Here is a 72,089-nt window from a genome sequence, read left to right as displayed (position 1 = left end):
TTGGTGATGGACAGGGAGGCCTGGCATGCTGCGATTCATGGGGTCGAAAAGAGTCGGAGACGACTGAGAGACTGATCTGATCTGATCTTATCTGATCTTTTTATTATGTGCTCACCCCAGTTTCTGGTCTCTCTCACCCACTGTGCTGAATGGGGCAGTATTTTTTGTTTGTTTGTTTTGTTTTTTAGTGGTGTTGTTCTTTTTTCTAGTTGCTTAGGTGTAAGTTTAGGTTGTTTATTTTGTGTTTCTCTTGTTTCTCTCTCTCTTTTTTCTTAGCAGTTATTTTTAATTTTTAATTTTTTATTATTATTATTTTTTTTTTTTTTTTTACGGTAGGCTCTTATTGCTATGAACTTACCTTTGAGCACTGCTTATACTGGATCCCATTTTGGGTTGGGTTGTTTTGGGGTTGTTGTGTTTTCATTATCATTTGTTTCTATGCATATTTTTTCATTTCCTTTTTATTTCTTCAGTGATCTGTTGATTATTCATAAGCACATTGTTTATCCTCCATATATTTGTATTTTAAATATTTTTTCTATAGTTGATATCTACTCTTATAGCACTGTGATCAGAAAAGGTGCTTGAAGTGATTTCATTTTTTTTTTTTTTTAAATTTACTAAGGCTAGATTTGTGACCCACAATGTGATCTATCCTGGATAATGTTTCATGTGCACTTGAGATAAAGGTGAGTTCCATTGTTTTGGGGTGAAATGCATTTTAGATATCATTAAGGCCTATGTATTATTTAAAGCTTGTGTTTCCTTGTTAATTTTCTGTTTGGATAACCTTTTCATTGCTGTGATTAGGGTATTAAGTCCTCCACTATTATTGTGTTAATATCAATTTCCCTTTTAATAGTTGTTAGCATTTGCCTTATATATTGAGGTGCTCCTATTTTTGGTGCATACATATTTATAATTGTTATATTTTCTTCTTGGATTGATCCCTTGATTGTTAAGTAGTGTCCTTCATTGTCTCTTATAATGGTCTTTATTTTAAAGTCTATTTTATCTGCTAAGAGTATCGCTACTCCCACTTACTTTTGGTCTCTATTTGCATGAAATATCTTTTCCAAGTCTCTCACTTTCAGTCTGTATGTGTCCCTAGGTTTTAGGTGGGTCTCTTGCAGACAGCATATATAGGAATCTTGTTTTTGTATCCACTTGGTCAGTCTTTGCTTTTGGTTGGAGCATTTAACCCATTTATGTTTAAGGCAATTATTGGTAAGTATGATTTCATTACCATTTACTTTATTGTTTTTGGTTCAGTCTTATACTCTTTTATGTGTTTTCTGTCTAGAGAATATCCTTTGGCATTTGTTGAAGAGCTGGTTTGGTGGTCCTGAATTCTCTCAGCTTTTGCTTGTCTGTAAAGCTTTTGATTTCTCTTTCAAATCTGAATGAGATCCCTGCCGGGGTAAAGTAATCTTAGTTGTAGGTCTTTCCCTTTCATCTCTTTAAATACATTCCCTTCTGGTCCACAGAGTTTCGGCTGAGAGATCAGTTGTTATCTTTATGGGGATCACCTTGTATGTTATTTGTTGCTTTTCCCTTGCTGCTTTTAATATTTGCTTATTGTGTTTAATTTTTGTTAGTTTGATTAATATGTGTCTTGGTGTGTTTCACTTTGGGTTTATCCTGTTTGGGACTCTATGGGCTTCTTGGTCTTGGGTGGCCATTTCCTTTCCCATTTTAGGGAAGTTTTGGACCATTATCTCCTCAAATATTTTTTCATGCTCTTTCCTTTTGCCATCTTCTTCTGGGACACCTATGATTCTAATGTTGGTGTGTTTAACATTGTGCCAGAGTTCTCTGAGGCTGTCCTCATTTCTTTTTATTCTTTTTTCTGCTCTGCTTTATTTATTTCCACCATTCTATCTTCCAGCTCACTTATCCTTTATTCTGCCTCTACTGTTGATTTCCTCCAGAGTGTTTTTAATCTCAGTTACTACATCACTTATTCAGTTCAGTTCAGTTCAGTTCAGTTGCTCAGTCGTGTCCGACTCTTCACCACCCTATGAACCACAACATGCCAGGCCTCCTTGTCCATCACCAACTCCCGGAGTCCAACCAAACCAATGTCCATCGAGTCAGTGATGCCATCCAACCATCTCATCCTCTGTTGTCCCCTTCTCCTCCTGCCCCCAATACCTCCCAGCATCAGAGTTTTTTCCAATGAGTCAACTCTTCGCATGAGGTGCCCAAAGTACTGGAGTTTCAGCCTTAGCATAGTTCCTTACAAAGAAATCCCAGGGCTAATATCCTTCAGAATGGACTGGTTGGATCTCCTTGCAGTCCAAGGGACTCTCAAGAGTCTTCTCCAACACCACAGTTCAAAAGCATCAATTCTTCAGCACTCAGCTTTCTTTATAGTCCAACTTTCACATCCATACATGACCACTGGAAAAACCATAGCCTTGACTAGACTGACGTTTTTTGGCAAAGTAATGTCTCTGCTTTTGAATATGCTATCTAGGTTGGTCATAACTTTCCTTCCAAGGAGTAACTGTCTTTTAATTTCATGGCTACAGTCACCATCTGCAGTGATTTTGAAGCCCAGAAAAATAAAGTCAGCCACTGTTTCCACTGTTTCCCCATCTATTTCCCACAAAGTGATGGGACTGGATGCCATGATCTTCGTTTTCTGAACGTTAAGCTTTAAGCCAACTTTTTCACTCTCCTCTTTCACTGTCATCAAGAGGCTCTTTAGTTCCTCTTCACTTTCTGCCATAAGGGTGGTGTCATCTGCATATCTGAGGTTATTGATATTTCTCCTGGCAATCTTTATTCCAGCTTGTGTTTCGTCCAGCCCAGCGTTTCTCATGATATACTCAGCATATAAGTTAGATAAGTAGGGTGACAATATACATACTCCTTTTACTACTTGGACAGAGTCTGTTGTTCCATGTCCAGTTCTAACTGTTGCTTCCTGACATGCATACAGGTTTCTCAAGAGGCAGATCAGGTTGTCTGGTATTCCCATCTCTTTCAGAATTTTCCGCAGTTTATTGTGATTCACACAATCAAAGGCTTTGGCATAGTCAATAAAGCAGAAATAGATGTTTTTCTGGAACTCTCATGCTTTTTCCATAATCCAGAGGATGTTGGCATTTTGATCTCTGGTTCCTCTGCCTTTTCTAAAACCAGCATGAACATCTGGAAGTTCATGGTTCATGTATTGCTGAAGCCTGGCTTGGAGAATATTAAGCATCACTTTACTAGCATGTGAGATGAGTGCAATTGTGTGGTATTCACTTATTTCTGATTGACAATTCTTTATTTCTTCTAGATTCTTGTTAAACGATTCTTGGATCTTTCCAATCCATGTCTCTGGTATATTTATTTGTAATTCCATTTTGTTTTCCAGTTTGGGGATCATCTTTATTATCATTATTCTGAATTTTTATTTTTTTACAGTAGACTCCCTATCTCCTCTTTGATTTGGTGGGTTTTTGTCATGTTCTTTCATCTGCTGAATCTTTCTTTTCCTTTTCATTTTGTTTAGTGTACTGTGTTTGGGGTCTCCTTTCTGTAGGCTGGGTGGTTGTAGTTCCTCTTAGTTATGGAGACTGCTCCCTGTGGGTCAGTTTAGACCAGTGGCTTGTGAAGGTTTCCTGGTTGGGTGAATTGATGTCTGTGTTCTGTTGGATGGAACTGGATCTCTTCTCTCTGGAAGGCAATGCAGTGTCCAGTAGGGAGTTTTGGGGTGTATATGGTTTTTGTATTGCTTTGGACAGCCTATCTTTTAATGTTCAGTGTTATGTTTGCTTTGTTGGAAGATTAGCATGCAGAGTCTTGCACTGGACCTTGCTAGCTCTTGGGTGGAACTCGGTCTCAGTGGAATATGGAGGGTTTGGGGTGGGCTGTCATGTATTAATTTTCCCTGGGGTCAGAAGTTTTATGATGGTCCAAAGTTCTCGATTTGAGCCTCCTCTCTATTGGTTTCAGCCTCCCTCTTATAGTAGCTTCAAGACTTTTCTGTCCACCCAACACAGAAGATAAAACCCCTAGGTTAATGATAAGATAACTCTCCACAGCCAGTAACACCTAAAGAGTTTTACAGTTATACAGAGAAGACAAGAGGGAGGAGGAAATAGATGTAACTAAGAGGAGGAAAAGGAGAATCAAAAGGAAAGAGAGCAATCAAGCCAGTAATCAAATCCCTAAGTGAAAATAGATACTCAAAATTAGACTTTTAAAGATGCAAATTTAAAAACAAATGTCAAATCACAGAAATTAAAAACCTAGAATAGAGATTAGACTTTCAAAAATACAATATATAAAAACCAAAAATTGAACACAAAAACTAAAAAAAATATGTATATATTGTGGGTCAGTTCAGTGTCAGATAATCCTTGTTCTGGCTGGCACTTGTTCTCAATGTCTACAGTTGCCCCTCAAATGCATAGTCTCAATTTAACTGCAGGATTTTAATCTGTTGCACCTGCCACTTCCATGGTGATTCCCCCTTCTTTTCTTTGCTTAGGCTGGCCTTCTCTGCTTACAAGTCTCTTCAGTGTCTAATCTCTGCCCTGAAATGAGGGGGCCAAAGTGGTCACTTACTTGGCTTCACTTGCTCAGTTGTGCTGTGGAGAGAGAGAAAGACACTGCAAACAAACACACTGGCGTGTGTGGGGTACACTTGCAGTGAATGGACCACATGGGGGTTGCTGCAGCCCGAGGTGGCATGCACTTCCCAGGCCAAAGCTACTCAGGCTCCCGGGTGCTCTGCGAGGGTACAGTCCCTGGTGGACTGTGCATCTTGTGCACTTTCCAGGTCCAAGTCACTTAGGTTATCATGTGTACCATGAGGGCAGTCCTAGGCAGTCCATGCATTTCATGTACTTCCCAGGTTCAAGCAGCTCAGGCTGTGGGTACACTGAGAGGGCACAGTCCCAGGTGGGCCATGCATCTTCTCAGTGGGGGTTGGTCTCAGGCTGTGACACTCCTGGCTGATATGAACCATCCAGGATCACAGGATGATGTGGTTAGTGACTGGCAACCTGCTCGCAACTTGATGGGAGATGTGGTCTCTGGGACTGAGATTGCAGTGGCCCCTTGCCTTCCACCTCTGGCTGTCATACACCTGCCTCTCTGCCTCTGGAAAGGGGTGGAAAGGGCAGCCGGCTTGCTCACCTTTGGTATCCACTAGGGCATAATCCTTTGTTCTGTGAGCGTGTTAGGGATCACAGTGTGGTGTTAGAGCCTTCCCAAGGGAAAGGTCCTTTGGTTTTTCTTTGTCTCTCTGGCGTTCCCATGGTTTGAGCTGCTATGTCACATTAGTCCCCTCAGAATGTCCTCAGGGCATTCAACCCTGGTCCTTATTCTAAGGACTGATGATGCAGTCTGTACCTCCTCACCCAGCCCGCAATCACTGCAGGCCCAAGAGAGTGTGTGAACCACTTCACTCCTGCTTGCCATTCAGCAAGAATTCTATGGTGATTTTTTTTTCTTTTTTGCAATTTTGCTGCCTCTGTGATTCCAAAGCCCCCACTGATGCCAACTGTGAGAAGGTTTTCTATTGCATGGAAACTTCTTCTCTTTCACAACTCCCTCCCCAGGACAGCTCTCCATCCTTACCTTAAATCCTTTGTCGTTATTTTTATCTTTATCTTTTGTCCTACCTCATTTTGAAAAGATTGGTTTGCCTTTCTGGGCATCAGGGGTCCTCTGCCAGTGTTCAGTTATTTTCTGGAAGTTGCTCTACATCCAGATGAACTTTTGATGCATTTGGCCGGCGGGGGGGGGGGGGGGTGGGCGGAGAGAAAGTGATCTCCCTGTCCTATTCCTCCTTCATCTTGGGTCTGCCTTGGAAAAAATCTCGTATGCATAGCTGTTTTATAGAAGCACAGTTCAGTTCAGTCGCTCAGTCGTGTCTGACTCTTTGCGACCCCATGAATCACAGCACGCCGGGCCTCCCTATCCATCACCAACTCCCGGAGTTCACTCAAACTCATGTCCATTGAGTCGGTAATGCCATCCAGCCGTCTCATCCTCTGTCGTCCCCTTCTCCTCCTGCCCCCAATCCCTCCCAGCATCAGAGTCTTTTCCAATGACTCAACTCTTGACATGAGGTGCCCAAAGTACTGGAGTTTCAGCTTTAGCATCTTTCCTTCCAAAGAAATCCCAGGGCTGATCTCCTTCAGAATGGACTGGTTGGATCCCCTTGCAGTCCAAGGGACTCTCAAGAGTCTTCTCCAACACCACAATCCAAAAGCATCAATTCTTCGGTGCTCAGCCTTCTTCACAGTCCAACTCTCACATCCGTACATGACCACTGGAAAAACCATAGCCTTGATTAGATGAACCTTTGTTGGCAAAGTAATGTCTCTGCTTTTGAATATGCTATCTAGGTTGGTCGTAACTTTCCTTCCAAGGAGTAAGCATCTTTTAATTTCATGGCTGCAGTCACCATCTGCAGTGATTTTGGAGCCCCAAAAAATAAAGTCTGACACTGTTTCCACTGTTTCCCCCATCTATTTCCCATGAAGTGATGGGACCAGATGCCATGATCTTTGTTTTCTGAATGTTGCACAAGGTGAAAGTAAAAGTCAACACTGTCATATTCAATTACCCAGTCCTATTTATTCAGTCTATTGCAGCAGCTGAAGATAATCTCACAAGCCTCTAAAAATGAGAACCTCCCCCTCAAAAGATGGGAGGGCCTTTTTTCATTTTTTCAAATGTCATTAAAAGTTAATTCTTTAGTGCTTTCTCCCTTTTGAATTCTCCCATCTGTGAATCTTTGGTTATGTGAAGCCCTAGTTGTTAAATGTATATTCAAGCCACATGGCAATGTAGGTAGAGAGAGAAATAAGGCATGCAAGTGTATAGCATAGAAACCTAATCACCATTCAGTATAATTCTTTATAATGTTCTCTGGCTTATCAGCACCTTATTCTCAATTCACCATCTTTAGCTACCTGATTTTCCACGAGTAAACTGAAACTGTGAACACTGAATTTTGTTTCAGTTTGACTGAAACAACTCAGTCAACTACAAACTGAGTTATTGCTCAGTCCTAGAGCAATAACAAGGATGCATAGCTGGAAAGATCTGAAACAGTATGACTGTTAGCCATGTGTGCTCAGTTTAACAATTCAGAATATGTCAAGAGTAATAAGATCCCTACACCTAGCCTTTCTCCAGTACAGCCTGCATTTGGATGCATGGTTGAGTCTCTCAAAGTACAACTCCAGTTATGTCAACTCTTTCTTCAAAGGCCTTGAGCATTTTCCCTATGACTATTCAATGATGCCTAAATCCATTTACATAAAACTCAAGACCCCTCAGCTTTGGATCAAGCTGATGGAGTAAGAAAATGTGGAAGGCACCTCTCAACATGAACAGATCAAAAGTATATCTACATGTGGAACAGTCCTTACTGAAAATCAACTATAAACTGGGAGAAACTCTCCTGTACAACCAAGGCTGTAAGAAATATTCACACATAATCAAGTAGGGAGGGAAGAAAAATGACAAGGTCAGAACCTGTTCTCCCAGAGGAAAGAGAGATTACCTGGACAGAGCATTGCCCTGAGGAGTGAGTGATTCAAGTCACATATTGGGCACTAGAGTCCTAGAGTTCAATGCACGGAAGTTAAGGCTCCTTGGCTGGTTGGGGTGCTTCTGGGATTAACACAAGAGTTGTGGGAAGACCGGTATCTATTCAGGAGGAGTGTGAAGGGCTAACTTGCCCTTGAGGCAGGGCAGAGGGAGCAGACTGAAGATTACTACATTCACTGATTAAGTGTACCCAATACAGTAGCACCTAAATAAATAAAGTGAGCATTAAACAGACATAAAAGAAACATCAATACAGTATACTAACGCATATATATGGAATTTAGAAATATGGTAACAATAACCCGATGTACAAGACAACAAAAGAGACACTGATGTATAGAACAGTCTTATGGACTCTGTGGGAGAGGGAGAGGGTGGGAAGATTTGGGAGAATGATATTGAAACATGTAAAATATCATGTAAGAAACGAGTTGCCAGTCCAGGTTCGATGCACGATACTGGATGCTTGGGGCTAGTGCACTGGGACGACCCAGAGGGATGGTATGGGGAGGGAGGAGGGAGGAGGGTTCAGGATGGGGAACACATGTATACCTGTGGCAGATTCATTTTGATATTTGGCAAAACTAATACAATTATGTAAAATTTAAAAATAAAATAAAATTTAAAAAAATTTTAAAAAAAGCAAACAAAAAAATAAATAAATAAAATAAAATAAAAAAAGAACTTAGCAATAATACAATAACAGTAGAGAACTTTAACACACCACTTATATCAATAGGCATATCATCCAGATAGAAAATTAACAAGGCAACAGTGATCTTAAATGGCACAATAAACAAGCTGGACTTAACATCTATCTACAGGGCTCCCATCAAAATTCTTTTTAAGTGCATGTGGAATATTCTCCAGAATAGACAATATGGTAGACCACAAAAGAAGTCACAACAAATTTAAACTGATAGAATTGAATCAAGCATATTTTCCATCCACAACAGTATAACACTAGAAATCAATTAGAGAAATAAAAATAAAAAGTGCAAACACAGGGAGACAAAACATTGTACTAAAAAAACCAATGCTTCAGTGAAGAACTCAAAGAGGAAATAAGAAAATATCTTGAGACACATGGAAATGGAAACACAACCTTCCAAACTCTATGGGTTGCAACAAAGGCAGCACTAATAAGGAAGTCCATAGTGATACAGGCCTTTGTTAATAAAAAATAAACAAAGATTATCAAATAAGCAACATAACCTATGAGTGAGTGAGTGAGTGAGTGAAGTTGCTCGGTCGTGCCCGACTCTTTGTGACCCTATGGACTGAAGCCTACCAGGTTCCACCATCCATGGGGTTGTCCGGGCAAGAATACTGGAGTGGGTTGCCATTTCCTTCTCCAGGAGATCTTTCTGACCCAAGGATCGAACCCGGGTCTCCTGTATTGTAGGCATTGTAGGCAGATGCTTTACTGCCTGAGCCATCAGGGAAGTTATTAGCATAACCTATAGGCTAAATGAATTACAAAAAGAAGAAAAAACAAGCTGAAAATCAGTGGAAGGAAGGAAATAATAAAGATAAGAGAAAACATAGGTAAAATAGAAAACCATTGAAACCAAGAGCTGTTTTTTTTTTGAAATGATAAATAAAATTGATAAGTTTTACCCAGGATCATCAGGAATAAAAATAGAGGACCTAAATAAAATAAGAAATGAAGGAGGAGAAATGATATATGACACCACAGGGATACAGAAAAATCACAAGAAAATGCTATTAATAGTTATATACCAACAAATTGGAAACCTAGAAGTGAATAAATTTCTAGAAACAGACAGTCTGCCAAGACTTAATCAGGAAGAAACAATATGAAAAGGTTGATTACTAGTAGTAAAATTGAATTTGTAACTTAGAAAACCTCACATAAATAAAAGTCCACATCTGGACAGCCTTGCAGGAGAATATTACCACATATACTAAAAGGATCTAATACCGCTCCTTCTTAAACTATTAAAATAAGTTGAAGAGGACAGAATACTTCCAAATTCATTCTATAAAGTCTATTATTCTATAAAGTCTATTATTACCCTGATACCAAAACCAGACAAACATACTACAAAAAATACAGGCCAATATCTTTGATAAATATGGATGCAAAAACCTACAAGAAAATATTAGAAAATCAAATGTGACAATATAAAAAGAATCATACACTACTGACTCAGTGGAATTTATTCTAGGGATGTAAGGATGGCTCAACACTTGCAAATCTATCAATGTTATATACCACATAAACAAATAGAGGGATAAAAGTCACCTAAGACTCTTGAGAGTCCCTTGGACTGCAAGGAGACCCAACCAGTCCATTCTAAAGGAGATCAGTCCTGGGTATTCATTGGAAGGACTTATGCTAAAGTTGAAACTCCAATACTTTGGCCACCTCATGCGAAGAGTTGACTCATTGGAAAAGACTCTGATGCTGGGAGGGATTGGGGGCAGGAGGAGAAGGGGATGACAGAGGATGAGATGGCGGGATGGCATCACTGACTCAATGGACATGAGTTTGAGTGAACTCTGGGAGTTGGTGATGGACAGGGAGGCCTGGCATGCTGCAATTCATGGGGTTGCAAAGAGTCAGACACAACTGAGCAACTGAACTGAACTGAACTGAAATGAATCACCTCAAAAGATGCAAAAAAAAAAAAAAAAAAAGCATTTGACAAAATTCAATATCCATTCAAGATTTAAAAAAAAAGTCTCATCAAAATTTGTATAGAGGGAAAAACTTCAGCATAACAAATGCCATTTATGAAACCCATAACTGACATCATACTTACTAGTGAAGTGCTGAAAGTCTTTCCTATAAAGTCAGGAACAAGACAAGAATGTCCACTGTCACCACTCCTATTTTACTTAATATTGGAAGTCCTAGGCACAACAATCAGACTATAAAAAGAAAGAAAAGGAACTCAACTAGAAGAGAAGTAAAGCTGTCACTGTAGATGACCTTATATTATATATTCAGTTCAGTTCAGTTCAGTCATTCAGTCATGTCTGACTCTTTAGAAAATCCAAATTCTCCACTGAAAAGATACAGAACTAAGAAATGAATTCATTAAAGTTGCAGGATATAAGATTAATATAAACAAATCTGTAACTTTTCTATACAATAATAATAAACCTTCAGAAGTGAAAGTCAAAAAGCATGAAAAATCATGTTATTTATAGATAGACAATGGCACTCCACTCCAGTACTCTTGCCTGGAAAATCCCATGGATGGAGGAGCCTGGTGGGCTGCAGTCCATGGGGTCATTAGGAGTTGGACACGACTGAACTTCACTTTCACTTTCATGCATTGGAGAAGGAAATAGCAACCCACTCCAGTGTTCTTGCCTGGAGAATCCCAGGGACAGGGGAGCCTGGTGGGCTGCTGTCTATGGGGTCGCACAGAGTCAGACACGACTGAAGCAACTTAGCAGCAGCAGCAGCAGCAGCAGACACATAGATAAAATACTTGGAAAAAAACTCAGCCAAGGAGATGGAAGAATTTACTCTGAAAACTGAAAAATATTAAGGAAAAGAATTAAAGACAACACAAAGAAATTGAAAGATACCTTATGTTCATGTTTTGGAAGAATTAATATTGTTAAAATGGTCATACTAGTCATCCTACCTAAAGACATCTACATATTTAATACAATCCTTATCAAAAATACTTATGACAATTTACACAAAACTAGAATAATCCTAGGAGTGATAGAATAAAGAGAATTGATGCCTTTGAACTGTGGTTTTGGAAAAGACTCTTGAGAGTCACTTGGACTCCAAGGAGATCCAACCAATCAATCCTAAAAGAAATCAGTCCTGAATATTCACTGGAAGGACCGATGTTGAAGCTGAAACTCCAATACTTTGGCCACCTGATGTGAAGAACTGACTCATTGGAAATGACCCTGATGATGGGAAAGATTGAAGGCAGGAGGAGAAGGGGTTGACAGAGGATGAGGTGGTTGGATGGCATCACGGACTTGATGGACATGATTTTTAATAAGCTCCAGGAGTTGGTGATGGACAGGGAAGCCTGGCATGCTGCAGTCAAGCATGGGATCGTAAAGAGTTGGACATGACTGAATGACTGGACTGAACTGGACTGAGAAAAATCCTAAAATTGATATAAACCCAAAATGCCCTGAATTGCCTAAGCAATATTGAGAAAAAATAATAAAGATGGAGATATCAGACTACCTGACTGCAGATATACTACAAAGCTATAGTAGTCAAAACAGCATGATTTTGGCACAAAACCAGAAACATAAATTATTGAAAGAGAATAGAGAGCTCAGAAATAATCCCATGCACCTATAGTTTATTAAGCTACAACAAAGGATGCAAGAATATGCAATGGAGAAAAGACAGTCTCTTCAACAGATTGAACAATGACATGTATAATAATGAGATTACTGCATTTTCTCACACCATATACAAAAGTAAACTCAAAATGAATTTAAAACCTAAACATAAGACCTAAAACCATAAAATTCCTAGAAGAAAATAAGGATATAGGCACAAAACACTTTGCCATTAGTTATAGTAATAGTTTTTGGATCTGTCACCTAAGATAAAATAAATAAAAGCATAAATAATAAATAAGACCAAACTAATTCAACTTGCTGGCATATTGAGTGCAGCACTTTCACAGCATCATCTTTCAGGATTTGAAACAGTTCAACTGGAATTCCATCACCTCCACTAGCTTTGTTCATGGTGGTGCTTTGGGCCCACTTGATTTCACATTCCAGGATGTCTGGCTCTAGGTGAATGATCATACCATCATGATTATCTTGGTCATGAAGATCTTTTTTGTACAGTTCTTCTGTGTATTCTTGCCACCTCTTCTTAATATCTTCTGCTTCTGTTAGGTCCATAACATTTCTGTCCTTTATTGAGCCCAATAAAGGTCCGTCTAGTCAAGGCTATGGTTTTTCCAGTGGTCATGTATGGATGTAAGAGTTGGACTGTGAAGAAAGCTGAGTGCCAAAGAATTGATGCTTTTGACCTGTGGTGTTGGAGAAGACTCCTGAGATTCCCTTGGACTGTGGGGAGATCCAACAAGTCCATTCTAAAGGAGATCAGCCCTGGGTGTTCTTTGGAAGGAATGATGCTGAAGCTGAAACTCCAGTACTTTGGCCACCTCACGCGAAGAGCTGACTCATTGGAAAAAACTCTAATGCTGGGAGGCATTGGGGCAGGAAGAAAAGGGGACGACAGAGGATGAGATGGCTGGATGGCATCACCGACTTGATGGATGTGAGTTTGAGTGAACTCCGGGAGTTGGTGATGGACAGGGAGGCCTGGGGTGCTGCGATTCATGGGGTCACAAAGAGTCGGACACGACTGAGCGACTGAACTGAACTGAACTGAACTGAATTCAACTTGCAAGAAACCATCCAAAAAAATAAGACAATTGGATGGGAGAAAATGTTTGAAAATGCCCTGACCAATAAGGAAAATATATACAAAATATGTAAGCAACAGCCTGGATGGGGAAGGGGTTTGGGAGAGAATAGATACATATACATCTATGACTGAGTCCCTTCACTGATCACCTGAACCAATCACATTTTAGATCAGCTTACTCTAATACAAAATTAAAAAAAAAAAAGATGGAGGAGATACACAAGATGATGGAGGAGTAAACTGAGAGATCACCTTTCTCCCCACAAACACATCAAAAATATATCCACATATGGAACAGCTCCTACACAACACCTTCTGGATGCTGGCAGAAGACACCAGACATCCGAAAAGGCAAGCCTATCTCATCAGAATGAGGTAAGGCAAAAGATAAAATTCAAAAAGAGACAAAGAATTTCCAGATGGGGACCTCACCCACACCCACCCCACTCCCACCCCCGGAAAGGAGTCATGACAGAGGGAAAGTTTCTGCACACTCAGAAACCCCTTCATGGGGTGAGCAGCAGGTGCTTGGAAGGCAAAATGGAGAGAATTCACCACAGAGACCATTGCTGAACAGCACCTCCCAGGTGAGAAGTGGCTTGTGTGCCTGCAAGAGTGAGTGGGGGTTGGTTGCTGAAGCTCTGGGGATTAGATCCCAGGGAGAGGACCAGTGTTGACTGCCATGAAGATACTCTGAGGGGGCTAGTATGACACAGCTGAGGGAGTCCAAGGAAAAGTCTGGACCTCTCAGAGAGGAAAGAGTTGACTGCATCAGGAACCCTTTAACTCCCTGTGCTTCCACATCATAGGAACTCCCCTTTGTGAATGCCATAGGTGGGAGGAGCAATGGTTGCAAACTGCCCAACCCCAGAGGTAGACACATCCAGGCAAAGCCACCACCAAAGCCAGCACAAGTGCCAGAGGTGGAACTAGAAGCAATTGCAGTTTATGATTTCAGAGGGAAGAATGCAAGTAGACTGGCCACTACCAAAGCTAGGGCAAGTGCCTGAGGCAGAGGACAAAATTCCACTGCTATAGTCCTGACCCCAGAGGTAGCAGCTGCCACCAAGACATGAGCAGGCACAGGTTATAACCCACACCTTCCTGAGAGCCTATGCAGCTTCTGTTAGGGACCCACGACCCGGGCCAATCTCCCTGGGAGAGTTCATGACCTATGTCAGTGTGTAGCAAATTTCAGCAGGCGTTGGGCATAGCAAGCACTCCCCAAACACACAAACTGTAGCTTCCATACCCTTCTGTTTCTCCTGTCCAACTGAGAAAGTGACCCCTAATAAGCCATTACTCTTTTTGCCCTCTGATCTGGGCAGGGAACAGACACTAGAGGGTGACCTACAAGCAGAGGTGAGCCCAAAGCCAAAGCGGAGCTCCACTTTAGATCTAGGGAAACATATAGGCCTGATCTAGAGTGTGACCTATAGACAAACCCACTTAAAAAAAAATATTTTCTTACAATCTTTTAAGCACCTTCATTTTGGAGTGAATTTAATATTACCATGCGTTTTCTTCAACCTCTGTTGTACAAATTCCAAGAGCATTGCTGTGGCTTGTGTAAATGCTTCTAGATGAATGTCATGCTCAGGGTCTTCAACTGTCAAACAGCCAATATCAAAGGACTGGCAGAAAGCAATTCTGCAATGAAGTTTTCTAGTGAGAGTAACACTATAATATTGGGGGACTTTAACACCCTACTCACACCAATGAAGAAAATTAATAAGGAAAATAATCCAGACAGAAAATTAATAAAGAAACACATCTTTAAACAATACATGAAACTAATTAGACCTGATGGATATCTACAGGGGATTTCTCCCAAAAACAGTATGTTTCACTTTTTTCTCAAGTGCATATGGAATATTCTCTAGGATAGAACACATCTTGGGTCACAAATCAAGCGCTGACAAATTTTTAAAAATTGAAATCGTTTGAAGCATCTTTCCTGACCACACTATATGATTAGATAGCAGCTATAGGAAGAAACTGTAAATAGCACAAACACTTGGAGGCTAACCAGTACACTTCTGAATAACCAAGAGATCACTGAAGAAATCAAAGAGAAAATACAAAAATCTAGAAACAAATGACAATGAAACAAAACAACTGAAAACCTTTGGCATGAAATAAAAGGAGTGCTAAGAGGGAAGTTTATAGCAACACTAGCTTATCTCAAGAAATGAGATAAGCATCAACTAAATAGCCTAACTTTACACATAAAGCAACCAGAAAAACAAAAAACAAAAACCCAGAGTTAGTAGAAGGAAGGAAATCATAAAGACCAGAGCAGAAATAAATGAAAAAGAAACGGAGACAGTAACAAGGTCACTAAAACTAAAAGCTGGTTCTTTGAGAAGATAAACAAAATTGACAAACCATTAGCCAGACTAATCTAGAAAAAAGGGAGAAGACTCAAATCAATAAAATTAGAAATGAAAAAGGAGACATTAGAACAGACAATGCAGAAATAAAAAGCTTCATTAGATACTACTGTGAGCAATCTTATGCCAATAAAATTCACAACTTGGAAGAAATGGACAAATTCTTAGAAAAGTTCAGTTCAGTTCAGTCACTCAGTCGTGTCCGACTCTTTGCGACCCCATGAATCACAGCACGCCAGGCCTTCCTGTCCATCACCAACTCCTGGAATTCACTCAAACTCATGTCCATCAAGTCGGTGATGCCATCCAGCCCTCTCATCCTCTGTCGCCCCCTTCTCCTCTTGCCCCCAATCCCTCCCAGCATCAGAGTCTTTTCAAATGAGTCAACTCTTTGCATGAGGTAGCCAAAGTACTGGAGTTTCAGCTTTAGCATCATTCCTTCCAAAAAACACCCAGGACCGATCCTTTAGAACGGACTGGTTGTATATCCTTGCAGTCCAAGAGACTCTCAAGAGTCTTCTCCAACATCACACCTCAAAAGCATCAATTCTTCGGTGCTCAGCTTTCTTCACAGTCCAACTCTCACATCCATTCATGACCACTGGAAAAACCATAGCCTTGACTAGATGGACCTTTGTTGGCAAAGTAATGTCTCTGCTTTTGGATATGCTATCTAGGTTGGTCATAACTTTCCTTCCAAGGAGTAAGCGTCTTTTCATTTCACAGCTGCAATCACCATCTGCAGTGATTTTGGAGTCCCCAAAAATAAAGTCAGCCACTGTTTCCACTGTTTCCCCATCTATTTACCATAAAGTGATGGGACCAGATGCCATGATCATCATTTTCTGAATGTTGAGTTTTAAGCCTTTATTTTAATTCTCCTCTTTCATTTTCATCAAGAGGCTTTTTAGTTCCTCTTCACTTTCTGCCATAAGGGTGGTGTCATCTGCATATCTGACGTTATTGATATTTCTCCCGGCAATCTTGATTCCAGCTTGTGCTTCTTCCAACCCAGCGTTTCTCATGATGTACTCTGCATATAAGTTAAATAAGCAAGGTGACAATATACAGCCTTAATGTACTCCTTTTCCTATTTGGAACCAGATTGTTGTTCCATGTCCAGTTCTAACCTTCCAAAAATGAACCAGGAAGAAGGATAATAAACAAGCAAGGAAATCAAAACTAACTAAAAAACTTCCAACAAACAGAAGCCCAGGGCCAAATGGCTTCGTGGGCAAATTCTACCAAAAGATTAGAGATAACGTCTTGCTCAAAGTCTTCCAGAAAATTTCAGAGGAAGAAAAACTCCCAAACTCAACCTATGAGGTTGTAATCACCCTGATACCAAAACCAGACAGACACCATTAAAAAAAGAAAATTTACAGGCCAGTATCACTGATGAAAAGATCCAAAATCCTCAACAAAATTCTTTCAAATAGATTCCAACAACACATTAAAAGGATCATACATCATGATTAAGTGGGTTTATCCCATAGATGACAGGATTTCTTTAATATATGCAAATAAAAATTAATAAACTGAAAGATAAAATCCATATGATCATCTCAATAGATACAGAGAAACCTTTTGACAAAATTCAACACCCATTGATAATAAAAGCTCTCCAGAAAGTAGGCATAGAAGTAATATATCTCTACATAATAAAGTCATGTATAATAATCCCACAGAACAAATTATTCTCAATGGTGAAAAACAGAAAGCATTTCCTCTAATAAACTATTATTCAACATAGTTTTGAAAGTCCTAGCCACAACAATCAGAGAAGGGCCGGGGGGTGGGGGGGGAGGGAATCTAGATTGGAAAAGAAGTAAAACTCTGTTTGCAGATGACATGATACTATACACAGAAAACCCAAAAAATGCCACTAGAAAACTACTAGAGCTAATCAATAAATATACTAAAGTTACAATAGATAAAGTTAATACACAGAAAACCCTTTCAGTCCTATAAAATAGCAAAGAAAAATCAGAAAGAGGAATTAAAGAACAATCCAATTCACATTTGCAACAAAAAGAATGAAATATCTAAGAATAAACCTACCTAAAGAGGCAAAAGACCTATATACAGAAAACTAAGACACTGATGAAAGAAATCAAATACAATGCCAACAAATGGAAAGATGTACGATGTTCTTGGATTTGAACGAACAATATTGTGAAAATGACTATGCTTCCAAAAGCAATCTACAGATTCATTTCAATCCATATCAAACTGCCAATGGTACTTTTCAGAGAACTAGAAAAAAATTTTTCACAATTTGTATGGAAACACAAAAGACCCCAAATAGCCACAGCAATCTTGAGAAAGAAAATCAGAGCTGGACAAATCAACCTTCCTGACTTTAGATTATATTACAAAGCTACAGTCATCAAGACAACATGGTACTGGCACAAAAACAGAAATATACACCAATGGAACAAGATAGAAAGTCCAGAGATAAACTCATGCATCTATGGGCATCTTACCTTTGAAATGGTGGCAAGAATATACATGTGGAAAAGACAGCATCTTCAATAAGTTCAGTTCAGTTCAGTTCAGTTCAGTTCAGTCACTCCGTCGTGTCTGACTCTTTGCGACCCCATGAATGGCAGCACGCCAGGCCTCCCTGTCCATCACCAACTCCCAGAGTTCACTCAGACTCACATCCATTGAGTCGGTGATGCCATCCAGCCATCTCATCCTCTGTCGTTCCCTTCTCCTCCTGCCCCTAATCCCTCCCAGCATCAAAGTCTTTTCCAATGAGTCAACTCTTCGCATGAGGTGGCCAAAGTACTGGAGTTTCAGCTTCAGCATCCTTTCCTCCAAAGAAATCCCAGGGCTGATCTCCTTCAGAAGTGGTGCTGGGGAAATTGGGCAACTACATGTAAAAGAATGAAACCAGAAAACTTCCTAATATCACACACAAAAATCAACTCAAAATGGATTAAAGATTGGGGTGTAAGGCCAGGAATTATAAAGCTCTTAGATGAAAGCATAGACAGTACACTATCTGAAATAAATGTCAGGAAGATCCTCCTTGACCCAGGTCCCAGAGTAATGGAAATAAAAACAAAAACAAACAAATGGGACTAATTAAACTTAAAGGCTTTTGCACAGCAAAATTAAGAAAAATGAATATTGAAGGACAACCCTCAGAATGGGAGAAAATAATTGTAAATGAAACAACAGACAAAGGATTAATCTCCAAAATATATAAGCAGATCATACAGCTCAATGTAAACAAATAAAAAAAGCCTGATCAAAAAAGGCAGAAGACCTAAACAGACATTTCTCCAAAGAAGACATACTGATGGCCAAGAAACACATGAAAAGTTACTCAACATTGCTGGTTATTCAGTTCAGTTCAGTCGCTCAGTCGTGTCCAACTCTTTGCAACCCCATGACTCGCAGCATACCAGGCCTCCCTGTCCCTCACCAACTTCTGGAGTTCACTCAGACTCACGTCCATCGAGTCAGTGATGCCATCCAGCCATCTCAAGAAATGTAAACCAAAACTACAATGAGGTATCATTTCACATCAGTCAGAAGAAAGTGAAAGTCGCCCAGTCGAGTTAGACTCTACAACCCCACTGACTATACAGTCCATGGAATTTTGTAATCCTGAATACTGGAGTGGGTAGCCTTTCCCATCTCCAGGGCATCTTCCCAACTCAGGGATCAAACCCAGGTCTCCCTCATTGCAGGTGAATTTTTTACCAGCTGAGCCACAGGAAAGCCCAAGAATACTGGAGCGGGTAGCCTATCCCTTCTCCAGCAGATCTTCCCAACCCAGGAATCCACCTGGGGTCTCCTGCATTGTAGGGATATTCTTTACCAACTGAGCTATCAAGGAAGCCCTCAGTCAGAAAGGCCACCATCAAAATGTCTACAAAAATAAATCCTGGAGAGAGGGTGTGGAGAAAAGGCAACATTCTTGCATTGTTGATGGGAATGTAAATTAATACAACCATTATGGAGTACAGTATAGAGATTCCTTAAAAACCTAGAAATAAAATTGCAATATGACCCAGCCATCTCACTACTGGGCATACACCCTGAGAAAACCATAGTTGGTAAAGAGACACATACCTCAATATTCAAAGCTGCACTATTTACAATGGGCCTTCTCTTTTAGCTCAGCTGCTCTTTTAGCTCTCCTGCAAAGCAGGAGACCCTGGTTCTATTCCTGGGTTGAGAAGTTCCCCTGGAGAGGGGATAGGGTGTCCCCTATCCCCAGTCCAGAATTCTTGGGCTTCCCTGGTGGCTCAGACAGTAAAGAATCTGCCTGCAATTCGGGAGACCTGGGTTCGATCCCTGGGTTGGGAAAATCCCCCAGAGGAGGACATAGAAACCCACTCCAGTATTCTTGCTTAGAGAATCACCCTGACAGGTAGAGTCCATGGGGTCACAAAGAGTCGGACACGGCTTAGTGACAAAGCACAGGACATGAAAGCTACATAGATGCCCATCAACAAGTGAATGGATGAAATTTTGGTACATATATACAATGGAATATTACTCAGCCATAAGAGGAACAAATCTGAGTCAGTTCTAGCGAGGTAGATGAACCTAGAGTCTGTTTTATAGAGAGAAAAAAAAAACAAATAAATATTATGCATAGATATGGAATCTAGAAGATTCATACTAATGAACTTGTTTGCAGGGAAGGACTGGAGAATGGGCATGTGCACACAGTAGGGGAAGGAGAGATTGGGACAAACGGAGAAGCTAGCATTGACATATATACAATACCATGAATAAAGTGTAAGAAATTGGAAGTGTAAGAAATTCCAATAACATAGGAAGCCCATCCTGGTGCTCTGTGATGACCTAGAGGGGTGGAATTAGGAGAGGGGAAGGAGGATCAAGAGGGAGGTGATATATGTATAATTATGGTTGATTTGCACTGTACAGCAGAAACCAACACAATATTTTAGAACAATTTTCCCCCAATTAAAAATATTTTTTTAATTTTATAAAAAAGAAATAATAATTTAAAAATGGGCAGAAGATCTGGGTAGATATTTTTCCAAGGAAGACATACAGATGGCTAACAGACATATGAATTAATGTTCAATGTCACTAATTATTAAAGAAATGAAAATCAAAATCATAATGAGGTATCACCTCATACCTTTCAAGATGGTTAGCATCAAAAGCATACAAATAATAAATGTTGGCAAGGACATGGAGAAAAGGAAACCTTTGCACATTGTTGATGTCAATGTAAATTGGCACAGCCACTGTAGCAAACAGCATGTAGGTTCCCCATAAAACTAAAAATAAAATTGCCATTTGATCCAGAAATTCCAAGTGTTGTCCATGAACAGATGAATGGATAAGAAGTATCCCACATATGTATATATGTACAGACAGTAAAGAATCTGCCTGCAATGCTGGAGACTTGTGTTTGATCCCTGGGTCAGGAAAATCCCCTGGAGAGGGAATTGCTAACCACTCCAGTCTTCTTGCCTGGAAAATTCCATGGACAGAGGAGCTTGGCAGAGTCAAACATGACTGAGCTACTAACACACTACACACACACACACACACACACACACTCCCAATGGAATATTACTCAGCCATAAAAAAGAATAAAATTCTGTCATTAATAATAATGTGGATCGACCTAAAGGGTATTGTGCCTAGTGAAATAAGTCAGGCAAAGGGAGACAAATACTCTATGGTATCACTTATTTATGGAATCTAAACACACACACACACACACAAATACATATAACAAAACAGAAAACTTACAGAGAACAAACTAGTGATTACCTGTGGGGAGAGGGAAGAGGCAGGAACAAGATAAAGGTATGAACCTAGAGATACAAACTACTACATATAAGATAAATGAGGAATAAGGTTATATTTTACAGCAGAGGAAAATACAGCCATTATTTTGGAATAACTATAAAGGGAGCATAATCTTTAAAAATACTGAATTACATTGCTATACACCTGAAAATAGTATAACATTCAAAATAAAAAAGTATTTCACTAAAAAGAAAATGAAAATAATATTCTGCAAAAAGAACTATAAACTGGAACCAATACAATTTTTCAAACTTATCTCTCATTAACTTCATAACCTATGCCTCATACTCTCAAACAATTCTTCATAAATTCCATCTGTTTTTCTATTGTTGTTCAGTTGCTAAGTCATGTCCAACTTTTTGCAACTCCATGGGCTGCAGCCCACTAGGGTTTTCTGTCCTTCACTATATCCCAGAGTTTGCTCAAATTTATGTCCATTGAGTCAATGATGCCATAAAACCATCTCATCCTATGTTGCCCTTTCTCCTTCATCTCTCAATCTTTCCTATCATCAGGGTCTTTTCCAATGACTCAGCTCTCTATATCAAGTGGCCAAAGTAATGGAGCTTCAGCTTCAGCATCAAACGTACCAGTGAATATTCAGGGTTGATTTCCTTCAGGCATGATTGGTTTTATCTCCTTGTTGTCCAAGGGACTCTGAAAAGTCTTATTTCTCCAGAAAAAAACAGTTCAAAAGCATCAATTCTTCAGCACTCAGCCTCTTTATGGTCCAGCTCTCATATCCATACATGACTACTGGAAAAAAACGTACTTTGACTATAAGGACCATTGTCAGCGAAGTGATATCTCTGATTTTTAATTTGCTGTTTCTCATAGCTTTTTTTTCCTAAGGAGCAAGTGTCTTTTAATTTTGTGGCTTCAGTCACCATTCACAGTGATTTTAGAAACCAAGAAAATAAACTCTGTCACTGTTTCAACATTTTCCTCATCTGTTTACCATGAAGTGATGGGGCCAGCATGCCATAATCTTAGTTTCTTGGATATTGAGCTGTAAGTCAAGTTTTTTACTCTCCTCTTTCACATTCATCAAAAGGCTTTTTAATTCCCCTTTTCTTTCTGCCATTAGAGTGGTGTTATCTGCATATCTGAGGTTGTTGATATTTCTTCTGGAAATCTTGATTCCAGCTTGTGAGTCATCTAGTCCATCATTGTGCATGATATACTCTGCATATAGGTAAAATAAGCAGGATGACAGCATGCAATCTTGATGTACTCCTTTCCCAAGTTTGAACCAGTCAGTTGCTCCATGTCCCATTCTAACTGTTGCTTCTTGATCTGCATACAGGTTTCTCAGGAGACAGTTAATGTGATTTGGTAATACCATCTCATTTAGAATTTTCCAGTTTGTTATGGTCCACTCAAAGACTTTAGCATAGGTAATGAAGCATAAGTAGATATTTTTTAGAGTTCCCTTGCTTTTCCTATAATCCAACAGATGATAGCAATTAATAAAATTGAATAGAACTATAGTTATATGGATATATGTGTGTGATTATTATCTTTTTAAAAATTAATGGCCAAGATGGCACAAAATGAAGACCCTGAGCTCACTTCCCCCATGGGCACACAAAAATTAATACTATTAATATTTTCCAAGCAACTACTTGACAACAATCTGAAGACTATCAGAAAATACTTCCTGTAACTAAAGATATAAAAAAGGATCCACAAAGAGATAAGTAAGAGGAGAAGAGATGCAGTATAGTAAAGACTGACACCCCTGGGTAAGAGACACATAGATGAGAGGATAATTGCAATTGCAGAGGTTCTCCCCAAGGATTAAGAAGCCTGAGACCCATATTGGACTCCCTGATCTGAAGATCCTGCACCAGAAGTGCTATCCCCCAGAATATCTGGCTTAATGTCACTATTTATAGATGACATAATATTATATATAGAAAATCCTAAAAACACACCAAAAAACTATTAGAACTAAAAAATGAATGCAGTAAAGTTGCAGAATACAAAATTAATATACAGAATCTATTGCAATTTTTTACACTAACAAACCGTTGCAATTAGAAATTAAGTAAATATTCCCATTTACAATTGTGTCAAAAAGAATAAAATAACTATAAACAAATCTAATCAATGAAGCAAAAGACCTGTACTTGGAAAACTGTAAGATATTGTTAAAATAGATTGAGGATGACATAAACAAACAAAAAAAATATATTCTGCGTTCATGGATTGGAAGAAACATTGTTAAAGTGACCCCACTACACAAAGCACTCTACAGATTCAATTCGTATCAAAATTTCAAAGACATTTGTCCAAAAACTACAAAAAATGTTTCTGAAATTTGTATTGAAATACAAAAGAACCCACAAAATGAAAAGTCTTGGAAAAGAGAAACAAATCTGAAGGTTTTATGTTCCCTGATTTCAAACTATACTGTAAAGCTATACTAATCAAAACAATATGGTGCTGGCACAAAAACAGACACATAGATAAATGGAACAGAATAGAGTGGCCAGAAATAAATCCATGCACTTATGGTCAATTAATCTACAACAAAGGAAGAAAGAATATACAATTGAGAAAGTAAGCCCTTCAATAAATAATTCTGGGAAACTGGAGAGCTAAATGAAAAAGAATCAAACTGGACTACTTTCTCACACCACACATAACAATAAATTCAAAATGGATTAAGATTTAAGGAAAAACCTGAAACCATAAAACTTCAGAAGAAAACAGGCTCTTTAACTTCAGTTCAGCAAAACTTTTTTGGCTGTCTCTTCAGGCTTCCCTGGTGACTCAAATGGTAAAGAATCTACCTGCAATGCAGTAGACCAAGATTCAACCCCTAGGTTAAGAAGATCCCCTAGAGAAGGAAATGGCAACCCACTCCAGTACTCTTGCCTGGCGAATTCTATGGACAGAGGAGCCTGGCATGCCACAGTCCATGGGGTCTAAAGAGTCAGACACAATTGAGCAACTAACTTTAACTTTCATGCCAGGGAAACCAAAGTAAAAATAAAAGAAGAAAATGGGATCTAATCAGACTGAAAAGCTTTTGCATATCAAAGGAAACTATCAACAAAATAAAAAGTCAACCTCCTGAACAGAAGATACTGCAAATAATACAGCTGACAAGGGTTTACTACCAAAAATAAACAAATAATTCAAACAAATCAATATCAAAAAAAAAAGAAAACCTAATTAAAAAGTGGGCAAAAGACCTAAACATTTTCTCAAAGATGTTTATATGTGAAATCTAAAAGACAAAGCAACAACAACAACAAAAAATGAAAACTGACTCAGATAGAGAAATAAGCAGGTGATTGTCAGAAGGTAGAAGAGTAGGGGAGTGGGAATATGGTGAAATGGTTAAGAGGTACAAACCTCTGGTCATATAATAACTAGGTCATGGGGATATACATTAATAACATTGTGAGACTGTATGGGTACATTTACTAGAATTATTGCAGTGATCATTTCATATATAACACTTGTGTGTTAAATTATCATATAGTATACCTGAAGCTAAAATAATATTGTACATAAGTTGTATTTAAATTTAAAAAATTAATTACCAAAAAGGTCTATTACCATTTTTGTGGATCCACATCAAATGTGTACAATTGAGAATAGATAGATAACCCTCAGTTAAGGTTATCCATGGTAAGGATATATTTCAAGACAGATTAATAAAAACATTATCTATATTCAATGATCCTTTAACCTACAACACAAAATACTAAACCACATAAGTAGACTACAAATATTGAACTACATTAGCACTTGACTAAACAGGTGATGAGTTTACAGCATCACATAGTATACAAGTAGAGGTTAAGGGCATTTTAAGGGGAATAGGAGGAAAGGTGACGAATTTCGTAGTCAAAGTTTCAAACATCACAATTTGTTCATATCAACAAATATACTTCTAAGTCATTGACTATATGTAGAGCCAGCAGCCTGTCAAAGGAGTTTAACACAATTCTTTGTAGTGGCTGACCTGTGACCAAACTGATGTAGAAAAGAAGAGTCTTTAGGTACTTTGACTATGGCTGGACACAAAGCAAATGCTCTGAAACCACTGTTGAGTTGAAATGCATTGATCAGTGTGTATAAAACAGATGGGAAAATCTCCAATCTGAATACATGACTTAGATTGATTTTAAACCCTGGGAAACTGCAATGAAGGTAAAGAATGTAAGGCTGGAGAAGGGTATACATTTATTTAAGTACTTCCTGTAAAACTTTCTCCAAGGTGCTAATAAGACCATAACCTAGAGTGATTGTTTATGTTGTTGTTGTTCAGTCACTAAGTTGTGTGCAACTCTTCGCAACTCCACTGAATGCAGCATGCCAGATTCCTCTGTTCTGCACTATTTCCAAAGGTTTGCTCAAATTCATGTGCTTTGAGTTGGTGACACTATCTAAATATCTCATCTTCTTTCATCACCTTCTCCTCCTGCCTTCAATCTTTCCCAGTACCAGGGACTTTTCCAATGAGTTGGCTCTTCACATCAGATGGCCAAGGTATTGGAGCTTCAGCTTCAGCATCAGTCCTTCCAATGAATATTCAGGGTATATTTCCTTTAGGATTGTCTGGTTTGATCTCCATGAAGTCCAAGGAACTCTCAAGAGTCTTCTCCAACACCACAATGTGAAAGCATCAATTCTTTGGTACTCAGTCTTCTTCATATTCCAACTGTCACATCCATACACGACTACTGGAAAAAAACATAGCTTTAATTATACAGATCTTTGCCAGCAAAATGATGTCTCTGCTTATAATGGTAGAAATATTATATGAAGATGGCACCACAGAACCTCAAATGTGTATGAAAGGTTGCAGTTGAATTAGCATGCTTGTTAGTTAGTTCCAACTTCTAGAGAACATGACAGAGCACAATACAGAAAATTTCATTTCAGCATTCTTTATTGCCAGTGAAATGCGGCATATTGGCCCCCAAAGCTTCATAACATCTAAACTATATGCCTTATTCCAGCTTTCTACTGGCTCAAAGCAGCCTAAACAAAAGGAATATGAAGCATTGGCAATTGCCTACTTACTTAGTTAACATTGAAATATAATTAATTCAGGCTTAGAATATTTTTCATTCTTTTTAACTTGAATTATCTAATTTCATGTTCTGTGTTAATTAAGCTAACTAATTCACCAGATCCATTATAGGGGCAAAAAGTGTCATGAAGCATGTTTACAATATGATCAATTTGTTAAATCCTGAATGCCCCAGAGAGATCTAGGTTGAAAGTATTTTAGAATAATTTGTAGATCCAACAAGATGTTGTAAATCTTTGCTGGTGAAAAATTATAAATGAAGAAAATTCATTTTTACAAGTGCTGGATTAGACAACTCAACTTTTCAAAGTGGGAAACCAATGAAACCACATACCCTTAGAATGAGAGGTAGATTGAAAGGACTCCATCCAGAGTAATATCATTCTCTGCTAGACTTATGGCACTTTTCACAAATTGAATTATATGGAGAGAGATAGACTCACTCAGGTTTTTAAATTAAAAAATAAAAACGAATTCTGGATTATTTAAGCAGAAAGATAAATTGGGTAACTAATAAAATTGCCAAGAATGCTGAAGAATTAGGGAAAGAATCAGAAATAATACCCCAAATCCAACTATAAAAAATTTGGGGGAATATGTACAAAAACTCATGCTGCTACCAACCTCCCAGGGTCTCATCTTGACCCACAGACACTATTGACCCTTGTCATGGATGTTGAGTATTGCCAACTGTATAGCTTCCTGAGGAACTCAATATTACTGGAACAATCATCAGATAGTTTACCTTGTTCCTGAAATCTTTCTGTCCAGAGTGGTAGCACTTAATTAAGAACCAGAAAACATCCCATGCTCTAGGTGCAAGGCTGGCTAGCAAAATGAGTCTAGAATATTCAGATTCCATAGTAAGAGACAGGTCATAGCTCCCACCAAGATTCATAAAGTGAAAACTTCCTTGACAAGGAATGAAAGACAGTTTGGATTCTAGAAAGCCATAAAGAATGAGAAATATACACTAAATTTGCCCTGTTTTATCATCCCTCTACATTGAGTATAAGACCCGTGGAAGTAGATCCCAAATCATACATGTTTGTACATTTATACCATCAAAATTAACTATTACACTGCTTAGATGTCTAAGCTGCTCTATTCTATGGTCTGAAAGTTTGTGTCCCTCCAAAATTTATACATTGAAATCCTAATGCCCAAAGTGATGGTATTACAATGTAGGGCTGATGGGAGTGTTTGTCATGAGTGTGGAGCCATCATGAATGAGATTAGCGTTCTTATACTAAGAGATACCATCAAGTTTCTTAGTCCCTTGTAAAATGTAGGGACACATAGAGAACCAGCTCTGAACCAGGAAGAGCGCCTTCACCAGAACGTGACCATCCTTGTACCTTGAACTTGGACTTCTTCCCAGACTACAGACTGAGAAATAAATGTCTGTTGTTTATAAGCCAACCAACCCATCATAGCCATCCAAACAGATTAAGACACTCAAAAACTATTAATTTCATAAACAGATCCATAATAAAAACATTTTTTCAGAGAGAGTAATTTAGTATATAGTTAGTTTAATGAACACTGCCTCCATTTCTTTGTCTACTCTTATAGTACAGTCCATGTCATAACTAAGAAATTAAAGCATACAAAAATATTGGGTGCCTGAGACCATTAACCCTTTTTAATTTGATAGTATGTGTTCTAACTAATTTCTCTTATTATCTAGAAACAGCTTTCAACCAAAATGTGTGTTAAAAACCAAAGACTCAATAATATTTTTGTGACTATTCAATCATGCTGTATTTGATTATTCTTAATGCTTAGATTTAGAAGTTACTACAGTTTTGCTAAGTCTAAAATAATATTATGATCACTAAAATTTGGATGTTAATGTTTCAGAAATTGAACTTTCCAACTAGACAATCTATGCTTTTAAGTTATACTTTCACTGGAAATTTTTACCAAGAAAAGTAAATATCTACAGAGCAATTTACAAATTTGCCAGAGCTTAACACCAAGAAACTTAATTTTTTAAACCTTCATATCTGATTAATTAATAAGAAAAACCTTTTGTATAAATGACAGATGAATATCTGTTAGAGCCACTCACTGATGGGAAATTTTTATTCCAAATGAAGAACTGTGTTCATGAACAACCGTTTTGCATATGGACATTCATTTCTAGTAAAATACTCCATGAAACTAGGCTTTCACAGAGATTCTCCCTTGAGGGTCACTTGCACCAATATTGACTTCATAGGACCCTCAGAGGATCCTAAGTCCAAATAAAGATAGACCCCAGTAACCCTAAACTACACAGTGGAGAAAATAGTGATAACCTAGATCTTCCCAAGAATATTATCCAAAATCACTTAGTAGCAAAATTTGGGAATTGACTTCTACTGTCATGAATTCTAGGGATTCCCAGGTGACACAATGGTAAAGAATTTGCCTGCCATTGCAGGAGATGCAGGACACATGGGTTCAATCCCTTGATCAGAAAGAGCCCCTGGAGGAGGAAATGGCAACCCACTCCAGGAGTCTTGCTGGGAAAATCTCATGGGTGGGGAGCCTGGCTGGCTACAGTCCTTGGGGTCACAAAGAGTTGGACACAACTGAGCAACTGAGCACACATGAACACAGGCATGCTCATGAATTCTGAACATCATTAGGACCTAGCCAGGGATTTCCAAAGGGCATTCCAATTAATGTATGTCCAACTACTCCCCAAACTCTCCTGGGAAAAAAGCAAGAGTCAAAGCAAATAAGTCACCCAATTAGTATTAAATTCTGACTTTGTGCTCATCTCATTGCTGAAGATTATGAGAGAGGGGAAAAAGGGAGAAAGATAATTAGAAAATAAGACCCTCTAGCCTTAGTACACTCACATTTTCTATAGAGAAAAAAAAAAACAATACAGAGGGTACAAGTCAAACTGAATTAAATACTAAATGGGGAGCCATTTGTCAATAGATCATATGCAATGTATACATCACTGAAGGACTAGAAGCATACAATATGTTTTCCTTCCTGTGGAACAGCATACTTTAGGTTGAGGATGGAAGATACAGAAATGGTTGATGCGGATTAAATAGTATCAAAGAACATATTCACAGACTGTGATTTATGATTCTAAATCAAAGGCTACTGGCATGCAAAGGATGTGTCCCATAGTAAACAAGAATAAATGAATTACCATCATGATCCTGAAGTCATAAAACAAATGACCTGAAGATATGAAGAAAAATGCCTAGATAATACTTCAAAAGTGGATAGAGTGGGACAACAGAAAGGAAAGGAGCTTAAGAATGATACTGTATATCATCTATTTCCTAAGGCAGTTGTAAATATTAACTACAAAATGGGTAGGTTTCAAACAGTAGAAATGTATTAATATTCTCTCTCAGTTCTGGAGATTAGAAGCCTGAAATCAACCTGTCATCATTGTTGGTTCCTACCAGAGTCTTTGAGGTAGAATCCATTCCATGCTTCTCTCCTACCTTTGGTGGTTGTTGACAGTTCTTGAAATCCCTTGGCTTATGGATACATACCTCCAATTTTTGCCTATAACTTCACAGAGCCTCCTCCTCTGTCCATATTCTCTCTGCATTCCTCATTTGTCCAAATTTCTCTCTTCTTATAAACACAACTATAAAATCGGATTTAACATACCCAGGTGCATACTCAGTCGTGTCCAACTCTTTGCGATCCCATGGACTGTAGCCCACCAGGCTCCTGTGTCCACAGATTTTTCCAAGCAAGAATATTGGAGTGGGTTGTCATTTCCTCCTCCAGTTGAATTTAGTGCCCATGCTAATCTAGAATAACTTTTATTTTAACTTGATTATATCTGTAAAGAGTCTATTTCCATATAAGACCACAATCACAGGTTTCAGATAGGCATGAATTTAAGGATGGGGGATAAACACTATTCAATTCAGTTCAGTAGTCTCCAAGTGGTTGAGACTGCTGTCGCTGTTGTTCAGTCGCTCAGTCATATCCGACTCTTTGTGATCCCATGGCCTGCAGCACACCAGGCTTCCCTGTCCTTCACCATCTCCTGGAACTTGCTCAAACTCATGTCCATTGAGTCAGTGATGCCATCCAACCAGCTTGTCATCTGTCATCCTCTTCTTCTGCCTTCAATATTTCACAGAATCGGGGCCTTTTCTTATGAGTCAGCCCTCTGTATCAGGTGGCCAAAGTATCGGAGCTTCAGCTTCAGCATCAATCCTTCTGATGAATAGTCAGGATGGAATTCCTTTAGGATTGACTGGTTTGATCTCCTTGAAGTCCAAGAGACTCTCAAGAGTCTTCTCCAACACTACAGTTCAAAAGAATCAATTCTAAAAAAAAAAAAAAAGAATCAATTCTTCAGTGCTCAGCTTTCTTTATAGTCCAACTCTCACATCCATACATGACTACTGGAAAAGCCATAGCTTTGACTATATGGACTTTTGTTGGCAAAGTAATGTCTCTACTTTTTTAATATACTGTCTAGCTTGTTCATAGCTTTTCTTCCAAGGAGCAGGCATCTTCTAATTATGGCTCCAGTCGCCATCTGCGGTGATTTTGGAGACCAAGAAAATAAAGTCTGTCACTGTTTCCATTGTTTCTCCATCTATCTGCCATTGAAATGATGGGACCAGATGCCATGATCTTCATTTTTTGAATATTGAGTTTTAAGCCAGCTTTTTCACTCTCCTCTTTCACCTTCATCAAGAGGCTCTTCAGTTCCTCTTCACTCTCTTTCTTTTTACAGTATGAGAAGGCAAAAAGATATTGAGACTAGGTTTATCTTATTCAAAATTGCACCCCAGCACCCAGCACTAGCACATGGAAGGATTTTTATTTTACTATATTCTACATATATAATTATCCACACATGCATACTTATTAAACAAATAAATTGTCCTAGTATCACTGCATAGACTAATAGACTACATATATCAAATATATTTGCTATTTTAATGCTAGACTGAAAATACTGTAGATATTCTTGAGATTTGACTAGGTGAAACTCATGGCTAGAAATCAACACTTGAAGATATACAGTATCCAAAAGAAATAGATTCTAAAGATGGGTTTTAAAAAAGCAGGTATCTCAGTCAAGACTACAAATGTTTTAATGAACCCCAAGACCTGGATGTGGAAGCACATGGTGAAAAGAGAACTTTGAGGACAAGATAAATCACAACAGCAACAACAACAAAAACAAAATAATGTTTTTGGTGGTATTCTAGATGTTATTTGGACAGAGGAAACATGAGGGTATTTTGCTCCAAAGACCACATGCTGTCTACTCCACTGTTTTCCTCTGAACTTAACATCACAAGAAAAGAGAAAGATATTTTAATCAGTGGGAATGAGAAGTACATTAGAAGAGTACAGCCAAGCCTCTAAAGAGTGCACAGTAATTGAGAAATGAAACACCAAGCTTGCTCAGTCATGATCCTCCACACCACAGATGGCAAATTATTCAAAGTGCAGAGAAAACATGATTTTTTTTTTTTTTTTGGTCTATCTAGAGGAAGAAGAATCCAAGCAAGATGGGCAATGGTGAAACCATTTAATTTAGTACTTGTTATGAACTTGGCATTTTATATATTATTTCACATAATCCTTACTATAACCATTTAGGTTAGAAAAATGAATAATCAGAAACACAGAAGAGTCACTCACTATTCCAAACAAATTATCAATCTTTCTGAGCAAAGTCTGTCTGTGCTGGCAAGACCAGAAACAGGGAAAAAGAGACTCAGAAAAACAGTTCAGATGGATAGAGACAAAAAGATACGGAAACAGAATGAGACAAAGTGACAAGAGAGGCGAAAGTGACAGAAAGAAACAGAGATATAGCAGCACAGAGCAATCAAAGGCAGAGAGACATAAACATACAGAGTGATGTTACTACAAAGGAAGAAGGGAACACAACTTTATTTTGTGTTGGAAAGGCTACAGCACACAGAATTCTTTTTTTTTTTTTTTTTTGCCTGGAACTTGGTACTTTGTGAAGAGGCATTGTTCTAGGAAAGAGACTTCAGACAGATCAGAATTGTCTGACTAAAGTAAAGAGGAATTTAATAGTCATATAACTCCTAGGATAATTATATTGTATAACACTTGTTTCCAAATCAATTATAAGATACAGGCTTTAAAATATTTCATATAAAGAAGATCTAATGATTTTGTTCATAAATTGATATGAGCATATCAGATGAAATGGTTTGACTATGATAGAACTTCAACTTATATGGGCTTTAAGAAATATGAAAGTGTATGCTAATATAGCCAGAAGCTGAGAAGTTGAAGAGGCTGCTTCAGGTGTATTGTGAGTAGAATTGAAGCTGTTTCCCAAAAAGTCTTTCAGGAATGCCCTCTGCTGTGGGTCATCTTCATTCTCAAGCTGAATTTCTCATAGATAAATCCCATTGCTTGGGAATGTTTAGCCATGGTTGTTGAACCAATTGTTGGCAAGGAGTGTGGGAATTCAGTGAATAAACTTAACAAATCAGAATCCAACCCTGGAATTAGAATATATCTCTAAAAACACACCATTCGTTGCTCCATGGCAGAGAGGGAGTTGACTGAAAGTTGGACGGTCAATTTCAATGCCCACTATGACAAGCCAACAATGACAAGATTCTGTAGATGTGATGACAAAGAAACCATTATCATCTAGTATCTATGATATGCAGACATTTTATGTACCTTATTTTCTTTATTCTTTACAATAACAGCATGAGATAGGTCTTGTTAGCATTTTATCAACAAAGATACAAAAATCAGAGGTCAAATAGCTGATCCATGAAAATAATAATAGAACCAGTCCTCTTTCTACTGACATATAGTCTGAGGTGCTGAAATGTACTGTAATTTATAAATGTGGCGTGATCTTGATGTAAGACTGGAAAACACAGATCTTACCTTGATAACATCATCACATTTTTACCTGTTCTTCCTGTCCAATATTAACAAATTATAGACATTCAGCCTGTGTCCCAAAGTCTTCATTATTTCTCTGATTCAGTCTTATGGTGGCCAAGGGAAAATTTTCATGATTCCATTACTAAAATACTATTATTATCATTAATCTTTACAGTCAATTATTTGATTTTTTTAATTGTGGAATTTAATACACATATAGCAAAATGCACCCCAGTTATCCCCTTTGTGTCTCTTCCCCATTAACCCAAAGGTCACCATTATCATGACTTCTAAACATATGCACAAATTTATTATGGTTGTATATGTAGGAGTGAAATTACTAATCATCAGTTCAGTTCAATTCAGTTCAGTTGCTCAGTCGTGTCCGACTCTTTGTGACCCCATGAACCACAGCACGTCAGGCCTCCCTGTCCATCACCAACTCCTGGAGTTCACTCAGACTCATGTCCATCGAGTCAGTGATGCCATCCAGCCATCTCATCCTCTGTCGTCCCCTTCTCCTCCTGCCCTCAATCCCTCCCAGCATCAGAGTCTTTTCCAATGAATCAACTCTTCGCATAAGGTTGACCAAAGTACTGGAGTTTCAGCTTTAGCATCAATGGTTGGATCTCCTTGCAGTCCAAGGGACTATCAAGAGTCTTCTCCAACACCATAGTTAAAAACCAGCAATTCTTCGGTGCTCAGCCTTCTTCACAGTCCAACTCTCACATCCATACATGACCACTGGAAAAACCACAGCCTTGACTAGACAGACCTTTGTTGGCAAAGTAATGTCTCTGCTTTTGAATATGCTATCTAAGTTGGGCATAACTTTCCTTCCAAGGAGTAAGTGTCTTTTAATTTCATGGCTGCAGTCACTATCTTCAGTGATTTTGGAGCCAAAAAAATAAAGTCTGATACTGTTTCCACTGTTTCCCCATCTATTTCCCATGAAGTGATGGGACCAGATGCCATGATCTTCATTTTCTGAATGTTGAGCTTTAAGCCAACTTTTGCACTCTCCACTTTCACTTTCATCAAGAAGCTTTTTAGTTCCTCTTCACTTTTTGCCATAAGGGTGGTGTCATCTGCATATCTGAGGTTATTGATATTTCCCCTGGCAATCTTGATTCCAGTTTGTGTTTCTTCCAGTCCAGCGTTTCTCATGATGTACTCTGCATAGAAGTTAAATAAACAGGGTGACAATATACAGCCTTGACATACTCCTTTTCCTATTTGGAACCAGTCTGTTGTTCCATGTCCAGTTCTAACTGTTGCTTCCTGACCTGCATACAGATTTCTCAGACGTGCCTACATAAACCTTATAAATAAACCCAATCTGTCATTTCAGTTTCCAAAGTGGCTACATCCACTTTAGCAAGAGTACTGCACAAGAGTTCTTCTTCCTCCATATTCTTACCAATACTTCCTATTCACAGTCTTTTTAATGTTAATCATTCTGGTGGATGTGTAGAGTTATCTTATTGTGTTTTTTTCAACTTATATTTCTTTGATGGCTAATAAGATTTAACAATCATTTTTAAGTTTTACTGGTTATTTTGGATATTTTGTTTCATGAATTGACTGTTCAAATTTCTTGCACATTTTTATACTGATTATTTACCTTTCTTAATAACTTGTAGTATTCTTTATAAATTTTACTTATGATCTTTTTTCAGCTATATGAACTGGAAATATTTCTTCCATCTTTTTAGCTTTTCTAAAAAATTTCTGGGTCCCAGGTTGGGTTACTCAGGAGACAGACTCCAAAGTTTAGCGTGCAAAATACTTATTGTGGAGTCTTACATGGCTCAATAACTGTGGAATGGAAAAGAGACAAAATTAAGCAGAGAAGTCAATCTGTGATGTGGGATCAATGACAGCCTCAGCTGAGCCTGTAGGGAGTTTTTAATTAGAATGGCCTTTTGGAGTTGTCGCAAGTTGGGTGGAGATAGTCAGATCTTTATACTCTTGAATCAATCACTCAATGGCTATGTGCCATCCCAGAAAGGGAATGGTCTTAGGCAAGGCAGATCTGTGTAACTGAGACAATTACTGAAGAACCTGACAGCTGCTGACTGGCTGCACACAATACCCCCAGCAATTGAGACAGCAAGCTCTTCACTGAAGAGGAATCTGAATGACATAGTAGTGTGTCCACTCTACTAATTTGACATTGTTTTTTGAGAAATAGAAGTTAGTATTAATTAGTGTAGTCCAATTTAATAATCATTATCTTTAATGCATTTTACTTCCTTTTAAAAAATATTTCTATATCCAAATACATAAGAATAGTATCTTTTTTTTTAAAAAAAACATTCAGGTAAATAATCTACTTGGAAATTGGCCTTATGTGTACAGTGTTAGGGAGGTTTCATCTTTTCCACATTGATTTCTAACTCTTTTTAGCATTGATAAATGCTATATTTATCAATATATTGAATTGAATCAAATTCAATTCTGATATAGAATAGAATTGGTCACATAGCCTACCAAGAGAAGTCCAGATAACTCTTATGAATGCCTAAGTGTTATCATCAAATGCAAATTCGTATTCCTGATGCACAGTAAGGTCAAAAAAAACCCTGAAAAGTTAGAGTTTAGAGCAGAGAAGGATTTATTGCAGTACCATGAAAAGAGACAGGTGGCTCAGGACTTAAAAACTTTGAACTCTGTGAAAACTTTCAGCAAAGCTCTTTTGTAGGAAAGGTGAGGAAGGAGCATGGTTAGCTATTGCAAACTTCCTGGTGTGAGATCCTTTGTTCTTTTTAAAAATTAATTATTTTAATTGAAGGCTAATTACAATATTGTGGTTGTTTTTGCCATTCATCAGTGTGAATCAGCCATGGGTGCACATCTGCCCGCCAGTCCTGAACATCCCTCCCACCTCCCTCCCCACCCTATCCCTCTGGGTTGTCCCAGAGCACCAGCTTTGAGTGCCCTACTTCACACATTGAACTAGCACTGGTCATTTATTTTACGTATGGTAATATACATGCTTCAATGCTATTTTCTCAAATCATCCCACTCTTGTCTATTCCCACAGAGTAAAAAGTCTGTTCTTTATATCTGTCTCTTGTGCTGCCTTTCATATAGGGTTGTCGTTACTGTCTTTTTAAAGTCCATATATATGCGTCAATATACTGTATAGGTATTTCTCTTTCTGACTTACTTCTGGCTTCATCCACCTCATTAGAACTGACTCAAATGTGTTCTTTTTTATAGCTGAGTAATATTACATTGTGTATATATGCAACTTCCTCATCCATTCATCTCTCGATGGACATTTAGGTTGCTTCTGTGTCCTAGCTATTGTAAACAATGCTATAATGCACATTGGGGTACGTGTGTCTCTTTCAATTCTGGTTTCCTCTGTGTGTATGCCCAGAAGTAGGATTGCTGGGTCGTATGGCAGTTCTATTCCCAGTTTTTTAAGGAATCTCCTCACTGTTCTCCATACTAGCTGTACCAGTTTGCATTCCCACCAACAGTGTAAGAGAGTTCCCTTTTCTCCACACCCTCTCCAGCATGCATTCTTTGTATACTTTTTGATAGATCCTTTGTTCTTGAGGTTAGGTCACAGTCAGGTCATGGTGTTCCTATAAACCCCCACCGAAACAAATGCTACTCTCTGTTTTCACAAAAAAGGATAAGGTCCCAAGACTCAACTTTCACCCTCCGAGCTCCAGGCCCTGGCTAAGAGGAGGAGTTAGTGTGCAGGGCCGGTTACTCCGCTTGGGAGTAGAGAGCCCAATCTGAGTGCTCCCACCAGTGCCCAGGTCAGATTGAAGAAGCAGATCTCAGCTGATGGTACCCTCAGGATCAGGGCCTCAGACCCTGCCCAGCTGTCATCACTGAGGAAGCAAGGCACCCATGAACCAACTGGCCCTCAGGATTTTCATTTAAATTGAAGAAAGTCATTTATATAGGAATACATGTTGTAGCAAGTACCAACCAGGTTAATTCCCAGACTGAAGCTGATTGAAGCTGTTACATTAATGGCAATGTCCATATACTTCAGTTGCTGTGGCCTCCACAGACTGAGACCCATGGAGAGAGCCACTATCATTAAGACACAGAGGTTGGGATGGGGGAGAGGTTCACTGCCACCTCAAGGGCTGGATCGAGTCAGTTGGCAGCCATGGTGAGGACTCTGGAGTTTTCAGGATACTGGCCCCAGCCTATCCCTGGGCCCCCAGCTCACTCACTGGCCTGAGGCCAGAGCACTTTGAGGACCCTGAGCAGAAGGCTGCAATTTGCCTCTCAACAAACTTGTCCTGAGGAACACTGCAAGGCTGACTGTTGGCAGAGCAGAATCTCCAAACATCAGGCTAAGTGTCTTGCAATAAGGTCACATGGTAATGACTGCATGCACTCTACATTTATTACATAAAGAAATACAGGAGAGAATACAAGAGAATAATGATTAACCAGAAAGGAATCCACTTGAGGATGCTTGTCATGTTTAACTGGGAAGCACAACAATCTCAACAACTGGAGGTATTTACTTATTAAATTAAATGAGATAAATGTGAGATGATAGACATATTCTAGGATTTCAATAAATGGTAGCTATTCACTTTGTTCTAGGGCTAGAGTCAGCTCCAACACATAGCTATTCAAAATGCTTTAGGTACTCACAATTTCATCTCATTGAACATTTACTCTTTCATTTTTAAAAGAAAAAGTCATTAATTTTTTCTTCTGTGCTTTACCCATGCCCTATAGAATCAGATAAAACTTGACCAGTAGCCAGAGCAACACTCTCTGCTGGATGTTACAATACAAGATGAACTATGTAATACCACTTCCTGGAGCAGAAAAAATGTCAATCCACTGACTCAAAGTGGAATGTAGCCAGCATAATTTATACATCACATTCACCAACCCTCAAACACTCTGCCAAAATAAATTCTAAGCAGGTTAGTAATGCAAGTAATTCATGAAAAACATGTGCTCCAAAACATATATGTATCAGTACCATTTTTCTAAATATATATATATATATATATATGCTATTATACAATATTTATTTTTCTCTTTCTGATTTACTTCACTCTGTAGGTTCATAAGTGACCAGCTCTAGGTTCATCCAGATCACTACAAATTACACAATTTCATTCCTTTTTATGGCTGAGTAGTATTCCATTGTATATAGGTACCATATTTTCTTTGTACATTCATCTGTCAATGGACATCTAGGTTGCTTCTGTGTACTGGCTATTTGCAGGGCAGAAATAGAGATGCATACGTAAAGAACAGACTTGTGGACAAGGGATGGGGGAAAGAGAGGGTAGGATGAATTGAGAGAGTCGCATTGACATATATACACTATCATGTGTGAAATAGATAGTGAGAAGCTGCTGTATAACACAGGGATCTCAGCTTGGTGCTCTGTGATGACCTAGATGGATGGGATGGGGGATGGGAGAGAGGCTCAAGAGGGAGGGATATATGTATACATATGATTCACATTGTTATACAGTAGAAACTAGCATAACAATGTAAAGTGATTATATTCCAATAAAAAAGAGGGGAAAACACAATGCACATGAGGAAAAAGCAGCTTCAGCTCAATTGCATTTTATTTCATTAGAGTAACATTAAATCTAAATCAAAATATAATGTCTAAAGGGCAAAAAGCATGAATTATAGCATCTTCCTTATCCTGAAATTTCTAACTGTTCTACTATTTCCAATAGCAAGAATCTTTTCTTCAATCTCATAGCTGAAACTTTATTCAGCACAGTTTTTCAAAAGATCTATTCATCAGAGACTATGTGTTTAACAGCAAGTAATAATAATAGCAAAATTAACATTGGTTTGTACTATTTTGACATTTATTGTTTACTAACAAGAAGCTGGGTTGAATGATCAGATTCACAGCATCATCAGAAACCTAGGCTTCTTCCACCACTCCATCATCCTCAGGATATTGACTTGCATCCCAAGGCAAATAGCTTCATGGCTCCAAGCAGCTACTAGTCCTCCAGACAGAATATCTTTAAATGTCAACATTTAAAACTCTCTTTGTTTAATTCTATTTTTAATAAGAGATAAAAATCTTTCCAGAACCTCCCACCCAGTAGACATCCTCAGTAGACATTCTCATGCATCTCACTGCCCTGAGATACATGCTCACTCAGTTCAATAATTGCCAAAGTGGAATAGAATTGTCAGATTTAGCTAAAATCTAACATGAGTATGATTCATCACCTAAGACCAGACACAAGATCTTTCCAACAATTTGGGGGTCCTGATAGCAAGTGAGAGGAAGCCTAAATATTGAGTGGGCAACCAAATGTGTATTTCGCAAACACCCGGTTATAGGGAAAAAAAAAAAAAATCTCAGCCTAGGGGAAAAAATAAAAATTCAAAATGTCTTTGGAGTACAGAAGTGGGGGGAGGGGGGAGGAAGAGCATTTTCTTTTTCCTTCAAATGTTATATTTATAAAACTTCTATAGTAAGCATGTATCACAATTATTATTAAAGAAAACACTTCCTTGGAATGGAAAAAATCCTATAATCTCCACAACCTATCACAGAAACTGAAAAGCAAACATATTAATCTCTAATTCATGGGGTCATAAAGAGTCGGACACGACTGAGTGACTGATCTGATCTGAACTCAGAGTTTCCCTGAGACACCACAGAAGAGCATAAGGAATTATTCCAAATAAGAGAGAAGTTGTCCTCTGCAAGGTTCATCACTGTCATCAGCACACACTTGGGAGGTAAAGCCAGACTGATTCTAAGAACCCTTCCCAGATATCCTTGGAGCCTGTGGATAACCTACAATCTTAAGTGTTTAGGTTTCAGCCATATGTTCAGCAGCAGTATCTTTAGAGGGCAATTCTGACTGTAATTTTCAGTGAAAACAATCTATTGCCATCTGTCTGCACAGCAGAGATCCAGATGGGTTTATTACTGAAATGGCTTCCAATGTGGATGGACAGTGACAAACTAGTCAAACTGTTCTCTGGCAGTCCACCCCTGAAATACTAAATTCAGCCTGAGGACTGTGTTCTGTCATTGTACCTGTCACAGAGAGTGGTAGAGAAGAGAAGAGAGTGAGAATGGCAACAGGGCCACCGTCTGGCTCTAACTTCAAGACAACTCTGACTATTGCTGACACTCTGGGGGTTTTCAATGCCAAATGAGACAGGATCTTCTGAACAGAGAATAGTTGGTTGACCCTTGCCTTGAAAACTGACTCTAAAACTAAAAATATCTCAAAAGTTTTCATGCGAAGGACAGACCTAAGCAAAACAGCAATTATGACTAAAAATTCAGTGTACTGTTATTTGGAATTTAGCACTATATCATTACTACTAATAGTAATAATAACACTATCAATTTACTTGGTTTACAATAACATTCCAAACTTTGTATTAAGAACCTTAATTATTATTCCATTTAATCCACAAAGCAGTGCTATAAAGAAGGAATTATTACCCTTATTTTGTCAATGAATAAACAGACCTAGAAAGGATTAAAAAATTTCCCCAAATCACAGAAATAGAATGTGATTGAACTAAGTTTTGAAATATTTTTTAAATTACTTATTCTTAATGACAATTACTTCCTGTGCCCACCATCTCCAAAATCAAACAATCAAAAAAGCTGGGTTATCTTCAGGTGTATTGGAAATTATAATCTCTTTCTAGGCACATTAGAAGCAGAAAAGGAAGACCAACAGAAATCCAATGCCAGGGCTACCCTATAAAGACATCTTTTACTAGATGCAAATTATTTAAAAATACAACAACCATATTTCTCACAAGACCAATGTCTGCATCATCTCAGAGCTTTGTGGCTTCCCCAGATGTAATGAAAATGATCACACATACACACACATGGGATTATTACATTACCTGAAGATAACGGTGATAGCAAACTTCAGATATATTCAACTTTGTTATATTCTATTTCTGCAGGAAATAATTATGTCTCCTTCTCTGACACATTAGTTGGAAGAACAAAAGATGTAATTTTCCTAACTGTCTAAGGCAATTCAAGAGTAAAGATTTTAAAAGATGGCCACGCAAAATAAATCACAATCCTAGAGCTCCTGGAATGGAGTGAGAAATAGAAGCAAACTGATTACCAACATGAGGTAGTTTGACATTTGGATCTGAACTCAAAATCTACTTGCCCTGGATATATGTTCTGCACAAACACATTCCCCGATTGCTTCGAGAATTTTCTGACAAGTACACATTGAGCACATACGCTATGTCTGTTCTGAGCATTATAGATAGAGAAGACTCTAAAACTGGGCTCCACTGCTACCCCACACATAAAGGTCCCAATTTTAGCATTGTAAATATAAAAAAAATATACATTTTAGCTTATAGTATTTTAATTATGAAGAAGTTGAATATTTAGTCAAAAGAATAAGACCCATTTGTAGACTTCTTCCACCTGTAACCGTAATCAAATTGTCTTCTTATACATTACTAGAAAATAAGAAATATATATGTGAAAAGGCTACTTTTTTGATATGGGACAATAATCAATCAGTTAAGATATGTAAACAATTCAAGAAAGACAAAAAAATCAAGGTGAGTTGAATTTCTACTTGGAAGTATTATCTGAACCATGTGCAGGGAGTTGAGTTGAGGAGACAAAGATTAGAGCTCAGGGATACTGGTATGGCTGTAATTTGCAGAATAGATTTCAAAGAGATCAACCTGTGTAAAAAAAATAGCTCTAGAAATCTTCACAGCGGATTTCTCTCAAATCCACTGCTAAATATTAAGGTGAAAGTGTGTATAGTAAAACCCAAAAGAATAGGCAAAGATTCACCATAAAATCATAAGTTGAATAATTTCACAAATCACACTGAAGTTAGAGACTTTCTAGCTTTAACCAGTCATAGGGGAGAGGCTTTTTTTAAATACTCAAATATACAGTAAACCCCCCCAAAATGATGACACGTGGAAAGTAAGGTCAAACAACTTGTCAAAACAAAGCTTTAAAACAGTCCTCAAGGAAAATAGTACAGAGAAAATAGTGGACTAGAAAACATTAAGCCTTCATTTTCCCATATTAAAAAAAAAAGAAAAGTAAAAATGGGCTAAAATTATCTTAAAGTCTGCATGAACGAAGCAAACACACAATCCAGAAAAAATGACTATTTTCAAACCGGAGAAAATATTGTGTCATTTTTACTCATCCTTGTGCCACCCACACTCTGGCACAGTGTGATTTTGGTCTGGAGGAGGTAGCATCCCAGTTCCCTATTCCCTTTCTCAACTCAAAGGGGTAAATTAGACTTTATGTGCATTGTTTTAACTTGCATGAGCACTTCCTGAGGACCAGTTTCTATTTCATCTAATTTGGATCTCAGGAGAAATGGCAGACACTGGTCATGAAAACTTCGAGGTACAATAGGCCCACATATTCTTGGGTAGAGACATAAAATAGAATGTATAAAGTCCTGAGGAGAAGTTGGGGTGAGACTTTTTTGGAATTTGAAGCATTTTAAAGTATGTGAATCAAGCAGTTGAAAGAGACACACAAATGCCAAGGTAAGACACATGCTCTGAAAAGACCTTAAGATTTCATCTTGGCTCGTCTAGATTCAGAGCAGATCCAGCTAATTAGTGAATGCCTGCCCAAAACAGAGTCAGTCTGAAAAGACTGGCAGATGTGGCTGGGTTTTTTTCCATATTAAAAAACAATAACAAGGGAAACACAGAAACAGAACATGGCCTATTCAAATGAAGAAAATTAAGTTGTCAGAAACTGTCCCTGAAGAAGTATCAGCATAAGACTTAAATTAAAAGACAAATCTTTTAAAAACTGTCTTGAATATACTCACAGAGTAAAGGAAAAAATAGACAAATAACAGAAGAAAATCATGAAAATGATAGCTGAATAAAATGAGAATGTCAATAAAAAGAAAGTATAAGGGGGAAACTGAAAGAAATTTTGGAACTGAAAAATACAAAAACTAAACTTAAAATTCACTAGTGGATTTCAACAGTATATTTAGGCAGGTATATGAAAAAATTAGCAAGATTGAAGGCAGAGAATGTGAAGAAAAAAATATATATATATATAGACACCATCAAACAGAATAACACACATTATGAAAGTCCCAGAAAAAGAGGAGAGAAAGAGGCAGAGATTATGTAAAAAATAATGGCCCCAAATTTCTCTAGTGTGATGAAAGATTTGAATCTACCAATACAGGAAGCAGAAATAGGATAAATCCAAATAGGTTAAACCCAAGAAGCAAACTAAAATGGACTGGAATGGGTGAATTTAACTCAGATGAGTTAAATATCTATTACTGCAGGCAGGAATCCCTCAGAAGAAATGGAATAGCCATCATGGTCAACAAAAGAGTCTGAAATGCAGTACTTGGATGCAATCTCAAAAACGACAGAATGATCTCTGTTCGTTACCAAGGCAAACCATTCAATATCACAGTAATCCAAGTCTATGCCCCAACCAATAATGCTGAAGTTGAAGTTGAACGGTTCTAAAAACACCTACAAGACCTTTTAGAACTAACACCCAAAAAAGATGTCCTTTTCATTATAGAGGACTGGAATGCAAAGGTAGGAAGTCAAGAAACACCTGGAGTAACAGGCAAATTTGGCCTTGGAATACGGAATGAAGCAGGGCAAAGACTTATAGAGTTTTGCCAAGAAAATGCAGTGGTCATAACAAACACCCTCTTCCAACAACACAAGAGAAGACTCTATACATGGACATCACCAGATGGTCAACACCAAAATCAGATTGATTATATTCTTTGCAGCCAATGATGGAGAAGCTCTATACAGTCAGCAAAAACAAGACCAGGAGCTGACTATGGCTCAGACCATGAACTCCTTATTGCCAAATTCAGACTTAAATTGAAGAAAGTATGGAAAACCACTAGACCATTCAGGTATGACCTAAATCAAATCCCTTATGATTATACAGTGGAAGTTAGAAATAGATTTAAGGGCCTAGATCTGATAGATAGAGTGCCTGATGAGCTATGGAATGAGGTTCGTGACATTGTACAGAAGACAGGGATCAAGACCATCCCCATGGAAAAGAAAGGCAAAAAAGCAAAATGGCTGTCTGGGGAGGCCTTACAAATAGCTGTGAAAAGAAGAGAAGTGAAAAGCAAAGGAGAAAAGGAAAGATATAAACATCTGAATACAGAGTTCCAAAGAATAGCAAGAAGAGATAAGAAAGCCTTCTTCAGCGATCAATGCAAAGAAATAGAGGAAAACAACAGAATGGGAAAGACTAGAGATCTCTTCAAGAAAATCAGAGATACCAAAGGAGCATTTCCTGCAAAGATGGGCTCGATAAAGGACAGAAATGGTATGGACCTAATAGAAGCAGAAGATATTAAGAAGAGATGGCAAGAATACACAGAAGAACTGTACAAAAAAGATCTTCACGAGGCAGATAATCACGATGGTGTGATCACTCACCTAGAGCCAGACATCCTGGAATGTGAAGTCAAGTGGGCCTTAGAAAGCATCACTACGAACAAAGCTAGTGGACGTGATAGAATTCCAGTTGAGCTATTCCAAATCCTGAAAGATGATGCTGTGAAAGTGCTGCACTCAATATGCCAGCAAGTTTGGAAAACTCAGCAGTGGCCAGAGGACTGGAAAAGGTCAGTTTTCATTCCAATCCCAAAGAAAGGCAATGCCAAAGAATGCTCAAACTACTGCACAGTTGCACTCATCTCACATGCTAGTAAAGTAATGCTTAAAATTCTCCAAGCCAGGCTTCAGCAATATGCAAACTGTCAACTTCCTGATGTTCAAGCTGGTTTTAGAAAAGGCAGAGGAACCAGAGATCAAATTGCCAACATCCTCTGGATCATGGAAAAAGCAAGAGAGTTCCAGAAAAACATCTATTTCTGCTTTATTGACTACGCCAAAGCCTTTGACTGTGTGGATCACAATAAACTGTGGAAAATTCCGAAAGACATGGGAATACCAGACCACCTGATCTGCCTCTTGAGAAATGTGTATGCAGGTCAGGAAGCAACAGTTAGAACTGGACATGGAACAACAGACTGGTTCCAAATAGGAAAAGGAGTACATCAAGGCTGTATATTGTCACCCTGCTTATTTAACTTCTATGCAGAGTACATCATGAGAAACGCTGGACTGGAAGAAACACAAGCTGGAATCAAGATTGCTGGGAGAAATATCAATAACTTCAGATATGCAGATGACACCACCCTTATGGCAGAAAGTGAAGAGGAACTCAAAAGCCTCTTGATGAAAGTGGAAGTGGAGAGTGCAAAAGTTGGCTTAAAGCTCAACATTCAGAAAACGAAGATCATGGCATCTGGTCCCATCACTTCATGGGAAATAGATGGGGAAACAGTGGAAACAGTGTCAGACTTTATTTTGGGGGGCTCCAAAATCACTGCAGATGGTGACTGCAGCCATGAAATTCAAAGACGCTTACTCCTTGGAAGGAAAGTTATGACCAACCTAGGCAGCATATTCAAAAGCAGAGACATTACTTTGCCAACAAAGGTCCATCTAGTCAAGGCTATGGTTTTTCCAGTAGTCATGTATGGATGTGAGAGTTGGACTGTAAAGAAGGCTGAGCGCCAAAGAATTGCTGCTTTTGAAGTGTGGTGTTGGAGAAGACTCTTGAGAGTCCCTTAGACTGCAAGGAGATCCAACCAGTCCATTCTGAAATCAGCCCTGGGATTTCTTTGGAAGGAATCATGCTAAAGCTGAAACTCCAGTACTTTGGCCACCTCATGCGAAAGAGTTGACTCATTGGAAAAGACTCTGATGCTGGGAGGGATTGAGGGCAGGAGGAGAAGGGGATGATACAGGATGAGATGGCTGGATGGCATCACTGACTCAATGGACGTGAGTCTGAGTGAACTCTGGGAGTTGGTGATGAACAGGGAGGCCTGGCGTGCTGGGATTCATGGGGTCGCAGAGTTGGACATGACTGAGCGACTGATCTGATCTGATCTGAAGAAGTCCACACAGGGATACATTACAATCAAACTGTTGAAAGACAAAGGCAAAAAAAAAAAGTGTATCTTGAAATTAGCAAAGGTAAAAGTGAAAGCGAAGTCGCTCAATCATGTCCGACTCTTTGCGACCCCATGGACTATAGCCTATCAGGCTCCTCAGTTCATGGAATTTTCCAGGCAAGAGTACTGGAGTGGGTTTCCATTTCCTTCTCCACGGGAGCTTGCCGACCCAGGGATTGAACCCAGGTCTCCCGCATTGCAGGCAGACACTTTAACGTCTGAATCACCAGGGAAGTCCAAGCAAGGTAAAAGTAATATATAAACAAGGAATCTTCAATAAAATATTAGCAGACTTTCCATCAGTAACTTTAGAGGTCAGAAGGGAGTAGGATGATATATTTAAAGTTATATGGGCAAAAAATAATGTCAACAAAGATTTCTATACCCAGCAAAACTGTCCTTCAAGAAAATGAGGGGGAAATTAATTAAGCTCTTCTCAGTTAAGAGAAGCTAAAGGAATTCTTTACCAGTAGGTCTGTCACATTTTAAAAAAATGCTATAAGTAGTATTTCAGGTTGAAATGTAAGGACACTAGATGTTAACTTGAAGCCATATAAAAAGTTCTCTTTATAAAGAAAGTATATATTAAAAACTCTTTATAAAACTAAATACAAGGTATTTACATGGTAAATATTACAAGAATAAATGTGAAAACCAATCTTATTGCAATATTGGTTTCTAGTATCACTTTTTCTTTTCTCCAGGATTTGAAAGACCAGTGAACGAAAGAATTATAAATCTAGGCTATTGGGTGTACAGAATGTAGAGATGTAATTTGTGGCATCAATAACAAAGTGAGGGATTCAGCTACACAGTAGATTTTGTATGTGAAGGAAGTTAAATTGTTTTCAATTCAAAATAAAATTGCTATAACTAGAATTATATATGTATATATAGAAAGCAAATATTGACAGAATAAAGGGAGAAATCGCTCTACAATAATAATTCGAGACTTTAATACCCTAATTTCAATAATGATATAAAAATAAAAAAGGAAATCAGCAAGGACATAGATCAATATTTTAAACAAATTAGACATAAATATAGAGAACATTCCATCTAACAATAACTGAATACACATTTTCTCAAATGCACAAGATAACCCATATGCTGGTCACAAAAACAAGTCTTAATAATATAAAAAGATTAAAATTTCACAATATATATTTTCCAGTTACAATGCAATGAAACTAGAAACTAATAACAGAAGGAGAATGGGAAAATCTACAAATATGTGAAAATTAAACAACACAAAAATTCCAATGAGTCAAAGAAGAAACAAGAGAAATTAGAAAATGTCTTTACACAAATGAAATGAAAATACAACATACAAAAACTTACAGAAGTCAGCAAAAGCAGTGGTAAAAAACAAGTGCATAGGTATTAACACTTATATTTAAGAATTAAGAAAGACTTCAAAGCAACAGTATAATTTTTCACCTTAAGGAACTATAAAAAGAAGAACAAACTATCCAGAGATAGCAGAAGAAAAGAAACAATAAATATTAGGGCAGAGATAAACAAAATAATAGTAATTTTTTTAAAAAAAGAAAACAACAACAAAACCAAAAGTTTGCTCTTTAATAAAATTGGCAAACATTTAGCTGAATTGACTGAGAAGAAAAGACAGAAGTACCAAATTACTAAAATGAAAGTGGAAGTATTGTTACTGATCTTAAAAGGGATTATTAAAATGATTACTACAAGTAAGTGTACAATAACAAATTTGCTAACCTAGATGAAATGGAAAAATTCTTAAAAATGCATAAGCTTCCAAAGCTGAATCTTGAGAAATGAAAAACTTGAAAAGACCTATAACTAGTAATAAGGTCGAATAAGTTATTAAAAACTTAATAACAATAAAAAACACCAAAGCTATATGTCTTCACTTGTAAATTCCAGCAAACATTTAAAAAAGAAATAACACTAATATTTCTCAAGTTATCCCACAAAATGAAAAGAAGGGAATGCTTCATAACTCATTCAATTTGGCTAGTGTTACCCGTACTCTGAAACTAGATCCAGGTATTATAGGAAAAGAAAACTATGGAGAAATATCCCTTATGAATATAGATGAAAATACCCTTAACAAAATACTAGCAAATCAGTTTCCAGTGCATTTAGAGGACTATATACTCTGGTGACCAAGTGGAATTTACTCCTAATGTACAAATATGGTCCAGTACACAAAAATTAATCAACACCACCACATTAACAGAATGAATGGAAAAATCAACATGACTATTTCACTTAATGCATTAAAAATATGTAGAAAAGTCAACATCTTTTCAAGAAAAAACAAATGCAACAAGCTAGAAATAGAGGAAGCTCCCCAAAAGGCCATATATTAAAAACCACAAATTAAGTCACACTCAGTGGTGAAAGACTGAAAGATTTACCTGTAACATCAGAAATAAGAATAAGATGCCTGCTTCTGCCATTCAACATAGCACTGAAAGTTCTCACTAGAGCAATTAAGACAAGAAAAATAAGTGAAAAGCATCCAAATTGGAAAGGTAGAAGTAAAACTATCTTTGTTCACAGGTAACAAAATTTATCTGCAGGAAAAACCTAAAGAGTCCACAAAAGTTATTAAAAATAATAAAGTTGCAAGATATAGAATCATTGTGCAAAAGCTGTGTTTCTATACACTACTAATAGGCGATCTGAAAAGGAAATTAAGAAAACAATTGAGGTGCGAATATTAAATGAAGAGTAAGACAGTTTCTTCAGCTGGGAAATGCTGGACAGCTACATGTAAATCAAATAAATTTGAAAACTGCCTCACACCACATACAAAAATAAACATGAAAGCTTTTTCTCAGCAAAGGAAATCATTAAAAAAAAAATGGAAATACAATCTACTGTTTGGGATAAGATACTGGGTTGGCTATGAAGTTCATTCGTGTTTTCACATAACTTTCAGACAAACTTTTTGGTCAACTCAATATTTGCAAACTATGCGGCTGATAAGGAGTTAATATACAAACTCATATGACTCACTATTAAAAAAAAAAAAAAACTCAATCAAAAAAAGAAAAAATGAGCAGATGCTCTAAGTAGACACTCTCCAAAGAAGCATTCAGTTATCCAATAGGTACATGAGAATATGCTCAACGTCACTTATTATTAAAGAAATGTATATCAAAGCCGCAATGAGGTATCATCTCACATCTGTTAGAAAGGCTATCATCAAAAAGACTATAAATAATAAGTGCTGGAGAAGTTGTGGATAAAAGGGAACCCATCTACACTGTTGGTGGAGATGTAAGTTGGCATACCACTATGGAAGACCATATGGAAGTTCCTCAAAAAAGTAAAAATAGACCTACCATATGATCCAACAATCCCACTCCTGAACATATATTCAGAAAAAAATGAAAAACTCTCATTTGAAAATATCCTTGCAACCCAGTGTTCACAGCAGCACTAATTACAATAGCCAATACATGGAAACAACCCAAGTGCCCATCAACAGAAAATTGATTTAATATGTGTATACATATTAAATGCATGTGTATACAATGAAGAATGTTTCTTATTGTTTAGCCTCTCAGTCATGTCTGACTCTTTTGTGATCCCACAGACTATAGCCCACCTGGCTTTTCTGTCCATAGGATTTTCCAGGCAAGATTACTGGAGTGAGTTGCCATTTCCTCCTCCAGGGGATCTTTCCAATCAAAAGATAAAACCCACATCTCTGCATCACCTGCATTATATGTGGATTCTTAATTACTGAGCCACTGGGGAAACCCACAGTGAAATATTACTTGGTCATAAAAAAAGATGAAATAATGCTATTTGCAGCAACATCAATGGACCTAGAAAATATCATACTAAGTAAAGTAATACAGAGAAAGACAAATATAATATCACTTGTATGTAAAATTTCAAAAAACAATACAAATGAGTCTATATACAAAATAGAAACTGGCTCACAGACATACAACACAAGCTGATGGTTACCAAAAGGGAAAGGGGTGGAAGGATAAGCTATGAGTATGATGTTAACAGATCCAAACTATTATACATAAAATAGATAAGTCACAAAGATTTACTGTATAGAACTAGAGTTGATGAATTATAATAATCTGAAAGAAAATATCTAAATATATGCCTGTATATTTACATAACTGAATCACTTTGATGTACACCTGAAACTAACACAATATTTTCTATTGAATATACTTCAGTAAAAATATAATCATATTTATAACAGCATCAAAAAAGAATAATATAATAAATAAGCTTGACCAAGGAGATAAAAAACTCGTACACAGAAAACTACAAAGTATGGATGAAAGAAATTTTAAAAGACATTTAAAAATGAAAAAATATCCTGTATTCATTGGTAAGAAGACTTAATTCAGTTAATATGTCAATACTTCCCAAAGTAATCTACAAATTCAATGTGATCCCTATCAAAATTCCAATGATATTATTTTAAAAATTGGAAAAATCAATTCTAAAATTTATATGGAAACTCATGGGACTCTGAACAACCAAAACAATTTTAGAAATGAATAACAAACTTCGAGGCCTCATACTTTCTTATTTCAAATTTTACTTCAAGCCAACAGTAATCAAAACGCTGTGGTAATTGCATAAAGACAGATATGTATAAAGGGAATAGAATAAAAATTTATTACAGAGGCCCAAAATAAAACTCTCATATATATGGTCAAATGATTTTTGACAAGGGTCCCAAGACCATAAATGAAAAAAAGGACAATTTTGTCAACAAATGGTGCTGAGAAAAGAGAATACTCACAAGTGAAAGAATAAAATTGAGCCCTTGTATCACACCATATACAAAAATTAACCCAAAACTGATTTGTAAACAATGACAAAACAGAAAAATTAAGGAAACAATACCATTCACCATTGCAACAAAAAGGATAAAATACTTAAGGAATAAATTTACCTAAAGAAACAAATGACCTATTTATAAAAAACAACAACAACAACAAAAAAAAACTATGAAACACTGATGAAAGAAATCAAAGATGAAACAAATATTGGAGAAATATACCATGTTCGTGGGTTGGAAGAATCAATACAGTGAAAATGAGTATACTACCCAAAGCAATCTATAGATTCAACACAATTTCCCTATCAGGCTACCAATGGTATTTTTCACAGAACTAGAGCAAATAATGTCGCAATAGAAACACAAAAAACCTCGATTGCCAAAGCAATCTTGAGAAAGAAGAAAGGAACTAGAGGAATCAACCTTCCTGAGTTCAGACTACACTACAAAGCTACCGTCATCAAGACAGTATGGTACTGGCACAAAGACAGAAATGGAACATAACAGAAAACCCAGAGATAAACCCACACACCTATGGACACCTTATCTTTGACAAAAGAGGCAAAAATACACAATGGAGAAGACAGTCTCTTTAACAAATGGTGCTGGGAAAACTGGTCAACCACAAGTAAAAGAATAAAACTAGAATACTTCCTAACAGCATACACAAAAATAAACTCAAAATGGATTAAGGATCTAAATGTAAGACCAGAAACTATAAAACTTAAAGGAAAACATAGGACACTCTCTGACATAAATCACAGCAGGATCCTCTATGGCCCACTTCCCAGAGTAACAAAAATAAAAACAAAAATAAACAAATGGGACCTAATTAAACTCAAAAGCTTTTGCACAGTGAAGGAACCTATAAACAAGGTGAAAAGCCAGCCTTCAGAATGGGAGAAAATAAGCAAATGAAACAATTGTCAAAGAATTAATCTCCAAAATATACAATCAGCTTATGCAGTTCAATACTGTAAAACAAATAGCTCAATCAAAAAGTGGGCAAAAGAACTAAACACAGATATCTCCAAAGAAGACCTGCAGATGGATAATAAACACATGAAAAGATCCTCAACATCACTCATTATTAGAGAAATGAAAGTCAAAACAATGAGGTATCATCTTATGATGGTCAGAATGGCTACCATCAAAAAGTCTACAAACAATAAATGCTGGAGAGAGTATGGAGAAAAGGGAACCCTCTTACAATGTTGGTTGGTATGCAAACTGGTACAACCACTATGGATAACAGTGTGGAGATTCCTTAAAAAACTGAGAATAGAACTTCATATGAGCCAGCAATCCTACTTCTGGGCATACACATGGAGGAAACCAGAATTGAAAGAGACACATGTACCCCAATGTTCATTGCAGCACTGTTTACAGTAGCTAGGACAAGGAAGCAACCTAAATGTCCATTGGCAGATGAATGGATAAGGAAGTTGTGGTACATATACACATGGAATATTACTCAGCTATAAAAAGGAATGCATTTAAGTCAGTTCTAATGAGGTGGATGAAACTGGAGCCTATTATACAGAGTGAAGTAAGTCAGAAACACCAGTACTCTATATTAGCGCATATATATATATATATGGAATTTAGAAAGATAGTAATGACAATCCTATATGCAAGGCAACAAAAGAGACACAGATGTAAAGAACAGACTTTTGGACTATGTGGGAGAAGGTGAGGGTGGGATGATTTGAGAGAATAGCGCTGAAACATGTTTATTACCATATGTAAAATTGATGACCAGTGCAACTTCAATGCATGAAGCAGGGCATTCAAAGCCAGTTCTCTGGATAACCCAGAGGGATGGGGTGGAGGAGGAGGTAGAAGGCGCTTCAGGATGGGGGACACATGTGCACCCATGGCCGATTCATGATGATGTGTAGCAAAAAACATCACGATATTGTAAAGTAATTATCCTCCAGTTAAAAAAAATATCATTTTTTTAAAAAAAGCTTAAATATAAAAGCTAGAGCTATGAAATTTTTAGAAGAAACAAGAGGAAAATCTTTATGATGCTGGATTTTGTAATAATTTTCTTTGTATAATACTAAAAACATAGACAGCCAAAAACAATTGCACTTCATCAAAATTAAACATTTTGTACATCAAAAGACACTAAAAGAAAGTGAAAAAGAACTTCACAGAATAGGAGAAAGTATTTGAAATCATATATCTGATAAGACATTAATATCCAGAACACATAGCAAACATATTCAATAAACACACAATAAAGCAATCAATGCAATTTTACAAGGCAGTGTCAGATATTAGCTTGTATCTGGAAACATAAAACGAATGATAGTGAAAAAATTAGCAAACTCTAATAAAGTCTGAAGTTCAACCAATATTAATCCCTTAGTTTTTATAACACTCCTATGGTTATGTATGGAGAAGGAAATGGCAACCCACTCCAGTATTCTTGCCTGGAGAATCCCAGAGACAGAGGAGCCTGGTGGGCTGCTGTCTGTGTGGTCACACAGAGTTGGACATGACTGAAGTGACTTAGCAGCAGTAGCAGCAGCATGGTTATGTAAGATGTCAACATTAGGGGAAACTTGAAGAGGGATATATAGGAGCTCACTGTACAATTTCTGTAAATCTAAAACTTTTTTAAAAATAAAAAAGTTAAAAATAAACCATATGCTTTAGAAGAATACCACTTGGATTGGATTCTAACTCTGCTTCTTACTATTTTGTAATGATATAAAATTAGCCTAATCCTTCTGAGCTTCTGCTGTCTTAGCTTTGAATGCGGATAACAATAATATTTTGCATATTTGTTTAGATGAATAAGTGGGATAGTACTCATAAACACACATGTAGTATTCAAACCTTAGCTATCATTAAATACTATGATTTTTGTTCTGCAGAAATTTTAATACACTGTTTTCATCTATAGTTGCTGAGTTTTGTTTTACTTAGACATTCCCCACACTAAAACTATAAAAAGTTTGCCTATTTTATTTTTACCCTGAGACTTTTATAGTTATTTTTTTTATGTTTAAATTTTTGGTCCACATGGGATTTATTTAAATGTAAGAAGTGAGTTTAAAGTCCACTTTGTTTCCTTTACAGATGGCCAGGCATTTGTTGCAACAGCACTTTATGAATAATCCATCATCTTTTCATGAACCAATCTTCATATGTAGCAGCACACTAGGATACAAAAATCTTCCAGCTACTTCTGCTTGCCCTCTACACCTACGACCTCAGTTTAACAAAACTGGCATATATTGAATGTATATAGTGTTGAAAAGCAGATGTGATCAGAGCACAGAATCTCATAAGTGGTGTCATAACCAACAACTGATCCATAAGTACACAGTTTCTGTAGAAAAATGTTTCTATGGTAAATATAATTTCTATGGTAAATATGAAATATTTCTTTTGAGAATGCCAGTGAATTTCCAATCCATACCACATCTGACAGCCTCTTCTCATCCCTCATCATAATTGCCAATCTTTTCGTTAAATTTTCTTCTTTGGATGGATGCTTTTTGCTATAATCCAGAGGAGTAGATGAGATCTGAAATACACTCTGACTCTTTCCTACTACTTTCTCATTGCTTCCTTCTCCTTCTCTTTATCTCCTGCTCTAAATTTTTCTTTTGAACTTCCATCCAAATTTAGTGCACTTCAAAGTTTGTCTTTATTTCTCTTAATTTTTCCTGTTCTCCTTGAATATTTCATATATATACCTCCAAGCCAGATTTCCTGAATTGTCAAGTTCATAAGAGGCAGAACATCAGTTCAGTTCAATTCAGCCACTCAGTTATGTCCAAATCTCTGCAATCCCACAGACTGTAGGACACCAGGCTTCCTTGTCCATCACCAACTCCTGGAGCTTGCACAAACTAATGTCCATTGGGTCAGTGATGCCATCCAACCATGCCATCCTCTGTTGTCCACTTCTCCTGTCTTCCATCTTTCACAGCATCAGGGTCTTTTCTAATAAGTTGGTTCTTTGCATCAGGTGGCCACAGTATTTGAGTTTCAACTCCAACATCAGTCCTTCCAAACAAAATTCAGGACTGATTAACTTCAGGATTGACTGGTTTGATCTCCTTGCAGTCCATGGGACTTTCAAGAGTCTTCTCCAAAACCATAGTACAAAAGCATCAATTATTCAGCACCCAACTTTCTTTACAGTCCAACTCTCACATCCATACATGACTACTGGAAAAACCATAGCACTGACCGGATGGACATTTGTCAGCAAAGTAATGTCTCTGTTTTTAATATGCTGTCTAGGGTTGTCATAGATTTCCTTCCACGAAGCACATCTTTTGATTTCATGGCTGCAGTCACCATCTGCGGTGATTTTGGAGCCCAAGAAAATAAAGTATCTCACTGTTTCCATTGTTTCCCCATCTAATTTGCCATGAAGTGATGGGACCGGAGGCCATGATCTTCGTGTTTTGAATGCTGAGTTTTAAGTCCGCTTTTTCACTCTCCTCTTTCATTTTCATCAAGAGGCTCTTAGTTGTTTTTCACTTTGTGCCGTAAGGGTGGTGTCATTTGTGTATCTGAGGTTATTGATATTTCCCTGGTAATCTTGATTTTAGCTTGTGCTTCATCCTGCCAAACATTTCACATGATGTACTCTGCATATAAGTTAAATAAGTAGAGTGATAATTTACAGCCTTGACATACTCCTTTCCCAATGTGGAACTAGTGCATTATTCCATGTATGGTTCTAACTGTTTCTTTTTGACCTGAATACAGATTTCTCAGGAGGCAGGTAAGGTGGTCTGATATTCCCATCTCTTTAAGAATGTTCCACAGTTTGTTGTGATCCGTACAATCAAAGGCTTTGGTATAATCAATAAAGCAGAAGTAGACGTTTTTCTGGAACTCTCTTGCTTTTTCAATGATAAAATAGATGTTTGCAATTTGATCCCTGGTTCCTCTGCCTTTTCTAAATCCAGCTGGAACATCCAGAAGGTCATGGTTCACTTACTGTTGAAGCCTGTCTTGGGAAATTTTGAGCATTACTTTGCTAGCATGTGAGTTGTGTGCAATTTTGTGGTAGTTTGAACATTCTTTGGCATTGTCTTTCTTTGGGACTGGAATGAAAACTAACCTTTTCCAGTCCTATGGTCATCTCAGCACTTTCCAAATGTGCTGGCATATTGAGTGCAGCACTTTCACAACATCATCTTTTAAGACTTGAGATAGTTCAACTGGAATACCAAAACCTCCACCAGCTCTGTTTGTAGTGATGCTTCCTAAGTCCCACTTGACTTTGTGTTCCAGGATGTCTGGCTCTAGGTGAGTGATCACACCATCATGGTTATCTGGGTCATGAAGATCTTTTTTGTAAAGTTCTGCTGTGTATTCTTGCCACCTCTTCTTAATATCTTCTGCTTCTGTTAGGTCCATACCGTTTCTCTCCTTTATTGTGTCCTTCTTTGCATGAAATATCCCCTCGGTATCTCTAATTTTCTTGAAGAGATCTCTAGTCTTTCCCATTCTGTTGTTTTCCTCTATTTCTTTGCAAGAAGGCTTTCTTACCTTTCCTCGCTATTCTTTGGAACTCTGCATTCAGATAGGGATATCTTTCCTTTTCTCCTTTGCCTTTAGCTTTTCTTCTATTCTCAGATATTTGTCAAAGTAGGCAATGGCAACCCACTCCAGTATTCTTGCCTGGAGAATCCCAGGGATGGGGGAGCCTTGTGGGCTGCCGTCTATGGGGTAAAGTCGGACATGACTGAAGCAACTTAGCAGCAGCAGCAGCAGGTATTTGTATGGTCTCATCAGACAACAATTTTGCCTTTTTTATTTCTTTTTCTTGTGGATGGTCTTGATCACTGCCTCCTGCACAATGTCACGAACCTCTGTCCATAATTCTTCAGGCACTCTATCAGACCTAATCCCTTGAATCTATTTGTTGTTTCCACTGAAAAATAGTGAGGTATTTGATTTAGGTCATACCTGAATGGACTAGTGGTTTTCCCTACTTTCTTCCATTTAGGTCTGAATTCTGCAATAAAGTGTTCATGATCTGAGCCACAGTCAGCTCCCAGTCTTGTTTTTGCTGACTATATAGAGCTTCTCCATATTCAGCAGCATAGAATATAATCAATCTGATTTCAGTATTGACGATTTGGTTATGTTCATGTATAGAGTCTTCTCTTGTGTTGTTGGAAGTGTGTGTTTTCTACGACCAGTGCATTTTTGTGACAAAACTCTGTTAGCCTTTGTCCTGTTTCATTTTGTACTCCAAAGTTGAACCTGCCTGTTACTCAAGGTATCTCTTGGATTCCTACTTTTGCATTCCAGTCCCCTCAAAATTCTCCAAGCCAGGCTTCAGCAATATGTGAACCATGAAATTCCTGATTTTCAAGCTGGTTTTAGAAAAGGCAGAGGAACCAGAGATCAAATTGCCAACATCCGCTGGATCATCATAAAAGCAAGAGAGTTCCAGAAAAACATCTATTTCTGCTTTATTGACTATGCCAAAGCCATTGACTGTGTGGATCACAATAAACTGTGGAAAATTCTGAAAGACATGGGAATACCAGACCACCTGATCTGCCTCTTGAGAAATGTGTATGCAGGTCAGGAAGCAACAGTTAGAACTGGACATGGAACAACAGACTGGTTCCAAATAGGGAAAGGAGTGTGTCAAGGCTGTATATTGTCACCCTGCTTATTTAACTTATATACAGAATATATCATGAGAAACGCTGGACTGGAAGAAACACAAGCTGGAATCAAGAGTGCTGGGAGAAATATCAATAACCTCAGATATGCAGATGACACCACCCTTATGGCAGAAAGTGAAGAGGAACTAAAAAGCCTCTTGATGAAAGTGAAAGTGGAGAGTGAAAAAGTTGGCTTAAAGCTCAACATTCAGAAAATGAAGGTCATGGCATCCGGTCCCATGACTTCATGGGAAATAGATGGGGAAACAGTGGAAACAGTGTCAGACTTTATTTTTCTGGGCTCCAAAATCACTGCAGATGGTGACTGCAGCCATGAAATTAAAAGACGCTTACTCCTTGGAAGGAAAGTTATGTCCAATCTAGATAGCATATTCAAAAGCAGAGACATTACTTTGCCAACAAAGGTCCATCTAGTCAAGGCTATGGTTTTTCCAGTAGTCATGTATGGATGTGAGAGTTGGACTGTGAAGAAGGCTGAGTGCCGAAGAATTGATGCCTTTGAACTGTGATGTTGGAGAAGACTCTTGAGAGTCCCTTGGACTGCAAGGAAATCCAACCAGTCCATTCTGAAGGAGATCAGCCCTGGGATTTCTTTGGAAGGAAGGATGCTAAAGCTGAAACTCCAGTACTTTGGGCACCTCATGCGAAGAGTTGAGTCATTGGAAAAGACTCTGATGCTGGGAGGGATTGGGGGCATGAGGAGAAGGGGACGACAGAGGATGAGATGGCTGGATGACATCACTGACTCGATGGACATGAGTCTGGGTGAACTCCGGGAGTTGGTGATGGACAGGGAGGCCTGGCGTGCTGTGACTCATGGGGTCTCAAAGAGTCGGATACGACTGAGCGACTGAACTGAACTGATGATGATAAGGACATCTTTTTTTCCGTGTTAGTTCTAGAAGGTCTTATAGGTCTTCATAGAGCCATTCAACTTCAACGTCTTTTGCATTTGTGCTTGGGGCGTATACTTGGATTGCTGTGATATTGAATGGTTTATCTTGGAAATGAACCTAGAGCATTCTGTCTTTTTTGAGATTGTACCCAAGTATTGCATTTTGGACTTTTTTTTTTTTTTTTAATAACTATGAGGGCTATTCCATTTCTTCAAAGGGATTCTTGCCTTCAGTAGTAGATATAATGATCATCTGAATTAAATTTGCACATTCAAGTCCATTTTAGTTCACTGATTCCTAAAATGTCCATGTTCTTGCTATCTTGATAGCAATGAAATGCAATAAAATGTGCATGTTCTTTCTAAAATGTCTTACACTCTCCTGTTTGACCACTTCCAATTTACCTTGATTCATGGAACTAACATTCCAGGTTCATATGCAATATTGTTCTTTACAGCATCAGACTTTACTTCCATCACCAGTCACATCCACAACTGGATGTTGTTTTCATTTTGATGCCATCTCTTCATTCTTTCTGGTGTTATATCTCCACCAATCTCCAGTACCATATTGGGCACCTACCGACCTGGGGAATTCATCTCTCAGTGTTAGATCTTTTTGCCTGCTCTAGTGATAAAGGCAGAACCTGCTTTCATTATAAAGCAAATGAGGAAAGCAAGATAGGGTAAAATGCTAAATAAGGATATTTGTTCTGCTTTACACCAGTGGTAGCATCTTGACTTAAGGTGAGCCTTTATGCTCACATGAGTCAGCTATTAGCTGCTGGCTTCTCTGTATTGTAGATAGGTCTCCTGGGGGTAAAAATGGCTCCTGCTCAGCAGAGGACAATTCTCTGTAGAAGAAATAGTCATGAGTCTTCAGCTGCTGTCTTTTAGCAGTAACAGCAACTGTGGTATATTGGTGCACTGGTGAAGGAGATCTAGGGGTGGCAAAATGACTAACCCTGGGTGACAACTTGCATTGCCTGGTTACACTTACTTCATTTAGTTTTCAGTAACAAGGTGCAGCTTCTTTAGGACTCTAATTCATCACAATCTCTTAAAAACTTCTAAAAGTTAATGACGTGAATTACTGATCCCACTGGTATAGATGGTCCTGAGACTATAACTGATGCTTATTATCTCCCTCTTTCACTACACATATTAGATTCCCCTCCATCTTGCCTAGTACTTCTGCTAGTTTATGTGGCTGGCCTAGTGGGATGACCCAGATCCTCTATTCTCATAGTCCAGGTCCAAAGATCTGGTTCTTTCCAGATCATAGTTACCGTACTTTTCCATTAACAGGTTAAAAAAATATCCCAGTAGAACTCTGAAGTCTTAACCGTATTCCTCCATTCTTCAGTATGCAGCAGCAACAGTTCCCCTTCTTCATGCTAATCATATTCAACTACTCTTGTTTAGTGGTCTTCTAACATAATGATCCCAAAGTAACTGGTTGTAGCTATGTCTTTAAGTTTTATTGGCCTCTCACTATATCCCTGAGGAATGTGAACCCTCAATGGACTCTAGGTCTTCTAGGGACACAAAGTTACGGGGATAAAAACAACAAAGTTTCTCTGAGTCACTGGAAATCATGGCCAATGGAACCACTTTTATTTCAATTCCTTGATTATTGGATTCGTGAACTGGAGACACATTACCATACAATGGTCTAAGAATTAAGGTGTATACCATATTCTGAAAGAGAACATCAGATTCTCATTGTTGTACCTTTAAAAAGTCTTTCTAGATATTGTGCTAAGTGGAAGGACCAGCAATTTCCTTGGCTACATGCTCACTCCATACCATAACTCCTTTGCTGTAAAATGATTCCTTGAGCTGAGGCAATGTTAAATAGCATATCACTATAGACATTTTATGAGGCATCAGATAGTAACATTGGTCTGAGGCCCTCCAGCAGGAAGGTAAACTCATACCCAAAATGTGTGTCAGTCTAAATCAAAATGAAACATCTTCCTTTCTAAGGCAGAAGTTGACTTTAAGTTGTTATATGGTCCCCTTAAGGTATGGTACTGTATCAAGGAGGTCAGCTTCTGTTACTGGAAGGCCAGAATACTATATAACAGTAGAATGTAGGTCAGCCTTAGTGAGAAGAGGCCCATGCAAGGCTTCTCTATCTCCCACTTTACCCAGTTCATTTGCGAACCTATTGTGCAAACAAAGGAAATTCTGGGGACAGATGCTTGTTGACATCTACTGTATATATCGTCCTGTTCACTTGGTTATTTAGAGGTCTTCTGCAGGAAATGTTTTCTGGTGAACATTAACATACAATACAAAGATCCTCATAGATTTTGTCCACTCTTTTAGGTCACTATATCTTTCTTCCCCAGATCTTTTTGTCTCTGAACTTCCTATATTGCTCCTCTACCAGGATTCTGATCAGCCAACCAAGCCATTCATCACAGTCAAAGAGTTTAAGTATATTTGTCCTAGGCCACTTCTCTTTCCACACAAAGTGGATGATCAAATACATTGCTCAACATTCCATCCACTGGGGTAATGTCCCTTCCACTGTCTGTTATGATCACCCCTTGGTAAGACCACAAGGCTGCAGCTGTCCATTTTTACCCTGGAGCACTATACATAGGCCTACTCCTCTCTCCTTTAGTCAATCTGGTCCATCATATCTCTTAATAATCCCTTGAAACTATGCTTCCTCATAATCATTGCCATTTCTTTAGTTAAAGCCCTCATATTCCTTACTTGGGCTATTAAATAAGGTCTTAATATGATCTCTATCTTGTCTTTCTCTTCTAATTTGAACTCCAGTTTCTTAAAAAACAAAACAGCAAATATGATCATATTATTTCATCAACTGAAATCACTTGATAACTCCTCATTACATATTGAATTAAATCTAAGCATGTTCAGTTCAGTTCAGTAGCTCAGTCATGTCCAACTCTTTGTGACCCAATGGATTGCAGCATGCCTGGCCTCCCTGTCCATCACCAACTCCCAGAATTTACTCAAACTCATGTCCATTGAGTCGGTGTTGCCATCCAATCATCTCATCCTCTGTTGTCTCCTTCTCCTCCCACCTTCTATCTTTCCCAGCATCAGAGTTTTTTCAAAAGAGTGAGTTCTTCGCATCAGGTGGCCAAAGTATTGGAATTTGAGCTTCAGTATCAGTCCTTCCAAACATGTTAGGGCAATATATAAGATCTTTCACATTCTGTATAACACTCTCATTTAACTGCAACTAAACATGGGTTCTACAAAGGACAGAAATCGTATGGACCTAACAGAAGCAGAAGATATTAACAAGAGGTGGCAAGAATACACAGAAGAACTGTACAAAAAAACATCTTCGTGACCCAGATAACCACGATGGTGTGATCACTCACTTAGAGCCAGACATCCTGGAATGTGAAGTCAAGTGGGCCATGAAAAGCATCACTACGAACAAAGCTAGTGGAGGTGATGGAATTCCAGCTGAGCTATTTCAAATCCTGAAAGATGATGCTGTGAAAGTGCTGCACTCAATATGCCAGCAAACTTGGAAAACTCAGCAGTGGCCACAGGACTGGAAAAGGTCAGTTTTCATTCCAATCCCAAAGAAAGGCAATGCCAAAGAATGCTCAAACTACCACACAATTGCACTCATCTCACACACTAGTAAAGTAATGCTCAAAATTCTCCAAGCCAGGCTTCAGCAATACGTGAACCATGAACTTCCAGACATTCAAGCTGGTTTTAGAAAAAACAGAGGAACCAGTGATCAAATTGCCAACATCCTCTGGATCATCAAAAAATCAAGAGAATTCCAGAAAAAAAAAAAAAAAAGCCTTTGACTGTGTGGATCACAATAAACTGTGGAAAATTCGGAAAGAGATGGGAACACCAGACCACCTGACCTGCCTTTTGAGAAACCTATATGCAGGTCAGAAAGCAACAGTTAGAACTGGACATGGAACAACAGACTGGTTCCAAATAGGAAAAGGAGTATGTCAAGGCTGTATATTGTCACTCTGCTTATTTAACTTATATGCAGAGTACATCATGAGAAAGGCTGGGCTGGAAGAAGCACAAGTTGGAATCAAGATTGTTGGGATAAATATCAATAACCTCAGATATGCAGATGGCACCACCCTTACAGCAAAAACTGAAGAAGAACTAAAAAGCCTCTTGATGAAAGCGAAAGAGGAGAGTGAAAAAGTTGGCTTAAAGCTCAACATTCAAAAAACTAAGATAATAGGATTTAACCCCATCACTTCATGACAAATAGATGGGGAAACAGTGAAAACATTGGCTGACTTTATTTTTGGGGGCTCCAAAATCACTGCAGATGGTGATTGCTGCCAAGAAATTAAAAGACGCTTACTCCTCGGAAGGAAAGTCATGACCAACCTAGATAGCATATTCAAAAGCAGAGACATTACTTTGCCAACAAAGGTCCATCTAGTCAAGGCTATGATTTTTCCAGTAGTCGTGTATGAATGTGAGAGTTGGACTGTGATGAAAGCTGAGTGCCAAAGAATTGATGCTTTTGAACTGTGGTGTTGAAGAAGACTCTTGAGAGTCCCTGGGACTGCAAGGAGATCCAACCAGTCCATCTTAAAAGGAGACCAGTACTGGGTGTTCAGTGGAAGGACTGATGCTGAGGCTGAAACTCCAATACTTTGGCCACCTCTTGTGAAGAGTTGACTTATTGGAAAAGGCCCTGATGCTGGGAGGGATTCGGGGAAGGAGCAGAAGGGGACGACAGAGGATGAGATGGCTGGATGGCATCACCAACTTGATGCATATGAGTTTGGGTGAACTCCAGAAGTTGGTGATGGATAGGGAGGCCTGGTGTGCTGCGATTCATGGGGTCTCAAAGAGTCGGATATGACTGAGTGACTGAATTGAACTGAATTGATTATTCAAATGCACATGATGTCATAATTACAATTGATTTGTTGTTACCCAATTAGGCTACACACTTTAATACATTCAAGTTTTCTCATGTGTTGATAATGCCCTTTATTGCCTAGTTCCTTAGAAAATGTCTATAATTTCAAGACACAATTCTGAAGTTACATACTCTGTTGAAGATGTCATTTTTTATTATTTACCTGTTTATACCTCTTATGTTGCATAGTATATATTTTTATATAATTAAACCCTACTAGTCTGTGAGCTTCTGGAGGCTAAGAACAATACCTTCAATATAACTGTGTCCTCGTCACCTAACAAAGTCTAGCCTTTACTGAAATTAATCAGTTGTATGGTTATACTATCCCCCAGGAGAAGGCAATGGCAACCCACTCCAGTACTCTTGCCTGGAAAATCCCATGGACGGAGGAACCTTGTGGGCTGCAGTCCATGGGGTCGCACAGAGTCGGACACAACTTAAGCGACTTAGCAGCAGCAGCTTAGCAGCATGAAGGTGAAGCCTAGAATCATCAGGCGATGAAATCACTGGGTCCTAGGGTGAAATTATAATGGATTATGGAGACTTTAATCAGAAATTCAAGTTCAAATGTCTTCAGGGATCAAGAAGGTCGCAGAATGGTGTGAACCAGCTACAAGTAATGATCAGAGAAAAATGAGGCCAGGAACAAATTTATGAGAATATCTGTCCTGCCTAATAGTAATTTCAAAACTAGTTAAAGCAAACATAAGCACACCATATTGATCAATTAAAGCACAGCCATAGCCCTGATGTCTCTTGAGATCCTCAAATATGAGATCCCCAGTCTATAAACTGCTAAGACATTTTTATGTGCAGTTATGGGCAAGTGTCATTTGAAAAGACCCTGATGCTGGGAAAGTTTGAAGAAAAAAGAGGAAAGGGGAGGCAGATGATGAGATGGTTAGATAACTTTACTGACTCAATTGAAATGAACTTGAGCAAATTCCAGGAGATAGTTAAAGAGGAGTCTGGTGTGCTGCAGTCTGTGGGGTCACAAAGAGTTGGATAAACTTAGTGTCTGAACAATACCAAATGGGCAAATGTGTGAGTTCACATGCTCTGAAAGATTTTCTATCAAATTCCAATCAGCTTATGTGACCTGAAATTACATGATTCATACCCGTGCTTCATTCACATGAGAAACAGAGCCATAGAACATTATAATCACTTTATTTCAAGTGGTTATTGGTTTTCAGCTGGAAGAGAACTTGAATTTCATGGGATTTGGCATGCTTACAAGACTTTCTCTAGGGTAGCATGAAACAAATAATGAGTCTTGAAGTCAAATAACATGCATTTTCATCCAGGAATCAGATTCTTACTAGATATCTTTAACAAACTGCATAACTTTGCTGAGCATCAATGCTGTTTCTGTAAAGTGGGAATATTAATATCGACTTCACAGTGTTGCTGAAAAAATTACATGAAAGCCACAACTTTAAAATCAGCACAGTGTCTGGTATGTGGAAGGTGTTAGATAAATTTTGTTTAAGTCTGAATATGGACCTTATTTATTTACACCCCCAATCTGAAAACAAGCCCACAATACATGATTCTTCTGCCAAAAAGACTCAGTAAATGTGACAGTATATACAAAATCCTTGGAGATCCTTAGAGAATGTTTGGAACTAAATACTAAGGTTGATACTCGAGAAAATATTGCAGAATGCATCTCTATTGGACAGTGTTGAAATCCAAAGGCTTTTTCACATCCGGACATCTTCCAGGATATCTTCATTTCCCTGGCTGTTATCAGAGGAATCAGGATACTCAATATCATTTCTGACATCCACTACTGATTGGTGGACTTGGGTGGATAGCCAGCATTCACCAGCAGAAACTGCAGTTTCCCCTCAGCCTTCTCTTCTGAGAACCAACACAAGCTTTCCTGAATCCAACACCGAATCACTTCTAAGGTAATTTGCTTAGCATAAGTAGGCAATTGTCATCCACTGTGCTCAGCTTGAGTTCACCTTTCTAACCTTCAAACGTTAAAACTCACCCCCGCAGAAAATTATTCCAGGCACCTAATCAGAATCCTTGCTTCCTGTTCTGAGATGTGCTCTTTCGCCTCATCATGCCTGTTCTTTTCAGTAGACATTGACCTCAAGAGTAATTGGATTCCAATAATACTTCCATTTATTATTCCTCTTTTAAAAAGAAAAGGGATTCCAAAATGATTTCAAAAGAACAGTCCTAAACATTTACAAGAGAGAAATTTCTTTTAATAAAAGCATTTAAATCTTCTCTGTAATGGGATATTTTTTAAATATAACTTCAACAAGGTGAAAGGATGACATAGTTTTTTACATTTGTTAAATAATTCTCATTTTTATTTCTATGAGTTCAAAACAAGACAATAAGGTTTAAGCTCTAAAAGAAGGGAGTATGTAAAGGTATAAGGAAAAATTTTCTGGGAAAAAATGACTGAAAGAGATCTCCCTTTTCTAGAAGGTTTTTTAAATGTAGCAATATTTATTCAAACACTTATTAAACATGTACCAGTCATTCTGATCAATGAAACATGGAATGTAAATGACATGTAAGATGAAAACCTTGCTTTTAATAAACTTGTCATCATGTTGGCAGTAGACAATCTAATGTGCATGAAATTAAAAGAAGGTTAAGCAATTTAAAAAAAATTTGTGTTGATTAAAAGTATAAATGGGAGATTATAGAGGAGAAAGAAGTCTGTGGAGTAGATTAGCTGAAGGAAGATTTACTGAACTTTCCCTCAGAGACAGAGATTTCAATGAGTGGAAGGGAGACAAGAGAATTACAGCTGAGGAGAACAACATGTGCAAATATCCAGATAAGATACAGATGAGACGGTCAGTATGTCAGGAGCAGAGAACATCTTTGGACAGGGAGTGGGCAGTGATAGGTCCTAAGGGAGAGGTATCAGATTCAGTTCAGTTCAGTCGCTCAGTCGTGTCCAACTCTGCGACCCCATGAATCACAGCACGCCAGGCCTCCCTGTCCATCACCAACTCCCGGAGTTCACCCAGACTCACGTCCATTGAGTCAGTGATGCCATCCGGCCATCTCATCCTCTGTCGTCCCCTTCTCCTCCTGCCTCCAATCCCTCCCAGCATCAGAGTCTTTTCCAATGAGTCAACTCTTCACATGAAGTGGCCAAAGTACTGGAGTTTCAGCTTTAGCATTGTTCCTTCCAAAGAAATCCCAGGGCTGATCTCCTTCAGAATGGACTGGTTGGATCTCCTTGCAGTCCAAGGGACTCTCAAGAGTCTTCTAAAACACCACACTTCAAAAGCATCAATTCTTTGGTGCTCAGCCTTCTTTACAGTCCAACTCTCACATCCATTCATGACCCCTGGAAAAACCATAGCCTTGACTAGATGAACCTTTGTTGGCAAAGTAATATCTCTGCTTTTGAATATGCTATCTAGGTTGGTCATAACTTTCCTTCCAAGGAGTAAGCGTCTTTGAATTTCATGGCTGCAGTCACCATCTGCAGTGATTTTGGAGCCCCCCAAAATAAAGTCTGACACTGTTTCCACTGTTTCCCCATCTATTTCCCATGAAGTGATGGGACCAGATGCCATGATCTTCGTTTTCTGAATGTTGAGCTTTAAGCCAACTTTTTCACTCTCCACTTTCACTTTCATCAAGAGGCTTTTTAGTTCTTCTTCACTTTCTGCCATAAGGGTGGTGTCATCTACATATCTGAGGTTATTGATATTTCTCCCGGCAATCTTGATTCCAGCTTGTGCTTCTTCAGTCCAGCGTTTCTCATGATGTACTCTGCATAGAAGTTAAATAAGCAGGGTGACAATATACAGCCTTGATGTACTCCTTTTCCTATTTGGAACCAGTCTGTTGTTCCATGTCCAGTTCTAACTGTTGCTTCCTGACCTGCATACACATTTCTCAAGAGGCAGATCAGGTGGTCTGGTATTCCCATCTCTTGAAGAATTTTCCACAGTATCAGATTAGAGAGAGCTATAGAAATTGGACTGAAGTATATAAACAGAGAAAAATATAGCATTCAATTTTTAGCTATTGAGTAAAGGAATAATGAACATGGAGAGTTGAAATCACTGACGGGTTTTCAGGAAGACATCTGTGTGTATTTATATACACTAGAAGGGAAAAAGAGAAAGACTGGAGCCAGAGCCAGGGATGAGTAGTAAAAAGGCTGATGGTATAATTCAGGCATGAAGCGGGAGGGTCAGCACAAGAGGAAAATGGGGAAATTTTGGAAGATTTTTAAAGAGAAGAAATAAACGTACAGAGAATTTAGAGGAAAGAATGGAAAGGAAAGATCCAAGAGTTTCTGAACTTCCAATGATTTCCAAGAGTTTTGAGCTTGGGAAGAGAAGAATGATGATGGAAGGAAATGAAGATGTCAAGCATGACTTTTAGCTTTCTGGTTTAAGGCACTGGATGAATATATTATTAGAAGACAGAGACTAAAAAGTAAATTGACCAGGATTGAAAAGCTAAGTTACACTCAATTTTGACATGGTGAATTTGAGATATCTTTGGAACATCCAAGTGGAAATGTTGATTAGGTGGTTAGAAATGAAGTTAAGTATTCAGATGAGACGTCAGAGTAGGATAGCAATTCTCAACTAGGAGTGACTGCCCATCCCCCCACCCCCCCACCCCCCTGCCCCCCCCCCCACCAATTGAAAATATTTACAAAAATTATGGTTATTACAGCTGGCGATAGAGATCTTGCTACTGGTAAGTAGAGGCCACGGATGCTCCTAAATATCCTACAACGCATAAGACAGCCCCCCCACCCCACCCCACTGTAACAGAATGATCATATATCAATGCCAAGACTTCGAAATACTGGGGCAGTTTTGGGAAACATCAGCATGTACACAGAACTTAAAGCTGTGTGCATAGTGAAACTAAAGGGTGAGAAAAAACTTAGGTTGGAGTCTTGAGAAATTTTGAATGGCCAGATGGAAGAAGATGAGCCTGCAAAAAAAAAGACCTAAAATAAGGAGATGCCAGAGAAACAAAAGGAAAACCAGTAGGTGGGGGTCACAGCAACCATGTTAAGAATTGTTTCTGAAGGAGGGAGATATTCATCCAGAAAAAAATGAAAACATAGCCATTTGATTTAGAAAAACGACAATAGCTAGTAGCCTTAGGGAAAGCAGTTTCTCTGACGTGTAAGTGATAAATCCTAAATTTAAGTGAATGGTGGAGAAAGGAAATGGAGCTCCTTTGGCTTATGATGAGACTAGAGATTAGGGGAAGAGGGGTTAAAAGATTTGTTTGTTGTTCACATCATTTTTTTTTCTTTTTCTTTTTCATATTTTTTTAATTTAAATTTATTTATTTTAATTGGAGGCTGATTACTTTGTAATATTCTATTGGTTTTGCCATACATCATTATGAATCCACCATAGGTGTACAAATGTTCCCCATCCTGAACTCCCCTCTTACCTCCTTCCCTGTACCATCCCTCTGGGTCATCCCAGTGCACCAGCCCCAAGCATCCTGCATCCTGCATCGAGCCTGGACTGGCGATTCATTTCTTATATGATATTACACATATTTCAATGCCATTCTCCCAAATCATCTCACCCTCTCCCTCTCCCACAGAGTCCAAAAGACTGTTCTATACATCTGTGTCTCTTTTGCTGTCTCGCATACAGGGTTATGATTACCATCTTTCTAAATTCCATATATATGCATTAGTATACTGTATTGGTGTTTTTCTTTCTGGCTTACTTCACTCTGTATAATCAACTCCAGTTTCATCCACCCTTTAGAACTGGTTCAAATGTATTCTTTTTAATGGCTGAGTAATACTCCATTGTATTCATCTGCTGATGGACATCTAGGTTGCTTCCATGTCCTGGCTATTATAAACAGTGCTGTGATGAACATTGGGGTACATGTGTCTCTTTCAATTCTGGTTTCCTCAGTGTGTATGCCCAGCAGTGTGATTGCTGGGTCATAAGGCAGTTCTATTTCCAGTTTTTTAAGGATTCTCCACACTGTTCTCCATAGAGGCTGTACTAGTTTCCATTCCCACCAACAGTATAAGAGGGTTCCCTTTTCTCCACACCCTCTCCAGCATTTATTGCTTGTAGACTTCTGGATCGCAGCCATTCTGACTGGCATGAAATAGCAGCCATTCACACTGGCGTGTGGTTTTGATTTGCATTTCTCTGATAATGAGTGATGTTGAGCATCTTTTCATGTGTTTGTTAGCCATCTGTATGTTTTCTTTGGAGTAATGTCTGTTTAGTTCTTTGGCTCATTTTTTGATTGGGTCGTTTATTTTTCTGGAATTGAGCTGCAGGCTCTACTACAAAGCCACAGTCATCAAGACAGTATGGTACTGGCACAAAGACAGAAATATAGATCAATGGAACAAAATAGAAAGCCCAGAGATAAATCATGCACCTATGGATACCTTATCTTTGACAAAAGAGGCAAGAATATACAATGGAGAAAAGACAATCTCTTTAACAAGTGGTGCTGGGAAAACTGGCCAACCACTTGTAAAAGAATGAAACTAGAACACTTTCTAACACCATACACAAAAATAAACTCAAAATGGATTGAAGATCTAAATGTAAGACCAGAAACTATAAAACTCCTAGAGGAGACCATAGGCAAAGCACTCTCTGACATAAATCATAGCAGGATCCTCTATGACCCACCTCCCAGAATACTGGAAATAAAAGCAAAAATAAACAAATGGTACCTAATTAAAATTAAAAGCTTCTGCACAACAAAGGAAAATATAAGCAAGGTGAAAAGACAGCCTTCAGAATGGGAGAAAATAATAGCAAATGAAGCAACACACCACCTCTTTTAAGATTGGAGAGTTATGCTTAAATAAAGACTAAAAGATCTGGTTAGAAATAAAAGTTTTAATATAGAGAAGAAAGAAGAGTTTTTCAAGAAAGGGTAATACAATGTTAGTAAGTCATGAAATCACTTTAGTGATTTGCAAAGTTGCATTTTTTGAAAACATGAAATATAACAGAATAGGATATGTTACAACAGAGACTATCCCACAGAGTGAAGTATTACTTCGTGAAACTATTGTTTCAGTTGTGGTTTGCAAGTGTGTGTCTTTAGTTTGCAATTTGGGTAACTAAGTGAACATGGAGGATGAAAGTGTAAGAATTATCCTCCAGGTGAAGGTCTAGGTAACCTGGAGAATAATGGTATTATAATGCAAATATAATAATAAGGAAATAAAGTAATGGGGCAGAAGATAGAAATAAGACAAAAATAGAATATTCAGCCACAATATTTATAGTAGTATTATTTACAGTAGCCAAGACATGTACACAACCTAAAAGTCCATTGGCATGTAATTGGATTAAAAAGATTTTTTAAATATGTGATATATATATGCATATACATATATACAATGGAATATTACTCAGCCATAAAAAGAATGAAAAAATGCCATTGTAGCAACATGGATGGACTTAGAGATTATTGTACTAAGTGAAGTAACTCAAGCACAGACAGATACAATTTGCTATCACTTATATTTGAAATCTAAAATGTGACATAAATATGACAGAAATGAATTTATTTATAAAACAGAAATGGACTGACAGACATAGAAAACAAGCCTATGTTTAACAAAGGGAAAAACGGGGGAGAGATAAATCAGGAGTTTGGGATCAATAGATATACACCACTAAGTATAAAATAGGTAAACAAAAGGACATGCTGTATAGCGCAGGAAACTGTTTCAATATCTTTTAATAACCTATGTGAAAGTCACTCAGTCGTGTCCGACATTTTGCGACCCCATGATAGTCCATGGAATTCTCCAGGCATGAATACTGGGGTGGGTTGCCATACCCTCCTCCAGGGGATCTTCCCAACCCAGGGATCAAACTCAGGTCTCCTGCATTACAGGCAGATTCTTTACCAGCTGAGCCACGAGGGAAGCCTATAATGGAAAATAATCTGAAAAGGAATATGTGTGTATATATGTATAACTGAATGACTTTGCTGTATACCTGAAACATTGTAAATCAACTATACTTCAATTAAAAAAAAAAAAACAACAGGGCATTCAGGTACAATACGTTATACGCAGCTACCCAGTTCCTTAGAAGGATTAGATAGATTATCTTTTTACATGCGTGCTAAGTTATTTCAGTCATGTCCAACTCTTTGCGACCTGATGGACTGTAGTCTGCCAGGCTCCTCTGTCCAAGGGATTCTCCAGTCAAGATTACTGGAGTGGTTGCCATGCCTTCTTCCAGGGGAATCTTCCTGACCAAGAAATGAATCTGGGTCTCTTGCATTGGCAGGTGGGTTCTTTACCATTAGCGCCCCCTAGAAAGCCCAGATGATCTTGCTGCTGCTGCCGCTAAGTCGCTTCAGTCGTGTCCGACTCTGTGCGACCCTGTTCATAAAGCCCACTGTCCTTACACAGCTGTAAAGTAACTGCTCATTTTTTTTTGTCCATCTCCCTTCTCACACAGTGAGCACAATGAGACCAGCAGCTACCAGTTATCCCAACTTCTAATATAGTATCTGCGTGTAGTAGGTGTGCATTTAATGTTGATTTTGTGAATAGCTTAAAGATGTGACATTGAAATCACAGAGTTTAAAAGATTATGATGATGAGCT

The sequence above is a fragment of the Bos grunniens genome, chromosome 15 (genome assembly GCF_055505025.1).
Source record: "Bos grunniens cultivar Pamir isolate PY7600 chromosome 15, Bosgru_T2T1.0, whole genome shotgun sequence".
In the NCBI taxonomy this organism is placed as follows: domain Eukaryota; kingdom Metazoa; phylum Chordata; class Mammalia; order Artiodactyla; family Bovidae; genus Bos; species Bos grunniens.
Note: the sequence above shows the minus strand (reverse complement) of the source record.